The following is a 72,089-nucleotide window of genomic DNA, read 5'->3' as shown; positions in this document are numbered from 1 at the left end:
CTCTCTTAGACATTGTAATATTACAAGACCCGATCTCGTCGGTTTCTTAGGCATACATTCCCAAATATTCTACCATTATCCTTTAATATTTATCTACTCCATAGTGACTATATATACCTTTTTCCAAAAGAAATTGACTTGAGTTGAACATCAAAGCAACACAAGTTCAAGGACAATATGGCCAACCAAATCACAGTGATTGACCTAGATGCAGATGAGTTTGAGTACAAGAAATACAAATCATACAAAGATAAGATTGCTAGGCTTGAAGCAAAAGTGGCAAATGGGGCAAGAAATTAATGGCGTCAAGGAAGTGATAGATGATCTTAAGAACCCGTTCAACGAAAAAGGCATCTCCATTTCGTACAGCTGCATCTCCCACTTATGAGTGTAATGCCTAGTTTTTCCAAATCTGCACTCTTTCTTGCTAGAAAGGGCATTCTAAGCTGCCAACAATGTGTATGAAGAAGAAGCATGATTAACAAGATAACAAAAAATTGAAAGATTATCATTCCCCACCCACCTTCCCTTATTTTGGATGCGCATGCAACCTATGTAAGGCTTAGTCTCATTATAGCAAAAAACTGGGGCAGATTTTTAGCACGCGGGTTGATATGCTCGAAAGGGACATCAAGCCATGGAGTAATAATAAAAAGATTCCTAAAGATTGGGGCAATTTTTGAAAATTTCAAAGCCATGTAAGGACAAGAACCTATGATAGAGCTAAAGCTTTGATGTTGGACATAAGTCAGCCCTTCAAAAAACTTCAAATCATTCTGCTTCCATGTCAACAAGTCTCGTGCGTTAGAGCCCTCTAGATAACAAGCCATTCTTGTTCATCCATTTTGCAACTTAGGCCATCATTTCCAGTTTAGGACTCCTGCTTAACCATATCATGAATTAATCTATCTAATTACATACTTTATTACTTTGTGCATTTATTTGATTATGATAAATACGCTAACACTTTACTTTTATTTTGTAAAGTTTTATTTTTCCTTTAAAGGTTGCCTAGCATTGAACATTGTTTTGACTGCGTATCTACATAAAGGACGGGCTATAATGGCAGACCGTTTTGAAGAATTCAATACCGGTATGGGACAATTGCAATCACAGAATGATGGCACCAAGGTGAATGTGGTGCAAAGGAACATGTTGGTTAATCTGGGAAGCACTTTTAACCTTCTTCCAAATACAACCTCCACTTCTCAAACCGAAATATCTGCTTAACCATATCTCCTTGCCCAGCTCCTACTTATGCAATCTCTACACAAGTTCCATCAACCTGCAACCTCAATCAAGTCATGAAAATGTCTCTCATAACCACAACTCTATTTGAAGAAAGCAAGCAAAACCAACTAACAGTATGCCCTCATAAGTTTTCATAACCACAACTCTATTTGAAGAAAGCAAGCAAAACCAACTAACAGTATGCCCTCATAAGAGACGTGGAAAATAAATCCAGCAAATTTGCCGTAAAGATTTGGATAAAAACTCCGTGATTTAAAGAAAGTCATTGGAGAAGAATTTCAATCAAGAAATTACCAAAGTCTACGATATGAAGACTTATGCCTGCAACCAGATGTAGAACTCCCACCAGGGTACCAGATGCCAAAATTTAATACTTTCAACGGGAAGGGAAATCACATTGCTCATTTGAAAGACTATTGTAGCAGGTTAATTGGCATAGGACACAACGAGTCCATTCGGATGAAATTATTTATTCAAAGCTTATCAGGACCTGCACTTGTTTGGTACACAAAACAAATTTTAGCAAATGGCACACGTGGGATGCCATGACTCACGATTTTGTAAAGCAATATGAGTTCAACCTTGGAGCTGATCCAAACATGCATAGCCTGTACAAAATAGATAAAATGCCACATGAATCTTTTCAGGATTATGCAATCCGGTGGAGAGTTGAAGCTTCGAAGGTGCACCCTCTGCTATCCGAGAAAGAGTTGATCTCAATCTTCATTAACATTCAAAATGGCATATACTATGAAAAGCTGGCTACTGCGAACGTACGTAACTTGATTAGAGTCGGGGACTTTCTAGAAAGTGGCATCAAAGAAGGAAAGGTTAGCATGCAAACTATCATTCATGCTTTACAACCTAAGACGCTGAAAAATCGGAAAAGTAAAGAGAAGCAAAATGCCGCAGTTGCCATGAATATGCATCAACTAGAATGCCATCAGAATCACCAGCTTTTGCAAAATCATGCCATTTCTAACGCCCACGACATGCATCTCCAGCCTCATCGCCAACAAAGTATTCAATATCAATTAAAGAAAAGAAAGCCCTGCGACTTTACACCTCTGAGTGAACCAATTTCTAGCATATTCGCTCGATTGAATGCCTCAGGAATTATGCAACCAAGAAAAGGAAGGATTTTTTTACACTTCACATCCATTATTCGACCTGTCAAAGTATTGTGTTTATCATTCAAATGCTCATGGTCATGATACAGAAGAATGCCTAGCATTAAAACATAAGATTCAGAATTTAATTGATGTTAACAAACTACAAGTGCACCTACCAGTTGGAACAAATATCTCAAATGCAATTAGCCGCAGCACAAGTAATATACCGAGCGTGGTTGGCCATCCGAAGAAGAAACGTCGTTTGGACTAGTTCACCTTGCATTGATGGAATTATCATTTTGCAACTATCATCATATGAGTAACTATTTTTTGTAATTATGCCTTGCTTTTATAAATGAACTACGTTTTGACCTGATTCCCGTTTAAGAGGGGTATGTAGGCAGCCTTATGGGTTCGGTCTCATCATAATAAAAATCCTATTTACCCTAAAAGCTAAAATCGGGGCAAATTTTGCAGAAGGATCCTCATCATTCGTCAAAGCAGAAAATGAAATCTCGAGCTACATATTTGTTACAAGCACAACAACAAATTCCAGAATGCCATGACAACAAGTTACAGATTCAAAGCCAAACTTTGGCGTTCAATGCAAGGCAACCACTTTATTTTATACTAACAAATTTGCTTTGAGTAATGCAGGGGCATATTTTAGCTATTCTTGAACATTACATGCTATCGCAAAGCTCGACATCAAGTCAAAAGTCGCAAGGTTCATGCAAAGCAAAAGATGAAGCCAAGCAAGAGCAAATCAAACTTTGAAACTTATAATTTTTCTTTGAGTGCAGGAATTTATTAATTACAAAAATTTATTTTGAAGCTCCAACAATTGTTGGCGTTGCACTAGGAATTTCTTTAATACAAAGGCATTGCATCAAGTTCTATGGACCGCACCATTCGCTATTGCAAAAGCGTCGTACCTAGCTCTCTGCATTGTACCATCAATATGTGTTACTTCAAAGAAATTACACCAAGCTCTTTACACCGCATTATGAATTCCAAGACTACAAATCAAGCATCGTACCAAGCTTCTGCACCGCACCAATATTTGAAATTGCAAATCAAGAGACATGCATCTAGGTTCGTCCACCTAATAATAGGACAAAAAGGTCGTCCACCTGATTAATAGGATATGAGGTTGTCCGCCTGATTAATAGGATACGAGGTCGTCCGCCTGAATAACAGGACATGAGGTCGTCCGCCTGATAATAGGATATAAGGTCGTCCGCCTGATAATAGGATATGAGGTCGTCCGTCTGATTAATAGGACATGAAGTTGTCCGCCTGATAATAGGACATAAGGTTGTCCGCCTGATAATAGGACATAAGGTAGTCCGCCTGATTAATAGGACACGAGGTCGTCCGCCTGATTAATAGGACATGAGGTCGTCCGCCTGATTAATAAGACATAAGGTAGTCCGCCTGATAATAGGACATGAGGTCGTCTGCCTGATAATAGGACATGAGGTAGTCCACCTGATTAATAGGACATTAGGATGTCCGTCTAATTAATTGGGCACAAGGTTGTCCACCTAATAATAGGATATTAAGGAAGTCCGCCTAATTAATGGGACATAAGGTTGTCCGCCTGAACAACAAGACACTTTAGCACCTACTCAAATGTTTTTCATTAATTTATTTCAACCTAGATGGTCACGCTTTTATTGTCATTACTGAAATGCATCATTATCACAAATCATTGCCAAGCACAATTATAACCTGCATGTTTTTGCCGAAAATCATTACTGGCAGAAAGCTACATTTTCATCAAATCATTTTGGCATGCGAGGCCGCATTGTATAAGTAAACACCCAAAATGTGTCATTTTCATAAGATTACTTTATAACACATTGCATTTCAAGATATCGCAAATTATATCTTGAAACTCGTAGTTTTCTTTGAGTGCAGGAATTTACTAACAATAAACTTCAGCATGCAAATTCCTAAATTATGGGCACCGCTCCTGGAATATTTTCCTGTAAAGACACTACATCAAGCTCTCCGCATCATGGATATTCACTCCAACAAAATCATCTCACAATGATTTTTGCATCGCCCCATGAATTACCATTACAAAATGGGCAGCATATCAAGCTCTGCGCACCACATCAATCTTTCTAATTGCAAATCAAGCACCATATGTGAGGCTTGTCCACCTTCAAATAGGACATATCAGGTCTATCCGCCCTCAAACATGATATATCGGGTCCATCCGCCCTCAAACAGGATATATCGGGTCCATCCGCCCTCAAATAGGATATATCGGGTCCATCCGCCCTCAAATAGGATATATCGGGTCAATCCGCACTCAAATAGGATATTGAAGTTAATCCTTCCTCAAAATGACATTTAATTTATTTCGACCCGAGCGGTCCTACTTGCATAAGCATTGTCAAAATATATCTTTCATAAATTATTTCCGAATGCATTTATTTTCATAAGCTAAATTTTCATATGGCATTGCGATCATGAAATATATCACCAAAACAATATTTTTTTTATATGTTTGCACAATAAATTCACATTTCTCATGAATTGACGTCTAAATATTATTTTCATAAAATTATTTTTTATGGCACACTGCATCTTATTTCCTAACGAATTATCTAGTATGTCAAGCTTTGCAGAAAACATAACACAACGTGGAACTATATCTTAGCAGTGTACTGGGGCAATTTGTTGGAGAGGAATACCAAACTCTCCAACAAAGGTCAAGGATCTACTTCAAACTCCGCTCAGCTCGACACTCAAAATTCATAATCAAATTCTTATTTCCAACATCTTTCTTTCAATCATGGTACCCAATGTCTCTATTATTCGACACTGGGGCGGCATTTTAGGATCCACATCAATAAGTGAGTTCTACTCTAGGGTACCATAAGTCTTGAACTACATATGACCTGATTCTTGTGAAACCCGAGATATGTAGGCAACTCGAAACCGAACTTCGGCCGCAATTAATTTTTTTTATGTCCCCTTTGTCCGACTCCGATCTTGATGGTCGGGACAAAATTGGCTACTAAGTCAATATTCTTTGCCCGAAAACTCTTTCATTGGCTACTAAATTGGCTACTTAAAGAGGGGCTGCTGTTGACATCCAATTTTGTCTCTACTTTCTTCCAAACTATTTCTTTAAGCTTCTAATATCACTAATAATGTAAGAATAGTTATTTTACCATTTTTAGCACAAACTAGACCTAATTATTATTATTTACTTAATATCACTATTACTAGTATTATTAATGTTGTTGTTATTCTTATTATTATTACTATTATTATTATTATTATATTTGACATTCTAATTATAACTTTTATTGTCTTTTGCGAAAAGCATATCATTTCTTTTATTCAACCAAATAGTAATATTTTCCCTAATCCTACCGTTTATATATATATTTGCTCTAATTGCATTATAAATTTTACTTAACAATTAGTCTACTATTTTTCTACAAATGCTAATAATTTTATTAAGGCATATTTACATCTTATTATATAATGTAGGTAATAGGATATTTTGGAATAAATTAGAAACTCAAAGAATTAAATTTTAAGATGGGAGAACATTATTTTATTTTGGCCTACTCATAAGCCCAAGTATTCAATTCAGCTATCCAAAAATTTGCCTAATCAACCCCATCTGAACTGAGCCCCAAAATGAAGGCCCAATTCGGCCAAAAGCCATCTCCAAACAGTTAAAGCAGACCAAACATTAGCCCAATATCATATTCTAGATCATTCTATGAAATTGAATTATCTTTTATATTCCCTTATTTTGGATCTCAAGAATTCAACATTTAATTACAATGAATTCTCGCCTCAAATCCACTCCCAGAAGTCTGAATTAGCAAACCTTCTTTTCTCTCTCTTTGCTCACATGGAGGTTCTCCATTTTTCACTTTTCTTGCTGCACAACATTCCAAATTTTGAAGGCTACAAGAGAAGCCTTACCATTTTGGGTAACTCTCTGCAAAAAATCAAAAAGCTCTGCTGAGTTCGTCCAGAATCCCCAACGTTAAAATTCAAACGGCTCCATTTCATCTCTTTTGGGGAAAATCTGAATTTCAAACCCAAATCAAGAACTCTAGTTTTTCACGTATAAAAACCAGCACTTGGAGTCCATCTGGATAGAGGTTGGAGGCCACAACTTTACCCCTCAAATTTTACTATTCGTTTAGCTAGAAATTTCATAAAAGCTTTAGCCCCTCTTTGTAGTTTCATAAACCTTCGGCTTCGGTGAGAAAGGAGTAAATCCTAGACAGCCGCCTTAGTTTACTGCCCCGATAGAGGTCAGCACTTTCTCCTTTTTCTTTTATTTTAAATTCTTAAACATGATTAATATGCTGGCCAAACCATGTTTTATTCTTTGTGCTAAATAGCAAGACGACCTAACTACTTTACTTAATTTAGTTTGTTTGGCTATTGAATAGATAATATCATGTCAAGAAGCTTCGTTAGAAACACGATTCGATGTTATGTCTAAAGTGATATCAATAGCAAGTTACTGTTATTTTGCTTGGTGAAAGTCACTGTGAACTGTTGCACAGATATATTTATTTGTCCTTATTCAAAGATCATGTAGAAACCATGTATTGTGACTTTTTATCATTTGTTTAAAGAAAAATTCTGCCTTAAGTTGCCTCATACGAAGTAGAAGCTCGTTTAGCTATTCAAAGTAAGGTGTCTTTGCTAGTTGTAAAAGTTTCTTCTAGATTTTCATGCCAGAAATATGTTAATATATTTTCTGATTTATTTAATAAATAAAAAATATATATCTTAATCTCTCATAGCAGAAGCACGTTTGGTGTCGAAGAACAATAGAAGTTAAGAGGAGTTTGACATTGATGAACCTTTTAAATTATTTTCCTTCCTTACTGTTACTATCGAGTGTGCCATTAGGATATTACTTGAAATACAGTAAGAAAGTATGTGCTTTGTGTGTTAAATGATATCATGCGTATTAGTTGTCTTAAAAAGGTCTGCTGCTGCTTCGGCATTTCCTTTAGAAAGCATGCTACTAGGACTTTAATATCCAATTTTAAGACTTAACATGGAAGTGGGTAACCATGTTGTTCAAAGTGTCAAGGATTATGTTCACCATATTAATCTGTTCGACCCTTTAGATTTCACATGAACATGGAAAGTTAATATTCTGAGTTATTATTTCTGTTAGAAAACATGTATAAAGACCATAAATCTTGCTGTAAATTTTGTCCAAGTCTATTTCTAACTCCTCTCTTTCTAATTTCTTGATTTTCTCTTTCTTTGATTTGCATATGCACTTTGGAGCAATATGAGTCTTAATGCAAGACTCTCCCATTCGCGAGCATGGAGTCATCACATATCAACTTCTAAAGTCACCGGATAACAAGAAAAACAAGCGAAACGCTTGGGGCGCCTATGATGTCCTTTTATTTCTTTTGCTAGTCATTTTATCTATCTTTATGATTGTTAATTTATTTCTATATTTTGAGTTTATTTTAGTTTGAGGTTTAATCATCTAGTTTCACTGATCATATAATCTTTAGGAATTTAAGATCGCTAATTTATTAACCTTTTTATCTATTTGCTATTGGTATAAGCATTTTCTAATAAGCTTAATGTTATACCTCTAACACTTTTTTAAGAGGTCAATTTGTTAAAATGATGGCTTTCCAATAACTTCTTGTCAAGCCCATTTCTAATTCCGTTAAGTTGAAGGTTTCGAATGAAGATGTTTAATTCTAGCTAAATAATTTTTATTTATGAGAATTGCTTCCCTTTAAGCAACTGGAAAACTTTTCCTTTAAGAATGAATTTTGAATAAGTTAAAAGAAGTCATCTAACGTCAGTCTTTTCCATCAAATTATTTTTAGCTATTGGATATGTATATATATACTTTAATCGTTAGGCATACATCTGATTTATTCTAAGATCTTAAATTAATTAACCTAAGTTTGACGGGTTAACCGTAGTTATTGGGTCATATAGGGTGCCTTAAAAACCTTCCCTATAGGATTAATTAGAATCCTTACCCATAATCTTAAGGTTAAGCAGACCATAAAAGCATTATTTAGCTAAATTGGTGTCCTAATTCACCATTAAACCAATTAGGTGGCGGCTCTTTTTAATTAATTAAACCCCTAGAATTATCAATATGTTATACTCTAATTTGACCCGTGTTAAAATGGGGTATAACACTAATCAGGGCCAGTCATCACTCAGTGCCCTTCCAGCTCAGAGTTCATCCCGTGCTCCATCAGTTCGGGGCTCTTCTAGCTAGGTGCATCTGCTAGTCATTCCGATGCTAGGGTTCCCTTTAGTCCTTGTCTCCAACACCCGAGAGTTGCAATGAGTGTGGATAGATGGGTCATATGTGGAGCCAGTGTCCTCGTCGTCTTGCGGGTTCATCTCAGCAGAGGAGTCAGCCATCGGCTTTAGCGCCGGTTACTTCACCACCACCACCCACCCAGCTAGGGGTGGAGGTCAGTCAGTTAGGGGTCGCCCTAGAGGGGGAGGTCGATCAGGTGGCGGTCAGGCCCGTTTCTATGCACTTCCAGTTAGACCCAATGCTATTGCTTCCGATGCTGTTATTACAGGTATTATTTCATTCTGCCACAGAGATGTCTCTGTATTATTTGATCCCGGTTCCACTTATTCCTATGTGTCATCATACTTTGTTCATTATTTGGATATGCCCGGTGAGTCTCTTATTTCACCTGTTCATGTATCTACTCCGGTGGGCGATACTGTTGTTGTAGACCGTGTGTACCAGTCATGTGTGGTGACTATTGGGGGTCTGGAGACCCGAGTGGATCTTTTATTATTGTGTATGGTGGATTTTGATGTTATTTTGGGCATGGATTGGCTATCTCTGTGTCGTGCTATTCTGGACTGTCATGCTAAGACAGTGACATTAGCTATGCCGGGTGTGCCACGGATTGAGTGGCGAGGTTTGACTGATTACGTTCCCAGTAGGGTAATTTCATTCTTGTCTTTCGTATTTAGCCTTTGTGAGGGATGCCGGTGCAGAGGCTCCTAGTATTGATTCTGTTCCAATTGTGAGGGATTTTCCCGATGTGTTTCCTGTAGTTCTGTCGGGCATGCCACCGGACAGGGATACTGATTTTGGTATTGACCTGGTGTCAGGCACTCAGCCCATTTCTATTCCATCGAATTATATGGCACCAACAGAGTTGGAGTTGAAGGAGCAACTTCAGGAACTCTTTGATAAGGTATTTGTTTGGCCTAGTGTGTCGCCTTGGGGTGCGCCAGTTCTATTTGTGAAGAAGAAGGATGGCACTATGAGGATGTTAATTGATTATAGGCAGTTGAACAAAGTAATAGTTAAGAACAAGTATCCTTTGCCTTGCATTGATGATTTATTCGACCAGCTCTAGGGAGCGACGGTGTTTTCTAAGATTGATCTCCGTTCAGGTTATCACCAGTTGAAGATCAGAGACTCAAATATTCTTAAGACTGCTTTCAGGACCCGATATGGTCATTATGAGTTCCTGGTGATGTCTTTTGGGCTGACCAATGCCCTAGTAGCGTTAATGCATTTAATGAACAGCGTGTTCCGGCCTTATCTCGACTCATTTGTCATAGTTTTCATTGATGATATTCTAGTGTACTCATGTAGTCAAGAGGAGCATGCAGAGCATTTGAGAGTTGTATTGCAAAGATTGAGGGAGGCTTTATGCAAAGTTCTATAAGTGTGAGTCTTGGATCAGTTTAGTGGATTTCTTGGGGCACGTGGTGTCCAGCGAGGGTATTCAGGTTGATCTGAAGAAGATAGATGCGGTTCAGAGTTGGCCCAGACCGTCCTCAGCCACATAGATTCGCAGCTTTCTTAGTTTGGCGGGTTATTACCGCTGGTTTGTTTAGGGATTCTCATCTATCGCATCGCCCTTGACCAAGTTGACTCAAAAGGGTGCTTTATTCAGGTGGTCAGATGAGTGTGAGGAGAGCTTTCAGAAGCTCAAGACTGCCTTGACCACAACTCCAGTGTTAGTTTTGCCATCAGTTTTAAGTTCATATACCGTGTATTGTGATGCTTCGAGAGTTGGTATTGGGTGTGTGGAGGAGAATGAAGAAGGACATAGTGAGATTTGTAGCTCGGTGTCACAATTGTCAGCAGATGAAATATGAGCATCAGAGACCGAGTGGCTTGCTTCAGCAGATGGATATTCTAGAGTGGAAGTGGGAGCGGATCACCATGGACTTTGTAGTTGGGCTCCCACAGACTTTGAAGAAGTTCGTGCTATTTGGGTGATTATGGATCAGCTGACCAAGTCCGCGCACTTCATTCCTGTGTGTACTACCTATTTTTCAGAGTGGTTGGTAGAGATTTATATCCGGGAGATGGTTCGTTTGCATGGTGTCCCAGTTTCCATCATTTCAGATAGGGCACTCAGTTTACTTCACAGTTTTGGAGGTCTGTGCAGCGATAGTTGGGTACTCAGGTTGAGTTGAGCACAGCTTTTCACCCTGCAATGGAGAGGTCGGCCCATGAAGGAGGCTACCTGGGAGACCTAGTGGGAGATGCGGAGCAGATATCCTCACCTGTTTGAGGCTTCAGGTATGTTTCTTGACTCGTTTGAGGATGAACGTTTGTTTAAGAGGGGGAGGATCTAACGACCCGGCCGGTCGTTTCATGAGTTACCGCTTTATTTCCCCCATTTTTGCTTATTATTGCCTTGTTTGGCTGTATTTTGTGTTACCGGGTTAGTTGGCTTGGGTTCGGAGAAGTTTTGGTAAGGTTTGAGACACTTAGTCTCTTTTGAGGAAGTTTAAGTTAGAAAAGTCAACTGGATGTTGACTTATGTGTTAAAGAGCTCGGATGTGAGTTCCGATGGTTCGGATAGCTTCGTGATTTAATTTGGACTTAGGAGCGTGATCGGAATATGTTTTGGAGGTACAAAGTAGATTTAGGCTAGAATTGGCGAAATTGGAATTTTGGCATTTTCCGGTTGATAAGTGAGATTTTGATATAGGGGTCGGAATGGAATTTCGGAAGTTGCAGTAGGTCCGTTGTGTCATTTGGGATGTCTGTGCAAAATTTTAGGTCATTCGGTCGTGGTTTGATAGACTTTTTGATCGAAAGCGGAATTTAGAAGATTTTGGAATTCTTAATCTTGAATCCGATGCGACTTTGGTGTTTTGATGTTGTTTTGAGCCTTCCGAAGGTTGGAACAAGTTTGAATGATGTTATGGGATATGTTGGCATGTTTGGTTGAGGTCCCGAGGGCCTCGGGTGAGTTTTGGGTGGTTAAACGGACCATTTCATGCTGAAAAAAGATTGCAGAAATCTGTTGTTGGGTGTTGCAGACAATTGGCCTTCGCGTTCGCGAAGGAGGTCCCACGATTGTGAAGGGTTGAGCTTGTCAGTCATCGTGTTCGCGAGGTTGATGTCGCGTCCGCGAAGGGTTGAATGTTGAGGCATCGCGTTCGCGAGGGGTGATCGCGTTCACGTAAGAGGAACTTCTGGTCAACCTAAGTTTGTGCTTCGTGAACGCAAAAGGTTGACCGCGTTCGCGTAGAAGGATTTGAATGCCTGGGCAGAATGTTTAAAAGACCATTTTCGCGATTTTGGGTCTAAGTTCCTACATTTTTGGGCGATTTTGAAGCTTTTTGAAGTGAATTGAAGAGGGAATCAAGGGGGAATGCTTGGAGGTAAGATTTATGAACTTAATACTCAATCCTAATGTGTTTTCTACCTAATTAATCATGAAACTTAAGCATAATATTGAAGAACTAGGACTTTTAATTGGAGATCTAAAATTACGGATTTGAGGGATCATTTGTGGTTGGATTTTGGTGATTTTGATATGAATAAACTCGGGGAGTGATAAGGAGTCTATTGATGTAATTTTTATCGGAATCCAAGATGTGGGCCCGGGGCTCGGGTTTGGCCAATATCAGAATTTGTGTTGTAATTTGATTTCTTTCGAGTGGGCCTTGTTCCCTTAGAATATTTTGATGGTTTTGCATTGATTTTGGTTAGATTTGGAGCATCCTGAGGCAATTCGAGAGGCAAGGGCATCGCAGGCTAGAGTTCGGATCGGATAGAGATGAGTAATGATTGTAAATGTTGTCCTGAGGGTATAAAACCCCGAATTTCACATCGTTGTGCTATATTGAGGTGACACACACGCTAGATGATGAGCGTGGGGTCATGCACCGTTGGGGATTGTGATTTAGTCCATCCCCAATGACTGTTTTACCGCGTATTTGTTTGAAAATTGTTTGCTATCATCATGTTTTGGGCCGCATGCCATATTTGGGCCTCGTGCCAACTATTTGGACCCTTAGGGGATTTTTACTGCTATTTTCTCACTGTTCTGATTTTTATATCTGTACTCAGTCATGCTATATTATACTATTTTCATAACTCAGCCATGTTTACTCTATTTTTAACACTTTAAATGATATTTTGGGCTGAGCATCATATTTTACTGTGCCCGAGTGGCTTTTAGAGATTTCTGACTAAGTAGGGCCGAGGGCCTGTGTTGTGAGGTTATTATGGGTTCGGGCTACGCGCCGCAGCGGTATTGAACTGATTCATGATTATGAGGTCGATGGCCTGAGTTATACGCTACAAGGTGGCTTGAGATGAGGCTGAGAGCCTATTGATTATGCCACGAGATGGCTTGATATTGCGCTTGGGCCTTAAGGGGTCCTTCCCGGAGTCTGTACACCCCTAGTGAGCGCGAGTACCCATTGTGATATGAGATATAGCTCGAGGGGCTGGTGTTGTTCCATGTTATTTCCCGAGGGGCTGATTCTGTTGACAATTGTGCCCGAGGGGCGGATTTTATGTGTTTATCCTTTTCTAGCTGCTTTTCATTTACTTGTATTAACTGTTGAAAAGGTGATTTAAAGAAACTTATTCTGAACCAAGGTATTTTTATAAGATTTCACTATTTTATTGCATCTTATTGGTTTTACACTGCCTCTTTATAGCATGTTGTTGTGTTGTTACGTGATTTCTTATCGCTCAGTCTTCATTTATTGTTTCACTGAGTTGGAGTACTCACTTTACTCCATGCACCCTGTATGCAAATTCAGGAGCTTCAGGTCCCGCCAGTGAGGGTTGATTGCTCAGCAAGCTATTCGGAGTCCACTAGGTAGCTGCTCGGCGTTTGGAGCCCAGTGTTTCTCCCTCCTATTTTATTTTCCTTGTCCTAGTTATGTAATATATTGTATAAACTCTTTCATACTCTTAGACTATGTTAGATTCTCATGACTAGTGACACCCCGATGTCGGGCTGTGTTTGGTTTTTTCGCAGTTGATATATTTCACTCTATTATGGGATTTATCATTATTAATGACTTAATTACGAATTGTTATTTGTTAATTTTATCGGGGCTTTGTGTCGGCTGGCCTTATCTTCACGTGAGGCGCCATCACGACCGGGTCTGGGTTTAGGGTCATGACAAGAGGATAATCAAAGAAAAGTAACCGGCTCAAATGGTTTACAATAGGGTTAATGATGTTTGGGTAGCGAGAATGAAAGCCTTCGTCACCCCAACCGGAGAATATTAATATATGGAGAATCAAACATAGTACCTTTTGACTGCATTTGCATTGAAAGTTATTACAGGGATATTTTCTTCGATGTTTCCCAAGTACAACACTCTCTTTGGTAGTACTCTTGTTACCATGTATGGATCTTTCCAATCTGGAGCCAATTTTCCTTTAGCTGTTCCAACTCTTTTTTTATTTCCTTAAACTTATCTTCAATGCAATCTAATTCTTGATTCATTATTTCGAGGTCTGACAACGTTTTAGGATCTGAGCATGAAGTCCTCAAGTATGTCATATTAATGAAATCTGCATTTAATAGAACTAAAAAGAGAATAAGAAAAGTGATAATAAGAAAAGAGACATTCCTGGGCAATGAAATATTAATTTCATTTTATTTTATTTTTTTGATTTTTTTTTTGAATTTTGATTTGATTTCTTTTTGAATTTTAAAGATAGAAGGGTTTGCATCAGAAAGTAAAACAATAAAGTAAAACATCTGGATCACACCCTAAGATAATCCGAATGCAGAATGGATAACAAGACTGACTACTGAGACTCCCGTCTGATGGGGAACTTTCAAGCTTGGCGACAGTTTTTTGGCTTTTCTTCTGTCTTGGCGATAACTGCGATGGCCTTCAGTGCTGGATCAAATTCCTCATTCTTACAAATCATTCCGACTATTGGCCCGGGGTTCTGAACAGGCAACGGATTATTTATCTTATCAGGAACCTTTTCGTCCCGAAGAATGAATCTTTCAGCTTTGATCAAGTCTTCAATTGACCTTTTGAGGGTCCAACAGTCCTCTGTACTGTGTCACATTGCTCCAGATTGGTATTCACATATAGCGTAATCTTGGTGCGAGGGGTACTCGGGGTTTGACCGGTTCGGGGCCACTGGCTGCAATAGATCTAGCCTGATTAGTTTTTGGAACAAGCTTGAATACGATTCACCAATAGGGGTGAACTGATTCTTTCTGAAAGGCTTTCTTGGGCGAGGATTGTACTGGAGGACATTTGATTGGGGATTATATGAAGCTCGGTAAGGATGGACATTTCTAGGAAGTTGAGCTCGGTTTTGTGTATAATATTGTGCCGCGTGTAATGTTGCGCGTTCATCACCGCATAGGGAGGTGGTGCCACGACGTAAACAGCATCTTGAAAGGGATAATAGTATGGTGAGACCGAGGCCATAGGAACCCTGCCTTTAGATCTTGTGAAATTAGGATGGAAAGACAAATTACCAACAAAACCAACCACCTGAACAGAACTTGGCTAATTTGCATACCCAACAACCTTGTTAGTTTTGAGACGCTTAACAGATAGAAAATCGCATGTTGGGATGCAATGCACCTAAACAGTTAAACGCTTCTACCATGTGTTTGATCGGTTGCACGTTTCATCCCGGCCTTAACTAACCCCTTTTCACTCTGTAACCCTTTTTCTTTCATTTCTACCTCGCTTTAATCACTTTTTATTTTATCATTTTATCTCTGTCGCTCTTTATTTGGCATTCTCTTTTTCTCTTTTTGTTTTTGTCACTCTTTTATTTTATATTATTTTTTCGCTCTCTTTTTTTGGTCACTCTTTTATTTCTTTTTCACTCAAATTTTCTCATTTTCAGTTTATTTTTCACTCAATTTAATTTATGGATATGATTGAATCCGATGGGGATTGCCTACGTATCATGACGCGCATGAATTAGATCATTACGTAGTTCAGGAAAATTAGGAATGGAGTAAATAAACCAACTTTTTTTTTAGTTTTTTATAACACTCAAACCAAGAAAGCAAGGGGAAAAGAACATATATATATATATATATATATATATATATATATATATATATATATATATATATATATATATATTTCTTTTTTATTTTGGAATTTTCAAAAGAAAGGCTTTTAAAGAGGAAAGAAAATATTTCTTAGATTTTTGTTATGATTTTTTATTGAAATTTTGAAAGAAAGACTTCTAAAGAAGAAAGAATTTTTTTTTTGATTTTTTCAGAAAAAGACTTCTAAAAAAAAGTAGAAATTTTTTAATTTTTGAGTTTTCTTTATAATTTCCGAAAGACAACTTGTGAATAAAAAAAAACTTTTGGACTTAAAGTCTTCATTTTTTATGACATTTGCGAAAGAAGACTCCTAAAGAATAAGAAGAATATTTTTTAGATTTTTGTTTCTGATTTTTTTTGGATTTTTTGGGAAAAATACTTCAAAATAAAGGAAACACGTATTTTGGATTTTGATTTATTATTTTTATTATTTTTTTTTCGTATGAAAGACTTCGGAAAGAAGGAAAATATTTTTTGGATTAATGTTTTTTTGTTTTGAATTTTCTAAGGAAAGACTTCTAAAGAAGGAACTAAAGCAAAATATTTTTAGATTTTTTAAAAAATTGGGGCCGTAACCGATGAGATTTTCCTACGTATCTCACATCCGATGAGAATCCGACCCGCATAGTTCGGTCAGTATTGACACAACAGGAAAAATATGACTTTTGGAAATATTGGCTCATTTTGAAATGACTTTTCTCTTTTTCTTTTCTTTTTGTCAAAATTTCGAAAGAGTTTCGGAATTATTCAAATACCTACCTCTCACTTCTTCTTTTTTTATTTTTTTTTATTTTCTTTCCCTATTCTAAAATTTAGTCAACATGCAAGCCAAAATAAAACGATTCGCAAGTAGCACGTAAGATGCATCAGGATGGTCTTTTAATTTGGGTACACCTGTCCTAGATAGACCCAACCCCTGTGTTGAGTCCCCTAAGTAAAATGCATATGATGCAAACAAACGTTCCTACTAGGGATCCACGTGAGGCTATGTTTTCTAAGTTTAAATCATGGGGTATATTGTTCTAGATCTGGCTTACCCGAGAGGACAACTCGAGCTGGGAGGGGAGAGGGGGCAGCGTACCGGAAATATAGAAGTTTCACTAGCTTTGCAACTTGTCCGAATCTTGTTCTAAAATTAGGATATGACTCTAACAGAAAAGAAGCCACACGAAGTGCACGCTTCTCAGAAGATTCAAAAGACTTAGAGAGAATATAGTTCAAGCAATATCAAAGCAGTAAAAAGCGACATTTAGCACATTAGGCTCAAACAAAAATCAGATAATAAACAAATTCCAACTATAACAATTATTCTAAGCTCGAATTTTGAACCCTGAACCGAAGATTCTGAGTTGTTTTCCCCAGTAGAGTCGCCAAAGCTGTCACACCTCTTTTTACCCAAGGGGGATAGGGAGTTTTTCCAATCAAAGTAACATTATTCGAAATGGAATTATTTATTTGATTTCAGAGTCGCCACTTGGAATAATTTATGATGTCTCAAGTCACCGATTTTATTTTAAATCTCAAATTGAGGAAATTTGACTCTGTTTTAAAGTCTGCAAACACAGAAGACATGGTAAGGAATTCTATTAACCCCGGAGAAGGTGTGAAGCATTCCCGAGTTCCGTTGTTTTAGCACGGTCGCTCAACTATTAATAATGTTACGACCCTAAAACTGACGAGGTCGTGATGTTGCCTATCGTGAAACTAGGCCAGCCGACACAACTCCCGAATTAACCATTAATCAATAAGAATCATTTTTAAGCCTTTAATTAATCAAATGTCTCATAATGTAAGTCTAAATGAATAGTACGAAAATAATATACAAGCCCGACATCGTGGTGTCACAAGTCACGAGCATCTACCTTAGTCTGAATACAACAAGAGTCTATGTACTAAATACAGTCTAAGGAATATAGGAGGGAGAAAAGCAGTGCTGCGAAAGTCGGGCAGCTACCTTGCTAACTCCGATAACTCTGCCACTGAGCAATCAACACCCGCTACCAGGTTCAGAAATACTTGAATCTGCACACAAAGTGCAGGGAGTAATGTGAGTACGCCAACTCAATAAGTAATAAAGGTAAATGAAAGTTGAGCAGTAAGAAAAAACACGTAAACCACGTCAAAATGCTACAATAAAAGCAGGACATTTCCAACACAATACATAAATCATTAACTTCAAAAATCATGCTCAATTTCGGTAAAAACCTTTTTAGAACAACTTTCAATAGTTTCAAACGAGTGATAGGACAGTGAGTAAAACTGATAGAAAACGTAAATAGTCCCTCGGGCAAAACATGTATCACATACCGCCCTGCGGGTCATCAACAGAACCAGCCCCGCGGGCTACCTCACAATCACTCGTAATCAACCCCTTGAGCACAACATGAATCAAGAACATCCCCTCGGGCAACAATATGAATCAAAAAACAGCCCCCCGGGCTACATCACATCACTCACACTAGGTACTCACGCTTACTGGGGGTGTACAGACTCCGGGAGGGGCCCCTTACGACCCAAGCGCAATAACAAGTCATCTCGTGGCATAATCAGTATATCACTCACTCAGGGTACTCGCGCTCACTGGGGGTGTACAGACTCCGGGAGGGGGCCCTTACGGCCCAAGCGCAATAACAAGTCATCTCGTGAAATAGTCAAATAGTCTCTCGGCCTCATATCAAACCACCTTGTAGCGTACAACTCAGGCCCTCGGCCTCCAAATCATGAATCAACACAATAACATTGCGGCGCGTAGTCCGATCCCATAATAATCTCACAACACATGCTCTCGGCCCTACTCAGTCAGAAATCTCTAAAAGCCACTCGGGCACAGTAAAATATGATGCTCAGCTCAAAATATCATTTAAGATGTCAAAACAGTATAAACATCGCTGAGTTATGAAAACAGTGGAATATAGCATGACTAAGTATAAGTATACAGTCAAAATAGTGAGGAAGAGTTGTAAAAATCCCCTAAGGGTCCAAAATAGTTGGCACGAGGCCCAAATATGGCATTCAGCCCAAAATATTATGATAGCAAATAGTTTTCAATCAAATGCGCAGTAAAACAGTCATTCGGGGTGGACTAAGTCACGATCCCCAACAGTTCACGACTCCACGCTCGTCATCTAACATGTGTGTCACCTCAAATAGCACAACGATGTGAAATCCAGAGTTTCATACCCTCAGGACAACATTTACAATTATTACTCACCTCTACGCAGTCCGAATTCTAGCCCGCGATGCCTTTGCCTCTCGACTCGGCCTCCGGATGCTCCAAATCTAACCAAAATCAGAATTATACCATCAAAATATGCTAAGGAAACAAAGCCCACTCGAAAATAACCAATTTATACCAAAAATCCCGAAATTGACCAAACCCAACCCCCGGGCCCATATCTCGAAATCCGATAAAAATCACATCAATAGAATCCTTACACTCTCACAAGTTCGTACATATCAAATACATCAAAATCCGACATCAAATGCCCATTCAAATCCCCAAAAGAATTCTCAAACTTTTCTTCTATTTTTCCCCAATTTTCACTCTAATTTCTCAAATTAAATGATGAAATTCAAGAATAATTCATGGAATTAAACCAAATATGAGTGAAGAATACGTACCCCAATTGCTCTACTAAACATCTCCTCAAATTTCACCTTCTCCCAAGTTCTCCAATGATTTTTGTAATATTGGACTTAAACCCTCGTTTTTAAAATATAAACTGACTTCCCAGGTTTAACCCTTCGCGAACGTGGTAGCTCCTTCGCGTTCGCGAAGATCAATTGCCTCAGACCTAGAAATCCTTCTACACGATTGCGATGATCCACTCGCGAACGCAAACCTTTACTAGCTCAACCACCGCGAACGCGACAGCCTCCTCGCGAACGCGATGAATACTCAGGTCAACCTTCGTGTTCGCGTATACACCATTGCGAACACAAAGAACAAAATTTACCATCTCAGAGAACACTCTTCGCGAACGCGAGGAACAAACCTTCTGCAACACAAAACCAGCAAAAATCTGCTAACACTCAAAACCAAGGATTGGTCTGTTGACCACCTGAAACTCACCCGAGGCCCTTGGGACCTCAACCAAATACGCCAACACATCCCATAACATCATTCAAACTTGTTCCAACCTTCGGAACGCTCAAAAAAATATCAAAATACCAAATCATCATCTAATTCGAGCCTAAGAATTCTAAAACTTCTAAATTTCGTTTTCGATCAAAAAGTCTATCAAACCTCGTCCGAATGACCTTAAATTTTGTACACACGTCACAAATGCCACAATGGACCTACTCCATCTTCTAGAATTCCATTCCGACCTCTATATCAAAATTTCACCTATCAGCCAGAAAACGCCAAAATTCCAATTTCGCCAATTCAAGCCTAAACCTTCCACGGACCTCCAAAATACATTCCGATCATGCTCCTAAGTCCCAAATCACTTAACGGGGCAATATAAGATCATATACAAACAAGTCAAAACCAGGTTAAACCTTTCAATTTTAAGCTTCAAACTGAAAACTGTTCTTCCAAATTCATTCTGATTATTCTGAAAACCAAAACCGATGATTTACATAAGTCATAATACACCACAGGGGGCTAGTCATGCCCAAGAACTGGTGAGCGAAGTGCAAAAGCTCAAAACGACCGGTCGGATCGTTACAAATAATTGGCCTAATTATCTGATTTTATTACAAGTTTTAAATCTATTGTGCATTTTCACTTTATTACCGCGTTTAATATTTATGGAGTTTTATTTGAACAAGTTCACGCACTTATTGTTTTTGAACACATTGTGAATTACGTCACATGAAATGAACCCGCGATTTACAACTTGTTTATTTTAATTATTGTTTGAAGTTATGGTCGGGTCACATGAAACGCACACCCGAATTGGGATTTACGTATCGTGATATGCTACGGGAACCATACCCATGGCCACGATAATTTATTAATCGCGCCTAAAGCAAGCTACGATATATATACACAGATTATTCATTTCCTAAATTTAAGATTAAATGTGAAGGTCTAAGAGTTATGAAATTATTTGTGGGGAATATAATTTACCCATAAACACCTACATCAATATAATTCTACTGCAAAGAATTAAAAAAAATAGGAATAAAATATCTCACCAATCACTATGATAACAACAAAATATCTCATGAATTCATTTGAAGGCAACAATATTAGAAAGAAGTAAACATAATTAGATGTTAGAGAAATGAGAAGAAAATTGAACATTTATTGACAATATTCCTTTGGGAGCATCTGGGCAAAAGCTCAAATGAAAGATAAATACAGTAAATTGAGACACTTTGACAATTACCCAAAATCAAATGGATCACAACCAAGGGCGGTATTACAGACCAAAGCTCACACCACCAATCTAAGACTGCGCCAAAAGTCAATTTTTCGAGTGACTAAACGGCTGTTTCAAAAGTTGTTTTTGGGTTGTATTGGACTGGTTTTATGGGCAAGAGGGGCTGGTTTAAAAGCTAGAATTGGCAGTGTTTTGGACCATTTTCGCAGCTATTTTGGGGTTTATTTTTTGGGATTGATTTTAAGGTGTTTTGGAGATGTAAATTGGTGGTTTTGAGGGCTGATTTCAGCAGGTTTTGGGGAGGATTCGGGGCTGAAATTTGTTGTATTTTTCAGTGATTTTAAAGGGGGGAAAATTGCTAGAATTTGGGGGTGTCTTGGAGCTGATTTTTGCAACTCTTTTCTGGTGGTTCAAGGGTTGTTTTACATGGTTTTGGAGCTGTTTTTGGGTGGTGTTTTGTGGCAGTAGTTATGATGATTTCAGAGCTGAAGTTTGAGGTGATCTATGGTGGTTCTTAGGAGGAGAAAAGCTGGGTTAATAGAGCTTTATGGATTTATTTTTCATGGAGTTTTCTGGCTTGGTTCTATGGAGTTTTCAATTGGAGAAACACAACAGAAAAATGGACGAAGAAGATGGTCAAAGGAGAAGTTAGAGTGGCGTTAATGGAGAGAAGAAGGTGGAAAACGGCTGACTTTTTCTTCAATGAGAGCATCCCCCAAAAAAATGATGTAGGGTTTCTTTTTGAGAAATTTTCATAAACCACTATTGTTTAGTGGTTATTAGCTAGTTATAGCTACCATTTACTATATTACTTCCTATAGCTATGTTTTCAGGTTTTTTTAGAGTGTATTCGATGTATTTAAGCTATTGTATTCATGAATACAATAGCATTTCTAGGCGTGAAACAGGGGATTACAGCTAAACAGATTTTTGTATTCGACTATATTCATAACGTAAAACAGGGGATTACAGCTAGTAGATTATTGTATTCGACTGTATTCACGATATGTATTTGTGAATACAATAACGTAAATAGCGCAATTCATGGTCTATTCAGTTGTTTTTAAACGGAAAGTGAATCGTTTAACATAATAGACTCCTAATATAACTCAACAAACTCAATTATAACACACAAAATTTGTATTTCCAGCTATAAAAAAGATTCTCAACCGAAAAACACCCCAAAAACATAGCAATCTTCAAAGAAAATATGCTGAATATTTTTTCCATCCGATAAATATAACAAAAACATAGCAATTTGAATACATATATATATCTGAATACATAAAGTATATTAATTAAAAAATATATGAATGCATTCATGGAATAGAATGAGATAGTGAATACAATGAAATACATGAAATATAGCGAGATACATTGAAATACAATAAAAAAGACAATGAATATAATGAAATACATGGAAATACAGCGAGATACATTGAAATATATTAACAGAAAATTCAAGTTGCTCAGCCCCAAACTCCGTCGTCTTTGTTCAAGAACAACCCTAATGTCGTCTCATCAAGAGGGCCGCGATTCTAACTCGAAACGCCACTGTTCCTGTTACTCTAATTCGGATGATTGCTCGGCAACCCAAAAGTCTAAACCAATAACTGCGCATGATTTGTATACGACAACGTCTCCGTAGATGAAAATACTAATTCCCTCGGAATAGGAACCTCAATTTTCACTTTCTTCTTATCTACCACATCGTCCTCGCCGCCAACAATTTTCCTCGGAACAGGAACCTGAATTTTCAGTTTGTTTCCACCGACAACCGGTGAAACGACGTTGTTATGATCGCCGACAATTTTCAACGGAGGAATGGAATCAGCCGGAGTTTTCATCATCATAAACTTCAAAACTTTGCAGTTCAAATCCATGGCAAAGAGATGAGATTTGAAAGTGTACAAACAAAAGTATCTTTGAGAGAAGCTCTGTAAAAGTAAGATGAAGGTGGAAGATGAGAAAGAGGGAGAATAGATGTGGGGTAGGGGATACGAGAAATTTGAGGGGATATGAGAAATTTGAGTGGAGAGAAAAAAATAATACAAAGCTTATTTTATGGCTTAAGGGTAGGAGGTGACCATAAATAGATATTTGGCTATAAAAAATTAAAAGGTAGCTATGAAATATAATTTTTTAAAAGGGTATTTATTTAGAATAAATAAGGTATCAACCTTTGCTATAGGAGGTAACTAATCCTTTCTTTTTTAGGGGGAAAATCTGATGGGTTTTTGGCTATTGGGCTCAGGTTTGACCCAATTTGGGCCATGACTTGGACATTTGAACAAAACAAGACTTTACGAGAACTAGTCCAAATTAAATGTTTTTTCTCTTTTTTGCGATTTTGATTTTCTTTTATTGATTAATAGATGAAAAAAAATAAAAATACTACTCCTAAACTTGAATAACAAGATAAAATATTAGTCACTCAAAATTTATTTATTAAACTAATATATTTTTTGATTTCTCGAAGATAAAGCTTATATTAAAAATGTGACTCTTTTTTTTTATTGTTTTCAATTTTCTTAAGTAAAATATATAAAAGGAGAAATAAGAGCTAAAATTTGTAGATTAAACTTAAAATATATTTACATACTAAAAAGTGATGAAAAACTTAAATATAGTCAAAAGCTTATAAATATGAGTAGTCATATTATCCACCGGTTAACTCATTTTCTGTCCCTGTTAATATGAGTAGATCAGATATTTTATTCGTTTTTAACATTAATGATTTTGACCTGCCCTTCACCTACCCAGGCCCGCCCTGTCTGCCACCCCTGTACCAGACTAGTAAACTTCCTTGCACCTTTGGCGTTGAATATGAGATACATAAACTTTTTGAGCTCACTCCAGTTTGGACACAAGTAGGAAAGTCTACACCAAACAAATGCTTTATGTTAAAGACTCTGTTATGAGAATTCAAGGAAACGACTTAAAAGTCCACAATAGTGTTAGCTTGACACGCCACTTTTGACCCCCTTCTTCTTATGAAGAAGAAAAACACGCAAAAAAATTGCTTAATTTGTTTCTCGTTTGTATCACATCTTGTTTACCTTCTAAACATAACGCATTCAGTGAAAATAAGAGCAATAATGTCATGACCCGCCACACCATCATGCTACGTATGTGTCACTTGGCATATATTTTTGTCATATGAAAGGGTTAGATAAGTTAAGGAAAAGTTCTTAGTGAAATATTCTAGAACTATAGAGAATTTCCTTAGAAAAGTTCTAGATATTTATGCACTTGTAGGAAGGTTCTAGAGAAATATAGAGGTTTCCTTAGGAAGACCCTAGAATCCTATAGAATTGTTAGGAAAATCCTTAGAAGATTCTAGCTATGTAGAATATTCTAGAGAATGACATATTTGTAAATACAAAAGGACTTGTAGAACATTGTTATTTACATACTAGCCCCTAGGTGATTAGTATAAATAGGGGGCATTCATTTGTAATTCATTAACCAAGCAAACAATTCAAGTTCTCTCTAATACAAAGCTTCTTTTAACAATTCTCTTGTGTTCTTTCTTCCATTCTCTTAGCGATCTTGAGTGTAGAAAGGCTGACTTGATATAGCAAGAACGTGAGCAAGTTGTGAAAGATCGTGAGTGAGTTGTCAAGTGTTGCACGTGTACTTAGTTAACAACTAAGGACGTGACAACGTAGTATCAGAGCAAAGGTTATGACTAAGGAATGTTAGAAAGAATACAAGAGATTGCTAGAATGAAGTTTTGTAGGGAACCATGGCTGGAATTACTAAGGGCTTAGTACTTGCATAAGGGATCAACACGAAGGATACGTAGGCAGCCTCTCTCTAGGGTTCAGTGTTACACCCCAAGTTTTCATACGTGAGAGTACGTCGTAAGTCATTGATGTAAGCTCGGAAATGAGATTATATTTGGAAGAAAATAAAGTAAGTTAATCATGTTACCTTGGAGGTTACAAATATTTAAGATCATGAATAACGAGTACCAAGAGGGTTGGAAATCTTAGAAACTAAACCAATTGAAGAAAATAAGTTTCGTCAAAAGTCGACAAGTTTGGAATGTTATAACATGTACTTTGGGGTGAGACTATGGTTCTTAACATGATAAGGAGGTTATTCTATGAGTTATTTTAGTCGTATGATAATCATTTTCTACATTTTGAAGGCAAGCAAGTTGTGGAACAAGAGTTGGCAAAGGTCATCACAAGTTACATTCATAAATTTACTGAAATTTAGGTCAAATGTATTTGAGAATTTCTCCAAATATACTTGGAATCATAGGGTGTTCTACCTACCAAATTGAAAATCTACGAGTCTAGTTTCTAACGCATTAAACCGTTCCTCAATACAACATCGGAGTAGAGAGATATTCGTGTATTCGCGAGACCGCACAAGCAGCTCCCAATGGGACCCACTTAGGCGGTGGTTGACCTACTTCAATTTATAAACGATTTGGACGCCTATTTTTACTCATTTTTCAACTAATATTCGTCTCCAAACTTCTCCTAACCCTCCTAAACATATACCACAAGGGTTTGAAGTGATACCAAAGTGATTACACCATATTTCAACATCAAAACTTAGTTCTAGTGAAGAACAACACCTCTTTGAGGTTGTGTTGTCATTGAGGATTGTTGTGGGCTGTATTTGGATGAAATTTAAAGTTGTTGTTGCTGTCTAAGGTGAGTATAACAGCCTACTAATTGTGCTTAAGCTTGCTTGTATGTTGGTTAAGTTGTTAGGATGATAAACTACAAGATAATACTTGGATTAGCTTAAGTCACTTCTATGGTGTTGTATTGCTATTAAGGGTTATTGTAAAATGAATATAACTTGGATTTTGACTTGAAGTTACTGTAGGAGGTATGTATATTGTGTTCTTTCTTGTGCCTAAGGTTATCTTGATATTAATTAAGTTAAATGGATGGGCTAGACATGAACTAGTGAATAAAGTTGCTAGTTGGGGATAGTTGAAGTTGTGGATTATTTTCGTTATTATAAATATATGGTATAAGGCTGGAATCATTGATTAATGACTTCATTATCAAGTTAATGATATTGTCATGTTGAAGTAAGAAGTCTATAAGGATTGATAAGGGGTATACGGATTCCAATCGGAGCTTGCCGCTCGTCGTAATGTAGTTGTGACTTGTTGTTGTTATATGGTGTCTTGATATTGATAATTATGTATTGATGGATTGCTCTGGTCATTGTTGTTTGTATATGGTATTGGAGGAGGCCCTTGTTACAAGGGAGATGCTGCCAAAATTTACGTAAACGAGCTACTAGCTTAAGTTATAGACTTAGCCTTTGCTCAGCACTGATTTTGAATCTCCTTATACTATGATAGATTGAGTTGACTTGTTTGAAGAGTTGCTTGGAAGTGATTAAGGACTCAACGGGTTTAAGGTATGTTAAGGCACTTAATTCTTTCTTTTGGCATGATCTAAAGTGACATGAACATAAACGGTACGCAAATTCATAACGGATCTACTCCTAGAAACTAAAGTTGTCCATGTTGTTCTTTCCTTATAAAGTTATTCTAAACAAATGTGTATGATATTTAAATCCCACTAAGGTTCATATTGATGGTAGGGATGTCCATAATGTTAATCGAAGGTGTAATGACCTTACATCACTCTGAAAGGGTTAGAACGTGATTCCATGAGTCTAGCATGCATCATATATATGTATCTATTTTACTCTACCGAGCCGCGCTATAGTCGGCCGGGTACGGCACCTATTGTGCAACCACTGATCAGTTGGGTTTACCGAGCTCCACGTGGCCGGGTACGATTCTACCGAACCTTATGATGGTCGGGTACGCTTTTACCGAGTCCTCTTTGAGGCCGGGTACGATATGATGATGATGATGCCCACAGAGGTGAATGTTTTAAAAAGTTTATGTATATATATATATATATATGTATTATGCATTTCATATCATATCCCCTAGAGGCACTCAGATGTTACAGGTTGTATCTCCTCTATCTCTCTCTTTACATTACTGTTCTTGTTTATGCTTTCCTGCCTAACATACTCGGTACTTTATTCGTACTGACGTCCTTTTTGCCTGGGGACGCTGCGTTTCATTCCTGCAGGTCTCGATTGATAGGTTGACAGTCCTCCTAGTAGGCTATCAACTCAGCGAAGGTGTTGGTGCACTCCACTTGCTCCGGAGTTGCCTATTTGGTCAGTATACTTTGGATATGTATTGATTGGTATGGCGGGGCCCTGTCCCGACCTTTATGATTTTATGTACTCTTAAAGGCTTGTAGACAGATGTCAGGTGTATGGATAATCATATGGCCTTGTCGGCCTATGTTTCGAGTTTACTAATGGTCATGTCGGCCTTATAGGCCCATATGTCACATATATTAGTTTGTATATCATGTTGGGTCTTCATATGTTGAGTATTCCCTTATGTTTTATTCTTGTTATCTCATGACGGGTTTTCTGGCTCATTTACTCATGATAATATGTTAATAAAGAGATGTTACGTTGGTACTCGGTTGAGTAAGGCATCGGGTGCCCGTCGCGACCCTTCAGTTTGGGTTGTGACAGAAGTGGTATCAGAGCAGTTCTATCCTAGGGAGTCTACAAGCCGTGTCTAGTAGAGTCTTTTTTATGGGTGTGTTGTGCACCACACTTATAAGCAGGAGGCTACATGGCATTTAGGTCTGTCACTCTTTCTTCTTACTCTAGATCATGCAGTAGAGCTCAGTTGTAAGAATTCAAACTCCTAAATTCGACTTTAGTCATAATACAACGATACCTACATCCACAAAGACAGTTGGTAAGAGACTGCATGTGGATGTGGAAGAGTTGAGTCAGAGGAACTCGATTTCACATCATGCTTATGATGAGTAAATATGAGGTCTTCAACAGATCATGTGTGTACTAAGATGTGTATTCTTCTTAATAAGGAGCCTTAAGGCACGGATATCTATTCACGAATATGGTGAAAATCTATGAGGAATTCAGAAGCTAGATACAAGTTTTAACAAGTAAAAGAAGTAAGGTCAAGAGGGGTACGAGGCACCCAGATAATGAAAATAATCAATATTTTCAAATCAGGCAAAGAAATATAAGCATTTTGGTACCTTCATCAATGACAGAGGTAAGTACAATTGGCCACACCCATCTCAGTTATGTTCTATGGGAGCTAACAGATATTATTTAAGAGAAAGATGGGATATCAGGATCCAGTTGGAGTTAGAGTAACCCAAAAATTGTGGATAGGTTGTTATCATTAACTAACGTTTCTGAAAGATGGTGCAAATGTGGTAATAGATCTCTTTCTAAGACACCCAAGATGGTGAACTCTAGAGTAGTACAATCAGATACGAATACTGGAATATTTAGAAATTTCAGAAGATAGGCGGTGGGATCCTAGATGGGACAAATATTTACCTTAGTATGACTCTAGCCCCGAGTAAAAAAAAGAATGTTAGGCATTCCCAAGAGCCAGTGAGATGAAGCTAGGGGAGCTTATAGGGAAAGAACTTTTTGTTGAAGTTGTCAGAATAAAGTGATAGACAAAAAGAATATTATCCGGAGAATAAGAAGAAAATAAATGAAGCATCATGAGTAAGATGTGATATATAGGTGATAACAGTAAATCAAAATATGACACGATGACAGAGTCTATAGTCAAGTGAAGGAAAATACAAGAGGTGACAAGCCTTAAGGCAATAAAAGAGTATAAGCCATAAAGTCATATTCTTATTTCGAGAAATGAGATGGTGACTTCAACGTGATTACCAGGAGGAAAGGTTAGACCCCAGAGTAATAAAAATCAGTATGGGCTGGTGAACAAGATAAAACCGAACATGAATTAGGGACCGGAGGATTTGATAATGGTCGACATCGTGAGAATTTCAAAGATCGTGCTCCAACAATAATAGAATAGACAACAGACAAATAACCTTTAAAGGCCATTTAGGAAGTTGTTTACCTAAAGCAAGCACTCTGAGCAGAGTTAATCTTAAGGGACTAAGTGTGCCAATTACAGTAGGTATCACCTTCGTGCGTAAGAAATTTAGTTTTCCCTGGTACAGAAGGTTACCATAAGGTGATTAAGGTTCATTGATAATGTGAAAAGACGCCAAAGATGAAGAGGTAAAACAACTATAGGTAGATCGTCGTAGTACTAAATCTTAGTACTCCCCTGAAGGGGGGAATATGGTGTGATATGATATTAAGTCGGAGTTAAGCGGTTCAGTTAACTATGGAATGGTAAAGGAAGAATGTGGTAAAAAGGAGAAAGGGATGATGTTGCATTTATTCAGTTCCTGCAGATATGTTGCGACTCCAGAACATTATACAAGCACGACACCGGGGAGAGGCAGTAAAAGTTTCCGGCCAGGATGTTATTGATAAATAAGTGTGAATGGACACTTGATACATCAGGAGCTAGTGGTGAGAGATAAGTTAAGACAAAGGATATATCCCAAGAGGGATTATGCAGAATATATATATATATGAGAATGGACCAACGAGTAATTAGTAGTTGATTCAGGAAGAGCCCAGTTATAGCTAGATAAGAGGTCACAGATAAATCAATATATCATGCAAGATAAATGTAGTGAATCGCAGCATAGTGAATTCAGTCTCGCAGATACGAGATCACAATCATTTGAAAAAAAATTCAGATCGGAGTTGAGGCAGTTAAAGGTACCATTTTTAAGGTTTACAAAAATAAGAGAGAGTGCCACTAAGGAGACAATAAAAATTTGAGCTTAGAAGTAACCCTACGAGCACAAAGTCATAAATTTATGTAACTAAGGATTATTATAGGCGAGTAAGAATAACAAAAATTACCTTCGGGTGTACGATATATCAAGCTCGCAACTTTACAAGAGCCATAAGGTTTCCCTAAGTACTACAATGAAAGACTAGCTGAGGAAATAAGGAAGAAGGTTTCCACCTAAGCATAGTGAGCTAAAGAGTAAATGATCCTGTAACAACAGTCTCACTACAATATTGTATACACTCCATAAGAAAGTGGCACATATCATGGCAAATGAATGGTAAAAAAAAAGCCATCAAAGGTGATGTTTGAGATCATATGAGGTACAGGAAATTATAGTATTCGTGGGCAAAAAGACAAGCCAAGTATTCATGCAACGAGTGATAAAACGACCAGCAAAAGTAATTGCTTACATTTAAGGACAACTGAGAAGGCACGAAAGGAAATTTATGGTGCTAGCAAGTTAAAGGAAGGTTGCGAGTAGTATAAATAGATCGGTGTAGGTCCTAAGGTAAAGTATTGTAGAGCAACAAGGTTTTAGGTAGATAGGAGTAAGGATATGAAAAGGTGAGTGAGAAGGTGACGAGAATATGTATGTCCTCGGGATTAAACCCATCAAGACAAGGGAGCTGATGATTTCCATATGTAATAAAAGCTCGGTACACCCTGAATGAACACAGAGGAGTCTAAGACTAAATGCATTTAGAAGAGATGGAATGTTGCCCTGGTAGTAGAATAAGGGTCTAATTCTGATAGATAAGAGGATGATGCTTAGGCCTTTGATTGAGTAACGATTTAACGAGAAAGGGATTTCATTAATTGCACGGAATTAAAATACCCCCATAAGATGAATCGTGTTGGGATGCAATGAAATACGGTTATTGAAGTATAGTATTATCCCTAGGTGGATCAGGAAAATCACTTCATATGTTCCCCGATAAGATGTGAGCCCTAGTGACAGTGTATTACGTAAGAGGTTGCAAGTTATCAGTGATAGATTATAGATCAACATTAAGGTGAATAAACAATAGATGGGTACAAGTTCCAAAGTTCGAGATGAGATTTGTTTGTTATTCTTAGATGAATAATAATGAGGAAACACTAAATGACTTAGATTTATACATATAGGATAAGCAACGAGAGAGTAACCTGGAGTTGAGTAGCAAACCTCGGTAATAATAAACCGAAGTAAGTTTTATGGTATAGTATAACCTACCTAGATGTAGTAAATCCATAAGGATAGATATACAAGGCTATGAAACAAGAGATAGAAATAGTCTTAAGTTCGATAAAGTACCAAGCGAAAGACATCAGTACACCTATAGATGCCTAGAGGGACAGCTTGCCATAATTCTGTATATGTTCATAAAGTGAGGCTTAGAGATTGGCTAAAAGATGGAGGAAAAAGAGAATACGAGTCGCTAGGCGCTAATACAAGGACACAGTCGTACATACTGCATGACATAAAGTAGCAAATGTTACGATGTTGGAAGAATTCCGACCACATGTCATGGCGTGACAAAGAGGCCTAAAAGGGGGAATGCCCAAGCATTTGGATTTATTCACAAAACAGTTGCTTAGATGGAAAGATGAGCATTAAAGTATTCGTAAGAGCCATAGTTTATGAAACTGATAAGCGCATCAGTCAACATTCGAGGACGAATGTTCCAAAGGGGGGAATGATGTTACACCCCAAGTTTTCATACGTGAGAGTACGTCATAAGTCATTGATGTAAGCTCGGAAATGAGATTATATTTGGAAGAAAATAAAGTAAGTTAATCATGTTACCTTGGAGGTTACAAATATTTAAGATCATGAATAACGAGTACCAAGAGGGTTGGAAATCTTAGAAGCTAAACCAATTGAAGAAAATAAGTTTCGTCAAAAGTCGACAAGTTTGGAATGTTATAACATGTACATTGGGGTGAGACTATGGTTCTTAACATGATAAGGAGGTTATTCTATGAGTTATTTTAGTCGTATGATAATCATTTTCTACATTTTGAAGGCAAGCAAGTTGTGGAACAAGAGTTGGCAAAGGTCATCACAAGTTACTTTCATAAATTTGCTGAAATTTAGGTCAAATGTATCTGAGCATTTCTCCAAATATACTTGGAATCATAGGGTGTTCTACCTACCAAATTGAAGATCTACGAGTCTAGTTTCTAATGCATTAAACTGTTTGTCAATACGACATCGGAGTAGAGAGATATTCGTGTTTTCGCGAGACCGCGCAAGCAGCTCCCAATGGGACCCACTTAGGCGGTGGTTGACCTACTTCAATTTATAAACGATTTGGACGCCTATTTTTGCTCATTTTTCAACTAATATTCGTCTCCAAACTTCTCCTAACCCTCCTAAACATATACCACAAGGGTTTGAAGTGATTCCAAAGTGATTACACCATATTTCAACATCAAAACTTAGTTCTAGTGAAGAACAACACCTCTTTGAGGTTGTGTTGTCATTGAGGATTGTTGTGGGCTATATTTGGATGAAATTCCAAGTTTTTGCTGCTGTCTAAGGTGAGTATAACAGCCTACTAATTGTGCTTAAGCTTGCTTGTATGTTGGTTAAGTTGTTAGGATGATAAACTACAAGATAATACTTGGATTAGCTTAAGTCACTTCTATGGTGTTGTATTGCTATTAAGGGTTGTTGTAAAATGAATATAACTTGGATTGTGACTTGAAGTTACTATAGGAGGTATGTATATTGTGTTCTTGCTTGTGCTTAAGGTTATCTTGATATTGATTAAGTTAAATGGATGGGCTAGACATGAACTAGTGAATAAAGTTGCTAGTTGGGGATAGTTGAAGTTGTGGATTATTTTCGTTGTTATAAATATATGGTATAAGGCTGGAATCATTGATTAATGACTTCATTATCAAGTTAATGATACTGTTATGTTGAAGTAAGAAGTCTATAAGGATTGATAAGGGGTATACGGATTCCAATCGGAGCTTGCCGCTCGTCGTAATGTAGTTGTGACTTGTTGTTGTTATATGGTGTCTTGATATTGATAATTATGTATTGATGGATTGCTCTAGTCATTTTTGTTTGTATATGGTATTGGAGGAGGCCCTTGTTACAAGGGAGATGCTACCAAAATTTACGTAAACGAGCTACTAGCTTAAGTTAGCACTGATTTTGAATCTCCTTATACTATGATAGATTGAGTTGACTTGTTTGAAGAGTTTCTTGGAAGTGATTAAGGACTCAACGGGTTTAAGGTATGTTAAGGCACTTACTTCTTTCTTTTGGCATGATCTAAAGTGACATGAACATAAACGGTACGCTAATTCATAACGGATCTACTCCTAGAAACTAAGGTTGTCCATGTTGTTCTTTCCTTATAAAGTTATTCTAAACAAGTGTGTATGATCCTTAAATCCCACTAAGGTTCATATTGATGGTAGGGATGTCCATAATGTTAATCGAAGGTGCAATGACCTTACATCACTCTGAAAGGGTTAGAACGTGATTCCATGAGTCGAGCATGCATTATATATATGTATCTATTTTACTCTACCGAGTCGCGCTATAGTCGGCCGAGTATGGCACCTATTGTGCAACCACTGATCAGTTGGGTTTACCGAGCTCCACGTGGCCGGGTATGATTCTACTAAGCCTTATGATGGCCGGGTACATTTTTACCGAGTCCTCTTTGAGACCGGGTACGATATGATGATGATGATGCCCACAGAGGCGAATGTTTTAAAAAGTTTATGTATATATATGTATTATGCATTTCATATCAGTAACCCCCAGAGGCACTCAGATGTTACAGGTTGTATCTCCTCTATCTCTCTCTTTACATTACTGTTCTTGTTTATGCTTTCCTGCCTAACATACTCGGTACTTTATTCGTACTGACGTCCCTTTTGCCTGGGGACGCTGCGTTTCATTCCCGCAGGTCCCGATTGATAGGTTGACAGTCCTCCTAGTAGGCTATCAGCTCAGCGAAGGTGTTGGTGCACTCCACTTGCTCCGGAGTTGCCTATTTGGTCAGTATACTTTGGATATGTATTGATTGGTATGGCGGGGCCCTGTCCTGACCTTTATGATTTTATGTACTCTTAGAGGCTTATAGACAGATGTCAGGTGTATGGATAATCATATGGCCTTGTCGGCCTATGTTTCGAGTTTACTAATGGTCATGTCGGCCTTATAGGCCCATATGTCACATATATTAGTTTGTATATCATGTTGGGTCTTCATATGTTGAGTATTCCCTTATGTTTTATTCTTGTTATCTCATGACGGGTTTTCTGGCTCGTTTACTCATGATAACATGTTAAGAAAGATATGTTACGTTGGTACTCAGTTGAGTAAGGCACCGGGTGCCCGTCGCGGCCCTTCGGTTTGGGTCGTAACAACGGGTTGCACGCGAGGCGGCAGACTGGCGGAAGCTAATGGAACTCCGACGGAGGCCACAATTCGGGAGTATGTACGCGAGTTCACTACCGACTGGCGGAAGCTAAGGGAGCTACGACGGAGGCCACAATTCGGGAGTATGTACGCGAGTTCACTACCTTAATGCTACAAATCTCATCATTGTCCGAGGAAGATTTCCTCTTCTACTTCATGGATGCGTTGCAAAATTGGACAAAGGTTAAGAAGACATCAAATAGCCAACGTGAACGGGGCCATCGGAGTAGCCTAGTCAATTGTTGACTTCAAGATTTAGTCTGCCAAGTCCAAAGAAGGCAACGCCGAGAGGGAAGAGGGAGATCATGATGAGGACAACAGGAAATGCATAGCCGAGGTATACAAGGGTAATGGCAAGGGGCCATCCCATAACGGACAGGGGTCCAAGAGAAACGACAAGGGGTCGGAAAATGGTAGGGAGTACGTGCCTAAGGGAGGGTGCTACTTTTGCAAAGGGTCACAACGGGCAAGTGAATGCCTAGAGTTGGGGAAGCTTGCAGCAATGATAGGGAACTTTGCTCAAGCACATAAGGGTGACATAGGAGAAACTGCAAGGATTGCAAGTTACAAAGTGATGGTATGCTATCAGACTCAGACGATGCACCAAGCAGAGGGGTCAAGTTTGCCAGCAAGGTTGTGACCATGGAGGGCAGCCAAATAAGGAGTGGAAACATGGACCCGATGCTTGAGAAGCTGCTAAACTTGGTTGAGTCATGGGAAGATTCAGGCCAAGATCAAGGAGGGGCATCCGATGGGTGGAGCACCGAGGCCATCACTGCTAGCCGTCCAAAGTTCAAACAGTGTAAGAAGAAACGTGGCTAGTCCTTGTGAAATGGGAAGGAGAACCACTTCATAGGGTATCATGGCTAATGGACAAAGATCTCTAGCGACGCCAAGGCGAGGTGCGCACATATGTGTCGATGTTTTGTGCCGAGGGCGACACAAAATTGGGTGGGGGAGAGTGTCATGACCCGCCACACCATCATGCCACGTAGGTGCCACTTGACATATATTTTTGCCATATTGAAGGGTTAGATAAGTTAGGGAAAAGATCTTGGTGGAATATTCTAGAACTATGGAGAATTTCCTTAGAAAAGTTCTAGATATTTATGCACTTGTAGGAAGGTTCTAGAGAAATATAGAGGTTTCCTTAGGAAGACCCTAGAACCCTATAGAATTGTTAGGAAAGTCCTAAGAAGATTCTAGCTATGTAGAATATTCTAGAGAATGACTTATTTGTAAATACGGAAGGACTTGTAGAATAATTATTATTACATACTAGCCCCTAGGTGATTAGTATAAATAGGGGGCATTCATTTGTAATTCATTAACCAAGCAAACATTTCAAGTTCTCTCTAATACAAAGCTTCCTTTAACAATTCTTTTGTGTTCTTTCTTCCATTCTCTTAGCGATCTTGAGTGTAGTAAGGTTGACTTGACATAGCAAGAACGTGAGCAAGTTGTACAAGATCGTGAGCGAGTTGTCAAGTGTCGCACGTACACTTAATTTAAGACGAAGGACGTGACAAATAAGCTAAGAGAGTGTGAAACTAAAGACTTCCACCTAGGTAGATATTAAATTGTAATATCATGGGTCTTCAAACTTCTACTCAGTTTCAGTCACTTAGGTAGGGATTACTTTAATAAGAGTCCAGTCTCCATCTACATCATCCACCTTAATTTGTACAGTATCTATTCGTCAGCGAGTTTTTTTGGAATTTGTTAAGCTTTTCTTTGGATGAACACTTTTGGATCTAAATGGTGTTTCAACTTTATAAATTTTAAATTATTATTCGTCTATGATAAGCTATTTTCGAATTCAACCACCAACAATTAGTGAACTTTTAAACTTACCCTATACCGCCTTAAATTATCAAGTTGGCTATTGGCTGCTCTGTATTTTTTGCTCTTGCCCAATTTTTATTGCGTTAAAGTTTTTTCCCCTTGGATTTTAATCCAATAAACATCTCGACAATTAATTTCCTCATTACACCTTATATATGATCCCTAATTTTTCCATCTCATTTCAATATGAGATTTGCCTATGGCAAACTTCACAACAAACTCTTTCAAATTCAAAATTATCTGTGAGCTTTAGACTCCACTAAAAGTTTTTATTCCATTGTAAACTTAAAAAAAAAACTCCCAGAAGTGCATTTTCAAATTTGAGAATCTTATAGTTATTCATCGAGATGTCCAATGACTATAAATATTTAGGAAGGTGTCTTATCGAAAATCATTTATAAATTACGCAACACTTACAACCCTATAGGACATGGCGAAATAATAGTTTGGAGGTTTGCTTAAATAAAATATGCAAGCTTGCTAGAAATAGTAAGTATGTCATGCATTCACAAGTGAAGCATCAATGAACCACATGCTATATATGGTTTTCTTCAAGTGCAAAGTTGAACACTAATTTAGAGATGGCAATGGGGCAGGGTAAAAGTAGGGCAGGGCAGGGTAGGGCCATAACAGCGCAGGGCAGGGGATTACTTAAATGGGGCAGGGCGGGTCAAAGTATATTTTTAGAAAATTATAAATGGGGCAGGGCAGGTGGCAGGTGGCAGGGCAAGAGTTTTGGCTACAAAATTGATAAAAATAAACTGTGTTATGAAACTATTATATTGTGGATGTCCATTTATTACTCTGCTATAGATAATCTTCCTGAAGAAGATTATCTATTTAGTACTCTGTTGAAGCTCATCTACAAATAGCTGATGCAGGCAGGTTGCAAGCAACTCAATAAAATGATTTGCAGCAGCTTCTTATTAAACAGGCAGGTTGCAAGCAACTCATGCAGACAGCTTACAAGCATCTCAAGAAAAGTCTCGCATCTGCTTCCTGAAAAGCCTTGCAGCTGCTTCCTGAAAAGCCTTGCAGCTGCTTCCTGAAAAGCCTCGCAGATGCTTCCTTTCTTCTATAAATAGAAGAGATTTCAGTTCATTATGTACATCAGTTTGAAAGTTCAATAATATATCAGTTTCTCTCTATACTTGTCTTTAGTTTATTTACTTTAAAGTCGTTATTTTATAATACGTTATCAGCACGAGACTCTGTCATATCGAGCAAATCTTTGAAAGTATCCAATGAGAGGTTTAGCAGCAGCTCGTGATATTAGGAAAGGGGATTTGATTCTTAAAGTTCCAAACGGAGCGTTAATGACTAGTTAAAACCTTATGAACTATGATTAACGATGAAGTGCTGTCAATTTCTGTCAAGAAGAACCCTTCTCTCTCCTCTACTCAGGTGATTCCTTCTTATTTTCCTCTTTAAATATAAGAATTAGAACTTGGGTCTTGTGATTTTGGACTAAAGGCAGAAACTTTACCTTTTTCCAATTTTATATGCTCAACCAGTAGTATGAACTTTCTTGTTCTAAAAATATGTTTACCATGTATGTTAATCACGTCTTTCTAGCCAACTAATAATGTAGATGTTATTTTACTTGGATGAAATCTCGTGAAATTGGAAAGAAAAAAAATAATTTTTCTTAAGCTATTATATGATGGCGAGACCCAGTAGTTTTTGTGGAAAACGATTGGACGCTATGAATAATTATACAGTCGCTATTTTGGTATTTATTTTCCTTTTGATTATAAATGGGTAACATTATTAGATTCACTTAAACTCCAGCAGAGTTTGTAAGAAATATACAACCACCGGAAGTGGTTATGTTTCGTACAACTTATTGTAACAAAATTTTGTTAACCATCGAAGTGGTATATGTCTATGACCACCAGAAGTGATAATTTAGGCTTGCTATGGTTACAACGAAGATAAGTTAGAGAAAATTTCTCTATATTACATATATACCTCGATTTGCTCCTGAAGTAGCAAATATATTAAAAGAGGTCAGACGTCATCACAATTTAATGTGGTTATTGCACGTTCAAATAATTATGTTCCATCTCCTGAAGGAAGAGAACTTTTGATAATATTAATCCGTTCCCTGAAATGAATATGATAATTTTAATAAAGCCCGTAAATATGAACACGCTCTTGATGTAAATATATTACAATTCACCTCCAGAAGAGGTAGTATGATTGAGAGAATATATACTCAATATTTCGTATTTTAAAGTTTCTCCTGAAGAAGTAACATAATTGAAATTTCCTCCTGAAATAGGAAAATATTATGAAACTATGTCTTTTTGTGCTTAAATAAAATAACGAACTATTCAAAGTTATTTTGAAGCACATTTTCATTCCCTGGAGTGAATGAAGAAATACCACAACTCACCTCCTGAAGAGTTAGAATAACAGAGGATATAAATATTATTTGGCGGCATAAAAATCATTGTTCCACGTACCTGTTGTACGTAAAACATCTTGGATAATTTTATTAAGTATCATTCTAAGGCAAAAGCATGCTTGTAGAATGCTTTCTACTACAACCACATGTACATTATGGTTAGTTATTGAGTTCCCTGAAGGAAATAGCAACTCGTGCATCTTTCCTTAAAAGATGCAATGACTATGTGGTTGCAGCATTGATACAAAATTTTCAGATGTTAATGGTATTCTGCTTGAAGGAGATATTTGTCACAAAGTTAGTGGTAGAAATATTAAAATAATTTTTGTCATTTATAAATTTAGAATTAGCTTTATATTATTTATTTGATTATGATTTTCTCTCATGATACCAGAAGTGTCTGAGCAATATTTGATAGTACAAACTGTATCAACAACTCCTGAAGAGCTAATTGTTTGTCTAGAAGACACATGACACCAGTAGTGTCTGATAAATATTAGATTGTGGATAACGAACAAAGGCTCTGGAAGAGCTTATATACAAATATATCATTCATATTATATGATTATGGTCAAACACATGTTGTAGTAAACCTGAAGTTTACTAATACAAATGGCAATCATATTGAGACTACAAATGATTAGAAGATTGTAAATCTTCATGTTTCCACAATCATAGGGAGTAAAATAATATGTGTGTGAGAAGTTACCCGCCTTATTCTTCAATTTGTACTACATTATGTATCACAGTAAACCAGAGATTTACTAATGCAAAAGCAGTCACAGTAAATCATAAGTTTTACCGAGGCAAAAATTTATGTCATAGTAAACTGGACATAAATTTACTAAGAGATAGCACATGTCATGATAAACTTGAAGTTTTCATTTTCCATTTTTAAATGAGCTATTTGAGAATTCAGATAAGCATATACTGAAGAACTAGAAGATTCTTCAAGAATTCTCTTGTGTTGCTTGTTCTCATAATAAATTGATTATACCAGCTAAAGTTGGGACTAAGACCCTAATCTGAAATGTTTAAAAGGTGAATATGGGCCCATTCACCTATCATGTGAACCACTTATAGATGCATATATGAGATGGTTACATGTATGTTTATTGTCAACCTGCAGTTTGGCATTTGAAATTGCTTTTATCAATTAAGAGCATAATTTTCAGATTATGAAATCAAGATAGTTCATCTTGATGATGTTGGTTTATATCCAAGCTAGTTTAGCATTGAATACCTCCTATTAATGGCTAAACTATTGCTTATGAGAACAAAGTTTCATGTGTTGGTCTAAAAAATTTTAAATTGCATACAACAGCACTTGTATGCATCAGACCAACAATATATAATAAGTTCTCCTCTCACAATTGGTTTAGGATCATAAACCAAATATGTTTACTATCTAATAACTTTGTATGCGTGGTATATGATCAATTTCTCTACCACAAAGCACAAAGATAGGTTTCCCAAAGAAGATTTGGGATATATGTTCATTTTTCTAACATTCGGGAGATGGAATAAGCAGTTGAAAAATAAGTATATGAATCGAGTTATCATTAGTATGATCCTCACTCAGAAGATAATTCAAGTCAAATGCCTGAAGCATTTGCTGATCCAAAATTAAATATCATATTTCAGCTGCGAATGCTCCTTTTAAAATTAAAGTCCCTGAAGGATGGAGTTTACTGTACGCATGAAGCGTGGTAGACCAATCGGTTCCAAAGGTAACAATCCTTGAAAAGGATAGGAGCAAATGATCAAAATGATCATAATAAGGACGAAATGAGCTCTAGAAGAGCCCATGATATAAAATTTCGTGAAACTTCAGAAGAAGTTCAGGTACCTGAAAATAAAGAAAGTGATGAGATCTCAACAAGTTATGTCGCTTGCGAACCGATACAAAAATGATCGTCGACGATATATTTGATACAATATAGTGCACAATATTGTAAAATATTGTGAGGATCGGACCTGCAGTCTAGACACCTGAAGATGTCATGCCATTCATAACCTATATGGCTTATTTGATTAAATCTATATGAATATCCCTGAAGGATTTAAAATGCCTTAAGCATATAGTACAAAGTCTCGAGAAATATACTCGATCAAATTACAAAGGTCATTGTACCGTTTAAAGTAATTTGGGCGCATATGGTATTATCGCCTCGGTGAACATTTGCTAAAAGAAGGTTACGTAAGTGATGTTATTTGTCCAGGTATTTTTATAATGAAGATGTCATCAGAATTTGTTATCCTTGTTGTTTATGTTGATGACCTAAATCTTGTTGGAACTCTAGAAGAGCTCCAAAATGCAATTGAATATCTTAAGAAAGAATTTGAGATGAAAGATCTTGGAAACACAAAAATCTGTCTTAATCTGCAAATTGAACATTTAGCAGACGAGATCTTTATCCATCAAAGCTGCATATACAGAAAGGGCCTTAAAACGCTTTTACATGGACAAAGCACACCCATTGAGTACATCAATGATTGTTTGATCACTTGAAGTGAATAAGGATCTGTTCCGACCTCCAGAAGAGGATGAGGAACTCCTTGGTCCTGAAATACTCTATCTCAGTGCAATTGGTGCACTCATGTATCTTGTTAATGCTAACAAAGGTGGCGCAGATCGTATTGGTTATGCAGATGCAAGTTATTTATCTGATCTACATAAAGCTCGATCTCAAATCGGGTACGTGTTTATATGTGGAGGTACTGTCATATCATGGCGCTCCATAAAACAGTCTATTGTTTCTACTTCTTCAAATCATGCTGAGATAAATAACTATTCATGAAGCAAGTAGGAAATGTGTATGGTTGAGATCAGTGATTCATTTTATTCAAGGAAAATATGATTTGGAATGTGATAAAGGATCCACAATTTTATACGAAAATAATGCTGCATGTATAGCCCAATTGAAGGGAGGATTTATAAAAGGAGATAGAACGAAGCACATTTTACCAAAATTATTCTACACACGTGATCTTCAGAAAAATGGTGACATTAATGTGCAACAAATCCGATCAAGTGACAATCCGGCAGATTTGTTCACTAAATTTTGCCAACTTCAACTTTTGAGAAGATGTTGTGCAATATTGGAATGTAGAGACTCAAATATTTGAAACAAGGTTTTTATTAGGGGGAGTGTAATACGCGCTAAACTCTTTTTCCCTTACTAAGTTTTTTTCCCATGAGGTTTTTCTTGTAAGGTTTTCTAATGAGGCAACTAGAAATGTATATTACTAAATATGTGTACTCTTTTTCCTTCACTGGGATTTTTCCCACTGGGTTTTTCCTAGTAAGGGTTTAACGAGGTCTACATTATCTTTTAATGAACACCCAAGGGGGAGTGTTATGAAACTATTATATTATGGATGTCTATTTATTACTCCGCTATAGATAATCTTCCTGAAGAAGATTATCCATCTAGTACTCTGTTGAAGTTCATCTACAAACAGCTGATGCGGGCAGGTTGCAAGCAACTCAATGAAATCATTTATAGCAACTTCTTATTAAACAGGCAGGTTGCAAGTAACTCATGCAGACAGCTTACAAGCAGTTTAAGAAAAGCCTCGCATCTGCTTCCTGAAAAGCCTTGCAGCTGCTTCCTGAAAAGCCTCGCAGCTGCTTCCTTTCTTCTATAAATAGAAGAAATTTCAGTTCATTATGTACATCAGTTTGAAAGTTCAATAATATATTAGTTTCTCTCTATATTTGTCTTTACTTTATTTACTTTACGGTCGCTATTTTATAACAAACTGAAACTTTTTCATTTTCAATACAGTGTGCTGCCTATAGATTTTGTATACCCCTTAGTTATGAACTCAATGTATAATAATTTATAGCATGAATTATGAATTACTCCTATAATTCATAGTTTACACTGTCGTTAGAATGCAGTGAAACACTGGGAACCCGCAAATGGATTGCGTATTGGTGGAAGTATCACTAACTTGTTAATTTGTTATTTTCTATTTTTCTTTTTTACTTTATTATTTGCATTTAGTTTAATAAGCTTAAATGTTTTACTGATACGTCAAATAAAGTCCATAGAGCACACAATCTGATTTCTCTTTAGTAAGATATTTTGTCCTTACGACTCCAAACTTTCATGAACATTTATTGAGTCAAACATGATATCATGTTGGTTTGGTTATTATTATTATTATTATTTACTCACTCTAATTTCTTTTTCAAGTACTTGTAAAATATTCCCAAACAAATATACATCTTATGAAGTACAGGCTTTAGTTTCCTCACATATTATAATTTGTTTGTTTATTAGAGTTTCCTTTCATTTAACAAGTTTTAGATTTTACAGGTTATTAAATTTCATTGACTTATAGCCCGTTTGGCCAAACTGCAAAAATCAGCTTATTTTGAGAAGTGCTTTTTTCAAAAGTGTTTTTCTCAAAAGTACTTTTGGTGAGAAGCAGTTTGTGTTTGGCTAATTAGTTTGAAAAACACTTCTGAGCAGCAATTAGTGTTTGGCCAAGCTTTAAAAAACTGCTTCTAAGTGTATTTTTCTCAAAAGTGCTTCTCAAAAAAGTGCTTTTGGAGATAAGCTACTTTATTCTGCTTCTCCAAAACTGCTTCTGCTTCTCCTCAAAAGCACTTTTTTTCCTTCCAAAAGCTTGGCCAAACACCTCAATTTTTGGCCAAAAGTTTTTTTGGCAAAAAAAAAGCACTTTTGGCCAAAAAGAAGCTTGATCAAATAGGCTATTAGTTTGCTTTTACTTTTGCTCGAATCGAAATTAGAACCAGACCCGTTCAAATAAGTAAGAACATGAAAACTTTAAAAAATGAAGGAAAAAAATATAAGCTAAACGGGGCGGGGCGGGGCAGGTTAAAAAAAGAAAAGTTGTTAAACGGGGCAGGGCAGGTCAAATATGTGGCAGGGCAAAGCTTAACCCGCCCCGCCCCGCCCCGCCTTGCCCTATTTTCCATCCCTAAACACAATATAGGAATAACCCTCATATAATATTACATTTTTCTTTTTTTATTGGGAATATTTTAGAATCTCTAGATACGAGTACATGCTTGTATACGGTCAAAATCGTATGTCCTCGATTTTGTAGGCTCGAGGGATCGCATCGAGAACAAGTTTAATATAGATCGAGCTCGAGCTCGAAGGCAGAATATAAGGCTCGAAGATTGAAGTACGTGATGAGTACCGAAGCCAGGTATGACCAACCTCGAGATTATACCGTTATGGGTTTGTAACAGAAAAAGCAAGATTCCTGCCACATCCCCAAGATCATGGCGTAAATTCCAGAATAGATTTGTGCGAGTAAGTACGAATCCATACTAGGCGGTTAGACAGTTGTCCCAATAAGATTCCTTATTGTAAATAGAAATGTACCTTATTTAGGGTTCCCCTACTATATAAAGGGGACCTCAATCATTGGCAAAAGAATATACTCTCTTACTTTCTTGTTCATTACTCATCAAAATTGCCTCTTAACTTTATTGTCTTTACTTTACTGTTCATGAGGACCTACCTTGAGGCCATCACAGCTCGAGATCAAGATTGGCTTAAGCGTTGGTTTGATTTAGCTTACTTCTTTAATTTATACGTTTTTTCTTGGTTATTAATTAGTATTGAATTAAATCACATATCTTTAATACCATAAACAAGTTTAATTGTTACTCGTATTTTCGAGGTAAACAGTTTGGCGCCCACCGTGGGGCTAAAGATAATAACAGTTATTTCAGTACTGATTCTGATAACACACGTTATTTTTACACTTGTTCTTGTCAAGAATTTTTGTTCTCAGGTTAAAACATGTCAAACTCACAAAACTCACCCGTACACGGCGATGACGGTCTTGGATTTCATGGGAAAAACAACAACGTAGTTGCTCTGGGAGCCGGTGTAACACCGATTAACCCTGGTGAATCAAATGTGGAACCAGTCGATGTTAGTTCACACATTACTTTGAATGCGGATTTAGGCGCAGACCCCAGAGGAAGTATATGCAGGGAAGTCCGATCTGGTGGCCAAGGAACACAGGTATAGGATATCGGGGATTTAACCTCCAAGTAATATTCGAGATGCTACAAGCTCAACAAATTGCTATCGCTCAGCTTCAAAGTTAGCATAAAACTCCAAGTGTGGTCGAACCAGAAATCACTCGCCGTACTGAGCCAGTGCTAGAAATATCAAACGGTAATGGCTCGAGGACTGATCCCACGATTATGAGGATGCTCGAGGAGCTCACCAAAAGAATCGAGTCAGGGGAGAAAAAGATTGAGGATAATGACACAAAAGTGGAGACGTATAATTCCCCATGTTGTTCAAATACCAGGGGCACCCCCGGTCTTAAAAGGTTTGGATGCAAAAAGTTCGTACAGAAGCCGTCTCCTCAGAGTGCGTCCCCGAATCCTCCGCATGCCTGATATACCTAAATACAACGGGACGAGCAATCCTAATGAACACGTTACCTCGTACACTTGTGGGATTAAAGGAAATGACTTAAATGATGATGAGATCGAGTCTGTTTTGTTGAAAACAATTGGGGAAACTTGGTCAAAGGGAGCAATGATTTGGTATCATAACTTGCCACTGAATTCTATCGATTCGTTTGCTATGTTAGCAGACGCCTTCATGAAAGCACACGTCAGGGTTATAAAGGTTGTGACAAGGAAATCGGACATTTTTAAGATAAGACAGAGGAATGATGAGATGCTAAGGGAGTTCGTATCCCGATTTCAAATGGAGCGAATGGAATTACCACCGGTCTCGGCTGATTGGTCCATGCAAGCTTTTATACAGGGGTTGAACAAGCGGAGTTCGTTCATGTCACAACAGTTGAAGCAAAATCTCATCGAGTATCCAGTTGTGATTTGGGCAGATGTACATAATCGTTATTAGTCGAAGATCAGGGTCGAGGATGACCAGCTGGGAGCCCCCTCGGGCTCAATTCATCCAAATAGATTGGCAGTTAAGACCTCGAGGGATACAGATAGGGAACCGAGATCGAATAAGGAACGGTATCAACCATATGTCGTAGATCGGAGGAACAACAGTTCGGGGCGCAATCCCCCTCGAAATGATCGAAGAAATGATCGAGGACAGAATTATCGGGGACTTATGAGTAAGAATGATTTTGATAAACATACCGACCTCGTAGAAGCACCTCAGTTGTCGGAGTATAATTTCAGTGTTGATGCATCGGGGATCGTATCGGCTATTGAAGGATCAAAGACACCAGGTGGCCCATGTGTATACAAACCGATCCTTCTCAAAGAAATCCAAACTTGATGTGTAAATATCATGGCACACATGGCCATAGGACCGAAGACTGCAGCTAGTTGAGGGAGGAGGTTGCTCGATTGTTCAACGAGGATCATCTTCGAGAGTTTCTCAGTGATCGAGCTAAGAACCACTTCAGGGAAAGAGATGCATACAGAAAAAATGAGCAGGAAGAACCGCAACATGTAATTCATACGATCGTTGGCGGTGTCGATGTTCCACAAGGGCCTATATTCAAATGCACTAAGGTGTCGATGTCCAGAGAAAAATGGACTCGGAGTTATGTGCCCGAGGGCATCCTATCGTTCAATGACGAGGAAGCGAAAGGCATATCTCAGCCGCACAATGACGCCATGGTAATTTCTATTTTGTCAAAATAAAATTCAAGTTAAATGTGTTCTAGTAGATCTAGGTAGCTCAGCAAACATAATTAGATCGAGGGTCATACAGCAGCTCGGCCTACAGGACCAAATTTTACCTACATCTTGAGTCCTAAATGGCTTCAACATGGCGAGTGAAACAACGAAGGGGGAAATAATTCTACCAGTGAACGTGGCCAGAACCATCCAAGATACAAATTCCATGTCATTGAAGGCGACATAAGATATAATGCACTACTTAGAAGGTCGTGGATCCACAACATAAGGGCAATACATTCAACCCTTCATCAGATGATGAAATTCCTAACAGTGGATGGTGTGAAAACAGTTTACGGGGAACAACACGCTGCAAAGGAAATATTTGCAGTCGATGAGGTGACACCGATACCAATGCCTTCAACCTCGGGAAAATCGAGCACAAAAGATAAGCAAACGGCCAAATAGCAATTACCGTCCCCAGCCTCGACCGAATCGGAGAAATAGGTAATCGAAGAAGAAGAAGAGGACTTCCTTACTCCTCGAACTTTCGTTGTTCTCGAAGAGTCAGATGCAACCAAATCAACAGTCGAAGAGCTGGAACAGGTCATACTGATCGAGTATATGCCCGAGAGAAAGGTATACCTGGGAACGGGGTTAACTCTCGAACTCAAGAAAAAACTCATTCAATTTCTTTATCGATAACTTGGATTGTTTTGCTTGGTCCCATTTAGACATGATAGGGATCCCACTGAAATAACAACAAATCGGCTAAGCCTCGACCCCAGATTCAAACCAGTAAAGCAAAAAAAGAGGCCCAGTCCGAGGTGAAGCATGCATTCATAAAGGATGAGGTAACTAAACTTCTTAAAATAGGGTCTATTCGGGAGGTAAAATACCCCGAATGGTTAGCCAACGTAGTTGTAGTCCCTAAAAAGGGAACAAACTTAGAATGTGCGTAGATTATAAGGATTTAAACAAGCCATGCCCTAAAGACTCTTTTCCACTGCCTAACATCAATCGCATGATTGATGCCACGGCCGGCCACGGGATCCTTACCTTTCTCGACGCCTACTCTGGGTACAATCAAATTCAGATGAACCCGGAGGACCAGGAGAAGACCTCGTTTATCACTAGGTTTGGAACATACTATTACAATGTAATGCCCTTCGGGCTAAAAATGATGGAGCTACATACCAAAGCCTAGTTAACAAACTGTTCGAGGAACAGATAGGTAAATCAATGGAAGTTTACATTGACGATATGTTGGTTAAGTCCCTACGCGCAGAGGACCATTTAACTCATTGGCAGGAAACATTCAAAATCTTGAGGAAGTACAACATTAAGCTTAGCCCAGAAAAATGTGCCTTCGGGGTCAGTTCGGGCAAGTTCCTCAGCTTTATGGTATCAAATCGGGAAATCGAGATCAATCCCGATAAGATCAAGGCCATCGAAGATATAACCATTGTAGATAGTGTGAAAGCGGTAAAAAGGTTAATAGGACGGATAGCAGCCTTGGACCGATTCATTTCGAGGTCATCATATCGAAGCCACAGGTTCTTTTCCTTACTCAAAAAGAAAAAAGATTTCGCGTGGACCCCGGAATGCCAGCAAGCGTTGGAGGAATTGAAACAATACTTATTGATCCCACTCTACTTCACACTCCGAAGATAAATGAAAAGCTTTACCTATATTTGGCAGTGTCCGAGATAGCGGTAAGTGGGGTTCTAGTTCGAGAAGAGCAAGGTATGCAGTTCCCTGTCTATTATGTAAATGCTGAAACGAGATACCCATACTTAGAAAAATTAGCACTTGCATTAATAAGCGCATCTAGAAAGCTAAAGCCGTATTTCCAGTGTCACCCAATATGTGTGTTAACCACTTATTCCCTCCAAAATGTGATGCATAAGCCCGAGTTATCAGGTCGATTGGCCAAATAGGTAGTCGAACTTAGTGGGTACAATATATCAAATATCAACCCCAGATGGCCATCAAGTCTCAAATCCTAGCTGACTTTGTGGCCAAGTTTACACCGACCCTCGTACCCAAATTGGAAAAAGAACTTCTACTAAAAGCGAGTACATTATCGGGGGGTGGACTCTCTTCACGGACGGTGCTTCGAATGTGAAAGGGTCCGGGCTTGGCATCATTTTGAAGCCACCTACAGGTAACACTGTAAGACAATCTATTAAAACTTCTAGGTTGACTAATAATGAGGTCGAGTATGAGGCCATGATTGTAGGTCTCAAGCTAGCTAAAAGCTTGGGGGAAGAAGTCATTGAAGCCAAGTGCGATTCTCTGTTGGTGGTAAACCAAGTAAATAAAAACTTCAAAGTTCGAGAGGATAGGATGCAAAGATATTTGAATAAGCTATAGGTAACCTTGCACCACTTCAAGGAGTGGACTCTAGATCATGTGCCTCGAGAAAAAAACAGTGAAGTTGATGCACTTGCCAACTTGGGGTCATCGGTTGAAGAAGATGATATTATCCCGGGGACTGTCGTCCAATTATCGAGGTGTGTGGTCGAAGAGGGTCATGCCGAGATGAATTCTACAAGTTTGACTTGGGATTGGAGGAATAAGTATATCGAATATTTGAAAAATGGAAAGCTCACATCGGATCATAAAGAGTCAAGGGCTCTACGAACCAAGGCTGTTAGGTTCACATTGGATGAAGATGGAACTTTGTACCGGAGGACGTTCGATGGACCACTGGCATTATGTTTAGGGCCAGGGGACACCGATTATGTTCTACGAGAAATCCGCAAAGGCACTTGTGGGAACCACTCTGGCGCCGAGTCCTTGACTCGCAAAATTATTAGAGCAGGGTATTACTGGGATAGCATGGAAAAAGACACTAAGGAGTTTTTTAAAAAGTCTGATAAATGTCAAAGGTTTGCACCGATGATTCATCAGCCCGGAGAGCAACTTCACTCAGTCTTGTCCCCATAGCCTTTCATAAAATGGGGAATGGACATCGTCGGCCCTCTACCAACGGCCCCAGGTAAAGCTAAATTCAATTTGTTTATGACTGACTAATTTTTCAAATGAGTGGAAGCACAGGCCTTCGAGAAGGTCAGAGAAAAAGAAGTTATTGACTTCATCTGGTACCATATCGTGTGTCGATTCGGGATACCTGCGGAAATTGTATGCGACAATGGGAAGAAATTCGTTGGCAACAAGGTAATGGAGTTCCTCAAAGCACACAAAATAAAGAGGATCTTATCGACACCGTATCACCTGAGCGAGAACGGACAGGTCAAATCAACAAACAAAACTATCATTCAAAACTTAAAGAAAAGGTTGAACGACGCAAACGGAAAATGGAGAGAAATTCTATTTGAGGTTCTTTGGGCATATCGAACGACATCGAAGTCCAGCACTTGGGCAACCCCGTTCTCTTTAGTATATGGCTCTGAGGCTTTGATTCTAGTCGTGGAACCCAGCGCTAGATTTCGACATGCATTAGAGGAATCAAATCATGAGGCTATGAATACTAACCTTGAGCTATAAGATGAAAAACGAGAAGCTACACTTGTTTGGATGGCTGCGCAAAAACAAAGAATCGAGAGATATTATAACAGAAGGACCAACCTTCGACACTTCGGAATCGGGGACTTAGTTCTACAGAAAGTCACCCTCAATACTCGAGACCTGAATTAAGGAAAACTAACCCCGAATTGGAAAGGACCGTATCGAGTCATTGGAGTTATCGGTAAAGGATCTTACAAACTTGGCACGATGGAAGGCGAACAATTGCCGAACAATTGGAATGCATCACTACTCAAACGATATTACTGCTAAGGTATGACCTTCTCTTTTTTTCATTTGTATATAAAACTAACTCATTGCAGGTGTGCGATCGAAGACGTCAAGGGAACTTTTTCTACACGAAGACCTTAGGTTTTAAAGCACGTGTTGCACTCTTTTTCACTAGTATGGTTTTATCCCAAATGGGTTTTTCCGGCGAGATTTTTAATGAGGCAACAACTAGGTTCTACCTAAGAAAAATTCAATGGTATTCAAGGCTTCTTTTCAATCAACCTCGAATACTGGGGGCATCACCCTTGGTGGTTATATTTTCAAGGAAAATACTTCATGCCAAAGAAGGCAGAGGTAGGAAAACTTTATAATAGTCCAAACGGTCAGATGAACTGTGTCCATATAGAATAGTCGAGCCCCAATGGCAAAACATGTATGCATGTATCATTTATTCAAAGAAGCATTCTTTCTATATCAAAACATTTTGTGTCTCAAAGAAATTTGCTACTATACGAACTCCATATTTGTGATCCTGTGAGAAATGGCTCAAGGGCCAAAACGTTGCACCTCAAATACTCGGGTTTTGTTATCGACAGTCAACACATTCAAATATCTAAACTCGAATTTATAAGACCTCAAAGAGGCATCCCTCGACACAAAGGCCAAGGCCATCATACTCGGGGACTAACCTTTCGGACAAGTTCGAAAGGTTATCGGGAAACAAGTCTAAGAGACGCACCCGAAGGCTACGGCCATATTAAAGACTATGGTCATATAAAAAGGCTACGACCAAAATAATGTGGCTCGAAGACTTCCGAATTCCGCCATAAGTTAAAGGCCTTCAAATACTTTGAAAAATCGGTTAAATAAGGCTACCCTCGGCAAAGCAAATAAAAAAGGATTTCGATAAAATCAGCCCTTGAATAATTTATAGGCTTCGATAATATCAGCCTTCGAAAAAGCCTCAAGAGGTATTAAATTATCTTAACACAAAAGTGTTAAGAAAAAATTGGGTTCTGATCGATTGAACCCTCAAAAAAACCAACGAGTACAAAAAACACATGCCAAGGCATAAAGCAATTTCACTAAGTCTTTGAGTCGAAAAGAGGGAAACATTATAGCCGTTTTAGAGGCCGAATTGGCCCAACTTAAAGAGCCTTAGGGCCGACCTAAAAGAACCTAAAGGGCCAATATAAAAGAGCCTAGAGGCCGATTTAGTAAGCCTAAAGGTCGATACAAATAGGGTTCGAGACTTCGCTCTCACTCAATTCGAACCCAATGGTTCGATTATCCCGAGCCTAAACAAATAATGGCTTGATCATGGCTCGGGGACTCACCATTATCCAGCACGAGCCCGTAAAGTTGTATGCCTAAAAGTTCAAACTTATTCTAACTTGGCCATGGCAATTTCAAAGAAAACATCTGAGATAAAATCTCAAACACACAGTTAAGAAGGATAAAGTCATTGTAAGAATTTTACAAGGCAGGAAACATTGAGAAAACATTCAACGAAATTCTTCTTTTATATATTTGGAAAAAGATATATACAATGGACCGATGAAAGGTCTTACAAAGAACAACAATACAAGAAGAAAGGTAAATCATATTTATACCCTGGGCTGGTCTCTCCCTCGGGAGCAGCTTCCTCTTCGGGCCCAGCTTCATTATTGAACCCACTTTGGCTGCCTTCGGCATCATCATCGGAGGAGAAGGAGGAGACGAGGAACTTGGCGTCAGCTTCGAGTGGTTTTGCTTGGGCTATCTCCTCGGTAAGGTCGAAACCTCGAGCATGGATCTCTTCGAGGGTCTCCCTCCGGGATTGGCACTTGGCCAAATCACTGATCCGTTTCTCCTTGTTGGAGGCTTCCCTTAGTTCCATTTGGGCAGCATCGGCATCCTTTAGGTACACAGCAACAGTTTTATCAGTCGTGGCCTTCACCTTCTCGATCTCGAACCTCGTTTCAGCAACCTCAGCCCCAATTGCAGCAAGTTTGGCCTCGAGCTCATCGATCTTCTTGGCCTGGGCCAGATTTTTCACTTTTACTCCCTAGAGCTGGGTCTCATCCGAGGCCAGATTGGCTAGAGCAGCCTCTTTCTCAGCACTAAGCCGATCCATATTTTCCTTCCATTAGTTGTAGTCGGCCTTAACTTGATCGACCTCCCCTTGAATTTGTCCGATCATATCCAATTTTTGTTGCAACTGAGACACTAAAGTGTTAGCCTCCACAGTCAGGTCAAGTAGACCATATCCTTGCAAAATGATGGTTACTTGCTTGTCTAACCCGACCTCATTTTGACGAGCTTTGGCCAAGTCTGCCCGGAGGTCCTTGAGCTCCTCCTCCTTTTGGCTGCAAAGGAGCCTCAGGGCCTTCCCTTTATCCGAGGACTTCTTGAGCTCGGCCTTAAACCTGGTAATGGCCTACACAGAAAAAGAGATATCAGTTAGTGTAAAAGAAAAAGAAAGAATTGCAACAATAAGAGAAAATCCTTACCCGAGAAAAAAAATGGTGAGCCTTTTCGAAGAGGATAGATGCATCGTTGAGGTCGGCAGCCTCATCGACCCTAGTAAAGTAATCCTTGAAAGGATCCTCTTCACCGGGAACTCGACTCGGGTCAGGCATTTGCAGATCTTGAGCTTCCCTTATTGCCTCCTCAGAATAAGTTGGTAGAGGAGGATAATGACCTATTGTCAAGGCCCTGAGTATATCGCTCAGGGCACTATGTTTAAATCTAGGTATCTCGGTACTTCTCCCCTTCGGTGTGCTTGTTGGAGGCAGGGGAACGATCTCGAACTCAGGTGATTCGGGGTCTTTGCCTATGCTTTTCTTCGGAGCCTCCTCACAATGAGACAGGGTCTCCGATTTGGAAGGCATGACGACTTCAACTGGCTTTCTGGCTCGGGTCACCAGCGCCGACTCTTCGCCCTTGTCCTCTTCTCCGTCATTCAGTTGGTGGATTGAGTCCATGTCCACTTGAATAAGTTTCCTTCTCTGCCTTCGAGCAGGGTCTCTCTTATCTTGAGGGTCATCAGGTTTCGAAGCCCTTTTCCTCTTGTTATCTTTCCCCAATTTTGGAACCGGGGACTCGGTCTCTTCCCCGGACGGGGCTGGCCTCATTTCGGAGATATCTCTAATTCCTTCATAAATTAAACATAGGCATAAGTGAGATAACATCTCCAATAAAAGGGAAAGCATCAAAGACCTGGGAGAAGAACTAACCGTGGTGCTTGGCCTCCCATATGCCCCTCGACAAGTCATGCCATTTGTGCTTGTCATACGAGGAGGCCGCAGCTAATTTACGGACCCAGTCTTCGAGGTCGAGGATCGCATGGGGAATCCAAACAACAACTGCAAAAAAGGTAAAGGCATTACGAAATGCAAAAACAGAATATAAGAAGATATTGGGGAAAGGACTTCACTTACGATTGGGGTTCCATTTCTCTAGGAACGCCATTTTTCCCTCAGGGATGACGTCCGAGGTCCTCACTCAAACAAACCGGCTCATCCATCCTCGGTCCTTATCCTCTTCATTGCTAGCAAAGAAGGCTTTTCTCGATCGACGTTGGAGCTTGATGAACCCTATGTAAAGTTGAGGCCAATACAGTCGGATGAGGTGATTGAGGGTGAACTATAGTCCTTCGGCCTTGCTAGAGAAGTAGCGAAGCATAATCACTATGCGCCAGAAGAAGGGGTGGATCTGGACGAGGGTGACTTGATATCTTTTGCAGAAGTCGATCACGACTGGATTAAGGGGACCAATGTAAAGGGGTAAGTGTTAACACTTAGGAACCCCTCCACATTAGTGGTAATGCTCTCCTCGGGGTCGGGGATCTGTACCACAACCTCGTCCCCCCAGCCACAGTCTTTCTTCACGGCCTTGAGATGCTTCTTCGTTATCGAACTAATATATCGGGATACATGCTCGTATCAGCCAGGGATTGCGGGGAGATTTTCAATATTCAAGTCTTTCTTTATAACATAGGGGCCGAGAATAATCTCATGAAGGGTCAGCACCATAAGTTTGGTCGGCCGGGAAGAGGAGGAAGAAGCTTTCTCCTTTTGAGGAACTGTCTTTGAAGTTTTTGCCATTGATTCAAGTTAAAAGAGGTAGAGATAGGCGGAGTTTGGTAATTTCTGACACTAAACGGGAGTAACAGGTGATGAGAGAAAAAAAATGAAGATAGGGAGATATGTAAGAAGTTTGGAGAAGGTTAGAGGATCGAAGTAAAGTTTTTCCGAAATTAAACCTTGTATTTATAGGAAAGCAGCGACAGTTTAACAGCGCTAGTGGTCGACCACCACTGGAGAAGCATTTAATGTTTTGGGGAAGTGAACTGACGGGACGTTCCGGTCATTTCGAGCGCCTACGTCACGGGAATGATGTCACCACCAAGGACTCCGTAAAATCGAGACTCAAGTCGTTTCTTGTCATTTTATTCTAAGAAACGCGGGGACTATCTGTATTCGGTCAAAATCGTATGTCCCCGATTTTGTAGGCTCGAGGGGTCGCATCGAGAACAAGTTCAATATAGATCGAGCTCGAGCTCGAAGGCAGAATATAAGGCTCGAAGATCGAAGTACGCGATGAGCACCGAAGCCTAGTATGACCAATCCCGAGATGATGTCGTTATGGGTTTGTAACAGAAAGAGCAAGATTCCCGCCACATCCCCAAGATCATGGCGTAAATTTCAGAATAGATTTGTACGAGTTAGTACGAATCCGTACCAGGTAGTTAGACAGCTGTCCCAATAAGATTCCTTACTGTAAATAGAAATGTACCTTATTTAGGGTTTCCCTACTATATAAAGGGGACCCCAATCATTTGTAACGATCATCAGTCATTGGCAAACGAATATACTCTCTTGCTTTCTTGTTTATTACTCATCAGAATTGGCTCTTAACTTTACTGTCTTTACTTTACTGTTCTTGAGGACCTACCTCGAGGCCATCACAGCTCGAGGTCAAGATTGGCTTAAGCGTTGGTTTGATTTAGCTTACGTCTTTAATTTATACGTTTGTTTTCTTGGTTATTAACTAATATTGAATTAAATCGCATATCTTTAAAATCATAAACAAGTTTAATTGTTACTCGTATTTTCGAGATAAACAATGCTATTACGGATCACTTACTATGGTATTCACTCATTAAAAAATGCTGAAGAAAAATAATATTAAAAGCCAAAATTTTGATAATTATAGCTGCAGTAAATATTGCTTTTTATAAGTTGTATAAAACTTCTAAAAAACGAAATAATATAGAATCAACAACAATAGCATACCTAATGTGATTTCATGTGGGGAATTTGGGAAGGGCAGGATATACGTTGACCTTACCTCTACTTTGTGTGACGCAAAAAAATTATTTTCAATAAATCATTGGCTCAAAAAAAGAATTTTCTAAACATACTTTAAAAATACAAGAATATAAAAGTTGTGATGCAAATAATGAAGGGAAAAAAAAAAGAAAAGTATTGCCAACAAAAACAGTACAGAGATCCAAATTAAAGTAAAAGAAATTAAACAACAGTAGTAATAAATTGACGAATAAGATATAATGCTAGAATACTAATAATAATACTGATAAATAGAAGATGGAGCAAAAAAAAAATAGAAGATGGAGCAGATAAGATACTCTAACCTAGAACTATATTTTTCCATAGAAAAGCGAGATATCAATCGATTATCTACTAACCTTCTATCCTAATCGTCGAGCTCCAAGGTATTTTTTGGTGATGTGTCGTGTTTTGTCTAATCTGCTCACCTAAGTTCTTCCTTGACTACCTCTACCTCTCTTTAGACCTATAACTGCAAACCTCCGCACTCTTACTGGGGAATTTGTGCTCCTCCTCTCTTCACATATTCAAACCATATCAGATTCATTTCTCGTGTTTTATCCCAACGACGATAGAATAGTATAGAACGAAAATAATTGTAAATCGGAGAGAGTAGTTATGTCTTTGTCATAAATGAAAATACATTAATGGAATTAAGTAACCGGATCACTAAAGCAACTTTAAACAGCAAACTTAACTACTTTCATAATTCAACGAACCTAACAAACCTTTTCCATTTCATTTCACTTCTAATTAACAAACATTCCACTGTGTTCACGCGGGAAGATCTAAGGGCATTTCAGTCATTTAGGCAATCCCGCGTCAACAATGGCGTCTTATAGTTATAGATTTCCAATATCACATTATTCTGCAACTCTCACTACTAAAACCACCTTACCTAAACTCTTCCTTTTCCACCGAAACCAACAAGAACTTTCCTTGTTCCTTCTTCCTCTTTATATATACATATTCACATCACCTATTTTTCTGTGTGCTATCTTTTTCTACATTTTAATTTCTATAATGGATAACGATAGCCCAAGTATGCTTCACGATCCGTTAATTAATTCATCATCCAAAGGCTATGCATTAAGCGGGAAGATAATGCTAAGCGCTATTGTTATATTATTCGCCGTTGTTGTTTTTATGGTGGGTCTTCATCTTTATGCTCGTTGGTACCTTCTCCGTCAGCGCCGCCGTGAAATCCTCCGCCGCCGTAGGATCCACCATCGCCGTACCCATATAGTGTTCTACGTTGATAATCCTACTTCTGGTTTATCTGATGCGAACCAGGGTTTAGAACCGTCGGTTCTTAACTCGCTACCGGCTTTTGTTTATTCATCGAAGACTCACCCTGAACCGCTGGAATGTGCCGTTTGTTTATCGGAATTCGAGGAGAATGAAAATGGCCGTGTTTTGCCTAAGTGTAATCACTCTTTTCATTTGGAGTGTATTGATATGTGGTTTCATTCTCATTCTACTTGCCCTCTTTGTCGGTCTCCGGTGGAACCGGTAACCGAACCGGGTGAGAACCGGGCTGAGGCAGCAGTAACGCTGAATGAAGCAGCTGAACCGGGTTCGAGTTCCGGTTTCTGCAACACGTGTCAGCACCAGGAGGGAGAGAATAGTAGTGTTAATACGACGTCGTTAGGTGGTCGGAGAAAAGGATTGGATCTTACGGGAGTGAGAATTGAGGTACCAAGGAACGAGTTAGAAGACGAGCTGGAAATGGGACTCAGACTGAGTTCACCGGCGAGTCAATCGAGGTCACCGGCGGCTCGATTATTATCTTTGAAAAGAATACTAAGTATGAACAGGAAAACGCCCACCGGAGCTAGCCATTCACCTCGGGCCGGAACGAGTTGCGCCGCTGAGTTGGATTTAGAAAGCGGTGGAACTCAGTTGCAGCCTCGGGCACAGACACCTAGGTAGGTGATAATTGAGGAATTTAAAAAATGTCACGCTGATGGCGTGGCAGAGAAAAAAGACAGGAAGACAAGAATGACGGACTGTCAGAAAACTCAAATGAATGTCCTATTACACGTGGCACCTGATGTCGACGTGGCATGTGCTAAAATGGAGGGATTCCCTATTTTACGCAGTCATAGCGGACTTGGGCCTTGAAATTGGGGAATTATTTGACTTGTATATATGTGTAGGGTTACAGATGCGCGACTTGTAAAGTATGACGTGCAAGAGTCAAATGACAAATGTGTTTATTGCTAAATTCGTTGAATTCATTTTTTTTTTTCCTTATCTAAAGTATTTGAAACTTTATGCTACATTCCAAATTACCTTCTTCATTGGAGTTGTTCAAGGTGAAAATATCTATTGATGTTCGGTTTATCTATCAAATTATATATATAAACTTATTATGATTAAAAAATAAACTGAGATAAGAATACACATTAGTTAACTATGAGAAAAAGATTTTAAAAAAGAAACTATGTGTCAATTAAAGTTCACTAGTATACTATATTGCAAATTACTTGCTTCACTTTAAACTGGATTTTATTAATTTAATGTGTTGCGAAATACTTACTCCATTTGGACTAAAATTTTAGACTAACTAGCTAAGTACTCGTCGATTTCTTTTGATTATTTCTCTACTCGTCAATATTTCCTGCTTTAAATCTTCTATTATCTAATTTAAGATACATTTTGATTTGTTTTAGCTAAGCTTTCTGACATTAATATGGGGGATAAGCATTAACGTGTTATACCTTCTGTTGGTTTATCGATATCATTTTATCGATTTTTCGATTTCGATTTCGAAATTTATCGATTTCGATTTTGATTTTGTCCTCTTCGGTTAAATATACTTAAAAAAAAAAGTAACTCTTATTCTATAATCTCCTTTCCTTTACCCTAAGTCTCTAACCCTATTATTTCATCTACCACGTTTAAGGAATGATCATATTTAAAGCTCAAAGGAATGAATTTCAAATTAATGGAAAATACAATTAGTTGTGATGATGTATTTTTTTTTATATACTGTTGGAGTGTTGGTGGCATACATTTGATCCCTTACTTTAGTTTCGTTTCATATGCTTGTTGACACAATTTTTATGTTATAAATGGTGTTCGTCTTATTTTAACTTCTTTTTGTCCATATTAATTAGGCATGTTTATAGCGATATACTTTCCATGGAATCCTGCAAATTTTCTTATTGGTGTAATCGATAACCAAATCGATAAGCCCCAAAAATCGATAAATCGAAATCGAAAAAATCGAAACCTTATTGAAACGATAACGATAAGCATATGTACAAATCGATAATCGATAAGTAATTATCAATAAGGGTCAAAATCGAATCGATAAATCGAATGCACACCCCTAACCATTGGGGCACCAAATAAGAATGTTCTATTTCTTTTATCAATATTTTATTTTCTAGGAGCTTTTACGTTGTTTTTTTTTAGTATAAGCAGCGGTATATTCTGAGTTTAAACTAAATGGATTTTAAAGTTTTTTTTTTTTTAAATATGGATTCAAAAGTTAAATCTTCAAACCACTCGAGGAGTCTCTCTTACTTTCCCCCATTTTAGGATTAGAAAGAAGACAATAAGCACGTTAACAGTGAAGCTTTCGCTTTTGGCAGCTGTTAGGCAAATAATATTGTGCCAAGAGTCTGCACCTATATAGTGGGGGAGCGTAAAGCTGAGTTGATTAGCGAATATGGCCGACTTTTTTTTCGTATGCATGTGGAAGAAACCTGACGTGTTTACAAATTTTTACAAGCCAGAAAACGAATGTGTTCAACTCCCAATATTCTAAGTGCGCCTCTATATAAGCCGGCTTATTGATAGGCAACATCCTCTAAAGGCAACTTGAATCAGTAACTTGAAACTCAAGACTTAGAACTAATATATACTATATATCCGACTACAGCCACAAGTGATTTTACATATTTTAAAAGTTACATTAATTGTACTGAAGCATAACCAGTATACGTGATTAATTTCATCTTTTGGGCCTCACTTACAAAAGAAAATTATTGATATTTCTTTTTACTCAAAATATTAGAAGTAATTTTGCGATTTATTTAGTAAACACGATCCAAGAAGATGATATGTTCAGAAAGTATAGCTGCTAAAATCTGAATAGTCAAAGCAAGGAACCAATCAGAAATGTGGAAGTCAATTATTATACATCTAACAGTTGCGTTTGAATATCGCGACATGTTGCTCACGTTACTAACGTGACACCAACCACTCCACCATTATTGGGTTGTAGAATTTATTAATGAATTCACACTTAATACACCCACGCTAAATGCATTCAAATATACACACGCCGTGGATTCAAGATTAATTAACTTTTATTTGTTTAAGTTCGAAATTTTACCAGTCTTAGCGGCCAAGCTTCTTTTTGGTCAAAAGTGTTTTTTTTTTTGCCAAAAGTATTTTTGGCCAAAAATTGAGATGTTTGGCCAAACTTAAAAAGTGCTTTTAACAAGAAGCAGAAAAAAGTAGTTTCTCTCCAAAAGCACTTTTGAGAAAAATACACTTAGAAAAAAGATTGGCCAAACACTAATCGCTGCTCAGAAGTGATTTTCAAACTAATTAGCCAAACACAAACTACTTCTCACCAAAAATACTTTTGAGAAAAACACTTTTGAAAAAAAAAACACTTTTCAAAATAAGCTGATTTTTGCAGCTTGGCCAAACGGACTATTAGTTCAAATAACATTATAATTGGCAAAATACCTTAAATCACCCCTAAACTTGGCTCAGATAATTAGTATCCTCCCCAATCTATGCTCGGTTTTAATTACCCCCATCAACTTGACCTTTTGAGAGTCATTACCTCCAAGACGCTGATGTGGTAAAAAGTGTGGGTGCACTCACCTGCCACGTAGATTTTTCTGTATATCTGGCATTTTTTTGAAAAATAAAATATATTTTTACCTTTTTAAGAATATTACCTTTTTAGATAATTTTTTCCGAATACAATTTATAATAAAATTTGGATAGAACTACATTATTTAGGCTAAATATTTTTATTTGGCCAAAAATAATAAAGTTTTAGTTAATCGTTTTTTGAATTTGACCTGAAAATAAAGATTTATACAATTGAAATAAATAGTCAAGTCATCTAAAAAGTTACAAAAAATACATAGTTTGAAATTGCAGTATAATGAAAATGATTCGTTTTATTTCTTGCAATTGTACACTCTTTTTATTTCTTCTTTAAATGCAATGGCTATTTATTTCAATTTTGTAGTTTTACTTTTTCAGGTAAAATCTATAAAAAAAATAAAAAATTATAGCACCATAATTTAGAGCTATATAAAAAATTATAGCCAAAATAATAAATTTCAAACTATGTATTTTTTTTAACTTTTTAGATGCCTTGACTATTTATTTCAATTGTATAAATCTTTATTTTCAGGTCAAATTCAAAAAAAGATTAACTAAAACTTTATTATTTTTGGCCAAATAAAAATATTTAACCTAAATAATGTAGTTCTATCCAAATTTTATTATAAATTGTATTCGAAAAAAATTATCTAAAAAGTAATATTCTTAAAAAGGAAAACAAATATTTTCAAAAAAATGTCACATATACAAAAAAATCCATGTGGCAGGCGAGTGCACCCACACTTTTTGCCACATCAGCGTCTAGGGGGTAATGGCTCTCAAAAGGCCAAGTTGAGGGGGGTAATTAAGACCATACATAGTTCGGGGAGGATACTAATAATCTGAGCCAAGTTTAGGGGTGGTTTAAGATATTTTGCCCATTATAATTTGGTGAGCCAAATATTTTATCATTTGAAGATTTTTTTAATTCTTTCTTGATTGTAGAAAATCGCGGCTTATAAATTGAAACATAATATTTCATTTGTTTCAATTTATATGCTAGTTTTTCTAATACAAGATACTCCATAATATTGACACTATTAATTCCAAAATGTTTTCCCTACTATATAATGCTCAGAATTTTTGTAATTCAATCTGTCAAATTACAAACCATCTTTTGAATATGTATTTTAATATTTTCTTCTACTTAAGCTATAAAATATACTAGTAAAGATGTCCAAGTTCACACAAATTAAATAGGGTATTATCACTTTTAGCCGCGCCAAAAACCATTTACATTTGGTAGCCGAAAAGTGTATAAAACTTGTATAATTTTTGTATATAACATACAGAATGTATATATACAAAAAATATACAAATTTTATATATATTTTCGACTATTATTTTTTACCTCGGCTATACAATGTTATTTTTCGAGTTAAATACTTCCACCCTTCTACTCAAAACCCTGTCATTCCTTTGAGATAGAAAGAGTAGTTTTGACATTTCCATAGTTCTGAAATGTTAATATTACTTAAAAAACTTAATTAGTTAAATGAATTTTTTTGACATTTCACGCTTACATTCTTTCTTTTAATAGCTCGATCAAGTTGAAAAATGTGAATAGCAAGTAAATTTTGACGCTTGTAAAGGAAGTGGAAAGAAAATATTAAAAAGGATTAGTCACTCAAGAGTTGCAGACACACCTGCACGGATTACAGGTGACGGTTACAAGAACGGCGGAGGTGCTAACAATACCCGACGGGCAGGGACAGACAATTGTATTGATAATGTCAGAGGTGGCTTCAACATTTTCTTGAAGTGAACATGATTTTGAGACGACTCAAACAGAAAGGTAGATGTTCAACTTGCACGGAGGAAATAAATAGTACTCAATACATCCATGTCAAGATCAAGAAAACATAAATACTGTGACACTAGTATAAGAGTGACTCTTCGTTGGCTGAATAAACCACCTGGATCACACACACAGATACACACACACACTCTCTCTCACTCATTGTATCAGCTGTAGTTCACATATCCCAGACGGGGAAAAAAAACAATGGTTACCATTGCAACAATTGTAACCATTTCTGGAACGTAAGTCTTGAGAAAGTTAAACTTGAGCTTCTGTAGAAACAATGGTTACCATTCGTTTGTTGGTTTAATCTATTTAGCCTACATACACACACTAGGTACATAACTGGAAACTCTTGACATATTACACTCGTTTCTCCATGGAAATGATCAACTTAAAGTTAGCTCTGCAACACCTAAAAAACGGTTACAGTCGTCCTTGCTAAGCACAACACTGAGCCTAATTAAGTTAAGAAGAAATAGTACAAAATTTCAGCAGCCAATTGGTTATTAGTTTTCTGGGGAAAAAATTGGTTATCATTTATCATTACAAGTACATCTTGTGAGAGAGAGAAGATTGGCATACATGACAGTAGAGGATATACATCACAATGCAGTATGCAATTCAACTGGTTCCACTATTCTGGACTTCCTTCTTTTTTTGCTCTCAGGCGTGCACCTAGTTCCGCTAACCTTTCCAAACTTCAGTGCAAATCTGCAAGATGAATTGGGTGCTGAAGGCGATGAGCCAAAGGGTGCTTGGTTTTCTTTACCTTTGTTCTTTCGCTTTCTAATGTTCCGATTGGAAATGGAAGAGTTTGCTCTCTCTTTCGGAGACTGAAGCTGCATCTTCGCCCTATTATCACGCCTAAGGAGTCGAACATAGAAGGGATTCACAGCTGTGTAACAAGTGAACTCATTTGTTCTACCCTTTTCCAAATCAACATCACCATTATTTACCTGCAAGATTTTATTCAATAAACAAGAACATAAAAGGATAATACTGCCCATAGAAGCCACTGGCGAAAAAGAGAACTTTATGTTCTTCTATCTATTTTAAGCTAAAGCTGACTCAAAGTTGTAATTCCTCGACAAGGGATTATACCAATTGCAGAAGTGCAGAAAATGTTCGAGCAACCTCATGCTTCTTTTGGCCCATGACAACATCAGAAAAGGACATTGAGTTTGTACTATTCCCTTCCAGCGATAACTTGCGCAAAACCCGAGCCCCATATTCAGCAATATCAAAGGGTGGATGTGAGTCCTGTATGCAAACACTGGAGCATTAAGAGCCTTAACTCAACAGAGAACATAAGAATGGGTACTGTTGGACTACATACTTGTTCCTCCAAGTTCTGCTCAATTCTCCTGCTCCATGTTGAAACTCGAGCAGCCAGTTCACTCTGCTTTTCAGTTTCAGCAAGGTTATCTAGAAGAGCATCCTAGACAAAACATTAGGTTACAAAGATGATCAGTCAAGACCAAAAAAAGATCCAAATAAGTAGCAAATAACATTTTTATGAATTTTTGGGAAACTAATAAGCCATTGTGGTCAAAGGAGAAAAGCACGAAAATGTGTCAAGGCCTAAAGGAAATTTAAGTGCAATTTCAGAGCAAATATTTTAGTAATAAAGGAGCAAACGAAAAAGATACTCCCTCCATTGATACTTCATTGTTAGTTTATAGAACTTTAAGTGTGAATTTAGAGCGCATGCTTTCCTAAAGAACGAGCAAACACAAAACATATGCCTCCATTGATACTTCATCTTTAGTATGTTCTAAAACTAGACACGTTTCAATATTTGAGAGCTCTTTAACCTTTGCATTTGCCCTTAATGAAATGCTCTAATGGTTTCTTTTATTTCCCAAAAACAAATCTCTAATGGGGTGACATGACATGTTGAAAACCACTAGAGATATTTTTGGTTTGTTATATTTTTAACTTATGAGCTTTCCTTTATAAATTTCTGTTTCGAATCAAATACCATCACAACAGATAAATCAGACGAAGCAAATATATATATGTAATACAGGAAAACAAGATGTAAAATGCAAACGCAATTATATGGACAATGAATTGAAAGAACTTGCCATTAAGTGAATTATGCAAACTAAAAACCATACAAATCAAATTCAAAACCCCTTAAAGTTTCTTATTTAGATGCATGTTTAGTACTCCTTTTGTCCCAATTTATGTGGCACACTTTCCTTTTTAATCTGTCCCAAAAAGGATATCGACTTTCTATATTTAGAAATAATTTGAATTTAGAATTCCCTTTTGACCGTGAATTGAGATGATTTATAGCCACACAAATGCCTAAAACTTGGTTTGGACCACAAATTTCCAGTCTTTCTTTATTTCTTTATTTCTTAGTTTCCGTGCCCGGTCAAATGATGCCACATAAATTGGGACAGAGTGAGTAACCACCTTTCTTATATTAAAGGTCTAATTTCATGATCTTCATAACTAACTTGTTCATCCATAAGATTTCTTTTAACAATTAACATATGCTTTGCCAGCTATATTTCCTTGTCTAGTGGTACCCTTCTCAAGATGAAGTTCTTGGACAAAGGCAGACGGCTTAATGTCTTTGGTGCTAGCATAGTTGCATTAAAGTACCACATAAGCGAGACGAAGCACCCCAGTTACAATGCTGGATTCAAGGATTAAACAATGCCTTTAACAACACCATGATAAGACGTTTAGACGCCATGTTAGTGAATCGCCATCTTGTCCCATTTTGGATTGAAAAGATAGTGTAAGTTTATAAGGATGAAAACCCCATAGATGCTTGGACCTAAAGTGACGCAGTGCGCCGAGTTGCAGTTTGGGGGGGGGGGGGGGGGTTACAAGGAAGCAAAATAACGTAAAAAAATAAATTTAACAACATTATTTTCTGCATCACAAATTTTTAAAAAATTAGCATTTTTATTCTTACTAAGTGGGAGCGACAAAGATCTTCAAGGTTTGCATGAGCATCGGGATATTCATGAGCACCACTGTCAAAGGGTGAACCATAATCTTTTTGCTGCAGAATGAGAATATATGAGCATAACTTGTCCATGCCAGATTGAGCCAGCTTGAATACACATTTATAAAATTGTAAAACAGCCTATGTAGTTTACCAAACCTTTTCACCGTGTTGAGTTACATCCTCATTCGCATCTGCCAATTCTGGTACGTCATAATCAGGTTGCCCAAAATCATGATCTCCACTATCATATTCATTTTCTTCATTGTTTTCCTTAGAACTAAACAGGTCATCATAATCTTCGTTCACCCCCCTAATAAGTGATTCTCGCAGCTGCAAAAAGAAACTCAATACAATGAAACAATTTGGACATGCAATATTACACACAAATACAAGATCAATAAACAAAACCTTCTCATAAGGAGGAGATTGTGAGTCTCCCTGCTTTTTCATGGCACAATAATTTTTCTCCCATATATCATTTAGATCTGAACTGATGGTACCATGTAATCTTGCAAGTGTAAACTCTGTAGCCAAAGATGCACGTTTTCTGGAATCCACACCCTGCCTTTTATTAAAATTAACTGCTTGAATGCATGAAATCTATATATTAGATCACAAAATTAACAGTTAAAGAGAAGCACATAATAGGAAAGGAAGCTTTGCAACCTTTTCTGTAAGGTTTTACTTTCAAATTGCCAGGTTCATGGGGATTCAAGGGTTTCCATGAGTCTTCATCGTCAGAGTTATCTGAACCTCTAGGTTCTGGGTATCCATCGTCACCTCCATGTCCATCCTCGTAATTATCAGGCATATCACAATTACCATTTTCGTAATTATCAGGCATGTCACGATCACCATTATAACTTGCAGGACCAAACTCAGGCTCAACCCTTGGTGACATACAAAAATTAGCATCGTGGCTCTTTTGAGCTGAAAACTTGTTGGCGGTGCCCTCAGTAACTCTAGTGGGAGAGAGAAAGCTCTTTCGATGTTTGGAACCTACAGAGCCACCCCTGCAGCTATTGTTTAGCCCCTTCCCCGCAATATCATCGTTGTTCAAAAAATCTACTGCTACAGCATCACAGGAGTCCAACAGAATAAAATCTTGGTAAAGATCACAAGTGGCTAGCTGCAAGTAATAATATAACTACTTAATATAACAGCAACTTTACTTATACTGCAGACAGAAACAGTACCATACCAAGTAAGACTCTAGTTCTCCTGAATCTCCAGTAGAGTCCAGACAATCACCTTCACGGACAACCAGATTTGCAGGGGCTTTCACTAACTGGGTCAGTGAAGAATCCCTATGGGCACTATCGAGCATGTTCTTTGCTTCCACTGCGAAACAAAATTTATAAAGATGATGGTGAAGATGGTGATTTTGAATTGTAGTTATTCAACCAAACAGCAGAGAAATAAAGAACTACCAGGGATTTCTTCTGAGACCCAGAATGGATCATTCTCTTCATCATTAGCATTTTCCTCTGCCTGTGATGATGCACTTTCTGGGTGGTCCTGCTCGCTGATTTTATGGACAATATGACATTACTGGTTTTCAGTTTTTAGTATATAAGCACTGGATAAGTATTATGAGCTGTACTGCAATCCTTTTTTCTTCGCAGTTAAATACATAATGTATCAACAACCAGTTAGATGAATTATTTTCCAGCAGCCTGCCCTCAAGATTGGAACCAAATTAATACCTTCGTCACATTTTTATATGGCACAACTGTGTTTGGCATGTAGTGTAAAATATTAATTTTGGTTATGTATCATATAGGTGGCAGTGGTATCTAATAACATCAAAGTTTAACTTGGAGTAATTGAATTCTTAAAATTTGTGAAACTTGTGTAGAAACAATTATTAGTAAAACCCTGACAATCCTTTTCAGATGTCTCAAAAAGGAAAAAGATGATACATAGATGGGGATGGAAGAGTAATGAGAATGGTATCCTTGTGAAAAGCATTTGCTGTAATCAGATCTTGCAAGAGCTTCAATTCTTACTTTTTCGAGAGAGACACTTATAAAGTGCCATAACACTTGACACTTGTCTCTGAAACACCATTGCTCCTCCTAACTCCAGTTAGTTCAGATCGCCTCGCACAAGTTTTCGTGTAAGACTTCAATATAACTTGTTTCTTAATTCCTCAGTGGACATACCCACAATTAAAATATAGGTAAACATCAATAACCTAGAGAAACAACCTAAATTTCAGACCAAAAGTATGAGGAATGTCATCAAGATGCTGTAATGTGCACATCTCATTGTGACCACTGACCACCGATCATATCAATACAACTCTCCCAATTGATTATCTACGGGTTGGAACTTAAATTCAACTAACCAGTGTAGGAAAAGGTTCTACTCATGAATACTATGAAATTCAAGGAAGCTCTAGTAGTAGTTTCAATAAATTCAAGTTCATGATCAGATTGTTTAACAGCTATCATAACACTCCTAATGTGTTACTAACTGTTGAAGGACCTAACAGTCACAGCAGCTAATCCCATAATGAAGCTCAAGCAGAGCTAACTAACCCCATATAAAAAAATGCAGTGCGCGACTGATCTTTTACATGGTAAAGGAAGACAAAAAGAGCCACGGAATTAAATTTTAAAACTGTTTACCACCCAACAAAAAAAACCAGTTTTACTTAAAATAATCAAAAGAAAGAGAGAACCTTTTCTGTGTAATGAACTCCAAGGCATGTAATACCAATGAATATAGGTATTCAACCTTCCTGCTGTAAACCTGAACTGATCCCTGAAGAAGCAATGCAGCTACGCGTCCCAAACAATTAAAACAGAAACATTAATACTACAACATTGCAAATTTCTTCATTTTCTTGAAATAAAAATTACATATTTAGGAACCACATGAAATAGGAAATATTATTACGCTGAAAATAAAAAGTACCAACCTTCAGCAAAATTGACAGAAAGGCAATGAGCATCATCAGCAATTTCACCAGAACAGATTTTAAGCAAATAGTCTTCTAAATTTTTGGCCACGTCAACCCCCCAATTCGATTCGAGGTCTCGATGTGGCTGTAAATTATGAAACCCGCTGCTGCTCGGTTCTTCTTGCTCTTTTCTCATCTTATGAGAAATCCAACAGCAAAAAGATTCATTAGGAAACCCTAAATTCTTATATTTGGAGCACCCAAATGCAAAAAAAGAATAACCTATTTTCAACAAGGAGGTGAATTCAGATCTAGCAATTACGGTGACCAAATTGAAGCTTTTGAAAGAGAGTAATAGAGGAATCGCCGGAGAGCCACCGGAAATTGAGAGTTCAGTGTGAGTGAGAGTAAGAGAAGAGGAGGTTCAAATTTTTTGGGTTTATTTTTTCCCGCTCCAAGATGTGAATATGGAGTTTAACCAAAATGGGCCATGGGCCTACTAAAGTCCATTTTCGTTTACTCCAGTTCACTAAAGCCCAAATAGTTTGGGTTATATGTAGAAATGATACCAGTAAGGGTGTACCATGAAAACCGACAAATCGCACCAACCCGATAATCCGAGTCAAAATCGAGAAAAAAATCCGACTATGGTTTGGTTTGATTTGGTTTGGTATTGGAAAAAAAATCCGATCATAATTGGTTTGGTTTGGTTTTAACTAAAGAAAGTCAAACCGAAACTAAACCAGCCCGACATTACATATATAAAAAATTTAGATATATTTAATATATAAATATACTTATTGTGATGTAATTTATAAATATTTCTTAAAATATTTCATAATTTTATCTTTTGAGGTACTATTTCAAGGTTGGACTTAGAACTTTTGAATGTTCTTATTTAATTTACTAAGTTTTATAGCCATAAACATTAGTTCCCAAATTAAATAGTGCTAACAAAAGCCCAAACCAAAATCAAATCAATACTAATACTAACAAAAAACATTCAATTCAATACTACGAACGGGAATGTATTGAATATCTATTTTTTGTTTTGCAATAATTTAGATAAAAATATATAACATATTTTTATTTTTTCTTTAGCGTTTAGTCATGTAATTAATACTCCCTTATTAGTCTACTTATTTTAGTATGATTTAGCACTTTTAGATTATGTTTATTTTTATTATGGCTTTTTAATTAGCAATATTTATATTACATAATTTTATTGTCTTTATTGTTGAATATTTTAGGATAATGACATGACATATCTCATATTTTGTATTATTTTCTTGAAAAATACTTTATATAGTTGTATCTTACTAGGACTAAAGAAATATTTTGAGCACATTTATATATTTTGTTCTACAAAGATTTACCGAAAAAAACTCGAATAACCCGAGAATCCGAGAAAACCCGAGAAAAACCGAGAGTGAAAAACTCGAGTTTTATTGGTCTGGTTTGGTCTTTAGATTTAATAACCCGACACAATTGGTTTGGTTTGGTGATTGTAAAATCCGAATCAACCCGGCATATGTATACCCCTACCAGTTAGCTATGTTAAAATAGCATGGGCAAGCCAGTTTTCGGACTGGTCATTCAAAAATAGTTAGTGTTTGCAAAGTCATTGAAAAATAGCCACTATTTTGCTGCAATAGGGATCGGTCCAGCATAATATGCTGGAGATCGGTGCACATGTATATGAACTTCCAGCATATTATGCTGGAACTCCAACACATGGGAAGTTTCAGCATAATATACTAGAGATTGGAATACCTGTGTATGAACTTCCAGCATATTATACTTGATCGGTATATTATACTGGAACTCCAGTATATTATGTTGGAGTTCCAATATACTTATGTTGGAACTCCATTTTAATATGCTGGAGTTCCAGTATACTTATGCTAGAACTCCAATATATTATGCTGGAGTATTTTCTGGATTTTGAACAATATTTTCGTTCAGATTTATCTTTAGATGAAAAGTGGCTAAAATTCGATTACTTTTGAAACTGTAGCTATTTTGGAATGACCACTTGTAAATCTGGCTATTTCTGAATTTCACACGCTAGCTATTCCAGAGGGCTGTCATTTAGAAATTAGCCAGTGTGTTCTGAATTTCAGCTTTTCAATTTAATTTTTCAGGACACAAAGTTCTGAAGTTAAGATTTTAGTTCAAATTTTCAGGACAAAATAAATACTGGTTAAATCCTAAATAGCAGTCCTAAAAATGACTATTTGTATACTTCCCCCTTTATTCTTTGCACAAACAAGAAAGATAGTAGATGCATAGACAGGACTAGTGGTGTCAAAACGGATTTAAAAATAATTATCCACTAAAAATGAGTTGGATAATTAACTTTTTAAAAGGGTCAAATATGTATAAGATTCATATTATCCACTTAAAAAATAAGTACATAATAGATAACCAATGAGCTTAACTTTTACATTTGCAAAGACTCAAATTCAGGGTTCCTCAAATTTGGGAAACTAGAAATTCTCCTAAAAGTGATCATATTCAAGAAGCTGTGGATAATATGGATCCGTATTAAATATGCGCGGGTTTGATATTTTATTCGTTTTTATATTACCCATTTTCAACCTGTCCATATCCAATCCAACCCCGTTCGATTGTCACCCCTAGACAGGACTATGGAATATTTCTTCTTGTAGCGACTACCAATATGTATGCACACAATTTTCTTAAAGTTCAAACTGTCGCAGTTTGAATTTCAAGCAATTTTCTTCAAATTCAATAGATTTTCCTCGAACACAATCAATTTTCTTTGAAGTTCAGGAAATTTTCCTTAAGCGTGCCAGTGTCAACTTCAAGAGAAATTTGTTGGCGTTCGTGTGACAGCTCAAAATTCGGGAAAAATTACTAACAAGATTGAACTTCAGTGTTTTTAACTTAGAGTTGTGCATAGATCGAATCGGATCAGATTTAGCACATTTTTGAATTGAAATTTCGGATTTCAGATTCTACAAAACACAATTCGAATCCGATCCGAATTAATATCGGATCGGATCGAATTTTAAAGTTTGGATCTGATAAATATTTCGGATTTTCGGATCGGATTATACGTATTATTAAGGTTATTGCTAATCTAATCGGCTAATGTATCTGCCTTATCTGCTTCATCTTTGTTCTGTGCTAATACAAATATTTTTATCCCTTTTATCAGCATTGCATCTCTAAGAAAATATTTCTCTCGAGGTTCGAGTTGTTATGCCTCTAAGTTGCAAAACTCATACTTATATTTTCTTTGTAGAAGAGGCAATACAGCAAGAAAAATTCATGTTTCTGCAATTATGAGGGTACTATGGTGCCAGTGTAGCTAAATCTAGCAATTGTAAAAGTAATAACTTGGAGAAAGATGTAAAGGAAGATAGGCTATCCGAAATTAAAGTTTAATATCTATACATGCCCTAATAATTTCGAATTTCGGATCAAATCGGGTCAAAATTCTACCAATCCAAATCCGATCCGGATATCCGAATTTTTAATAAACATAGTCCGAAATCCAATCCAAATATCTGAAATTCGAAATTCGTAATCCGAAATAGAACAGATCGGTTCGGATTTCAGATATCCGATCCAAATACACAACCCTAATTTAGCTAGGCACTAACTATATTCTAAATAATAGCCCTAATTATGGCTATCATATATATTTTTATATTTTTCCCCGATAGAGTTGCAGAAACTCAACCAGGTCGATGGTACTCTAAAAGAGATTGTCATTCAAACTACACCAATTCAAAACGAAAACGTCAGAAAGATCAATCTATTTGTAAAAATTTGATATTATGGGAAATGATCAATGATTTTGCATTGAGTACGGGTGAAATTGGGGATAAAATTACCCCCGATTTTCAGATAAAGAAACAAGGAGCAACGTGATTCGTCGCTGGCTCGGGTAAAACCGCGGGTGCTCGCGGATCGGAGCCTGGAGGTGGATAAGTGATACGCCTGAAATCGAGCATGGCCAAACATGGGAAGAACTAAGCTCGAGCAAAACAAAGAATCGGGGTTAAAGGGAAGGCGATTAAAGGGGAAAACGAGGAGCCGAAATATCCACCATTAGCCGGATATTACGACACGAATCATACCCGATATTAACTGCGAATCGTGTTTTCTCGGTAAAAAAGGGAAGAATTTTTTTTTACCTTATTTAGATTTGTATTAGGGTTGAAACTCCTTTACTATATAAAGAGGGGGAACCTTTTCATTTTTTGGTTCATAGTTGGCACGCATATCAAAGCAATAAAGTTCACTTTTATCTTTTAGCAATTGTTCAAGTGTTCTTCAAGTTGTTCATCTATTCAGTTACAATTGAGCTCCATTCC

General features: G+C 37.6%; 2 protein-coding genes and 1 long non-coding RNA gene across 3 annotated transcripts in view; 2 read left to right on the top strand and 1 right to left on the bottom strand.

Annotated features, from left to right (window-relative positions):
* The window catches only part of LOC107780558 (uncharacterized), a 2,562-nt gene extending 1,634 nt beyond the window's left edge, over positions 1 to 928 (top strand). Inside the window, exon 2 of the long non-coding RNA XR_001646850.2 lies at positions 1 to 928. This exon is cut by the window's left edge and continues 232 nt beyond it. This is a non-coding gene — a long non-coding RNA (uncharacterized LOC107780558).
* Positions 929 to 56,007: 55,079 nt separating this feature from the next.
* LOC107817253 (RING-H2 finger protein ATL2) lies at positions 56,008 to 57,497 on the top strand. The gene has a single exon (XM_016643081.2). It carries the CDS (start codon positions 56,023 to 56,025, stop codon positions 57,124 to 57,126), a length of 1,104 nt encoding a protein of 367 aa, XP_016498567.2. The 5' UTR covers positions 56,008 to 56,022; the 3' UTR covers positions 57,127 to 57,497.
* A 4,803-nt stretch (positions 57,498 to 62,300) lies between these two features.
* LOC107817173 (condensin-2 complex subunit H2-like) lies at positions 62,301 to 68,182 on the bottom strand. Its single transcript, XM_016642979.2, has 11 exons — positions 67,759 to 68,182; positions 67,519 to 67,618; positions 66,263 to 66,357; positions 66,034 to 66,173; positions 65,499 to 65,961; positions 65,241 to 65,413; positions 64,989 to 65,162; positions 64,797 to 64,886; positions 63,198 to 63,299; positions 62,963 to 63,121; positions 62,301 to 62,817 (listed from the first exon to the last, which is right to left on the bottom strand). The coding sequence occupies exons 1-11, from the start codon at positions 67,934 to 67,936 to the stop codon at positions 62,464 to 62,466; spliced, it is 2,028 nt and encodes a 675-aa protein (XP_016498465.1). The 5' UTR covers positions 67,937 to 68,182; the 3' UTR covers positions 62,301 to 62,463.
* Between the last annotated feature and the right edge of the window lie 3,907 nt (positions 68,183 to 72,089).

This window comes from Nicotiana tabacum, chromosome 7 (assembly GCF_000715075.1).
Source record: "Nicotiana tabacum cultivar K326 chromosome 7, ASM71507v2, whole genome shotgun sequence".
In the NCBI taxonomy this organism is placed as follows: domain Eukaryota; kingdom Viridiplantae; phylum Streptophyta; class Magnoliopsida; order Solanales; family Solanaceae; genus Nicotiana; species Nicotiana tabacum.
The sequence above is the reverse complement of the archived record's forward strand: the minus strand, read 5'-3'. Positions and strand labels throughout refer to the sequence as shown.

Bases quoted from the DNA above. Each gene is read 5' to 3' on its own strand.
- LOC107817253 (XM_016643081.2), top strand. From the start codon at position 56,023: ATGGCGTCTTATAGTTATAGATTTCCAATATCACATTATTCTGCAACT.
- LOC107817173 (XM_016642979.2), bottom strand. From the start codon at position 67,936: ATGAGAAAAGAGCAAGAAGAACCGAGCAGCAGCGGGTTTCATAATTTA. The intron at 65,414-65,498 runs GTTGCAAAGCTT...GCATTCAAGCAG, and splicing joins AGTAAAACCTTACAGAAAAG to TTAATTTTAATAAAAGGCAG. The intron at 64,887-64,988 runs GTTTGGTAAACT...CTCATTCTGCAG, and splicing joins TAACTCAACACGGTGAAAAG to CAAAAAGATTATGGTTCACC.